At 37.4% G+C, this 71,688-nt stretch overlaps 6 protein-coding genes, 1 non-coding gene and 2 pseudogenes across 7 annotated transcripts; 4 read left to right on the forward strand and 5 right to left on the reverse strand.

The window, feature by feature from the left end:
- Positions 1 to 7,436: 7,436 nt before the first annotated feature.
- Positions 7,437 to 10,220, forward strand: LOC120296070 (rust resistance kinase Lr10-like). Its single transcript, XM_039317720.1, has 4 exons — positions 7,437 to 7,940; positions 8,155 to 8,159; positions 9,211 to 9,836; positions 10,057 to 10,220. Exons 1-4 carry the CDS (start codon positions 7,437 to 7,439, stop codon positions 10,218 to 10,220), a joined length of 1,299 nt encoding a protein of 432 aa, XP_039173654.1.
- Positions 10,221 to 19,861: 9,641 nt separating this feature from the next.
- LOC120296071 lies at positions 19,862 to 23,931 on the reverse strand (annotated as a pseudogene).
- A 609-nt stretch (positions 23,932 to 24,540) lies between these two features.
- On the reverse strand, positions 24,541 to 25,566 carry LOC120296072 (putative pentatricopeptide repeat-containing protein At3g18840). Its single transcript, XM_039317721.1, has one exon. It carries the CDS (start codon positions 25,564 to 25,566, stop codon positions 24,541 to 24,543), a length of 1,026 nt encoding a protein of 341 aa, XP_039173655.1.
- A 129-nt stretch (positions 25,567 to 25,695) lies between these two features.
- LOC120296073 (putative pentatricopeptide repeat-containing protein At3g18840) lies at positions 25,696 to 26,580 on the reverse strand. The gene has a single exon (XM_039317722.1). It carries the CDS (start codon positions 26,578 to 26,580, stop codon positions 25,696 to 25,698), a length of 885 nt encoding a protein of 294 aa, XP_039173656.1.
- Positions 26,581 to 32,142: 5,562 nt separating this feature from the next.
- Positions 32,143 to 32,248, forward strand: LOC120296528. Its single transcript, XR_005553476.1, has one exon. It is a non-coding gene; the product is annotated as a small nucleolar RNA R71 (small nucleolar RNA).
- A 6,765-nt stretch (positions 32,249 to 39,013) lies between these two features.
- LOC104455551 (rust resistance kinase Lr10) lies at positions 39,014 to 41,659 on the forward strand. Its single transcript, XM_039317723.1, has 3 exons — positions 39,014 to 39,845; positions 40,385 to 40,438; positions 40,509 to 41,659. The coding sequence occupies exons 1-3, from the start codon at positions 39,014 to 39,016 to the stop codon at positions 41,657 to 41,659; spliced, it is 2,037 nt and encodes a 678-aa protein (XP_039173657.1).
- A 1,128-nt stretch (positions 41,660 to 42,787) lies between these two features.
- Positions 42,788 to 50,491, reverse strand: LOC104452647 (ribokinase). The gene is made up of 9 exons (XM_039318388.1): positions 50,346 to 50,491; positions 50,080 to 50,208; positions 46,657 to 46,759; positions 45,743 to 45,790; positions 45,386 to 45,483; positions 45,180 to 45,294; positions 44,975 to 45,057; positions 43,488 to 44,052; positions 42,788 to 43,092 (listed from the first exon to the last, which is right to left on the reverse strand). The coding sequence occupies exons 1-9, from the start codon at positions 50,436 to 50,438 to the stop codon at positions 43,037 to 43,039; spliced, it is 1,290 nt and encodes a 429-aa protein (XP_039174322.1). The 5' UTR covers positions 50,439 to 50,491; the 3' UTR covers positions 42,788 to 43,036.
- Positions 50,492 to 59,915: 9,424 nt separating this feature from the next.
- LOC104453507 (UPF0496 protein At4g34320-like) lies at positions 59,916 to 61,527 on the forward strand. The gene is made up of 3 exons (XM_039317724.1): positions 59,916 to 60,328; positions 60,601 to 60,979; positions 61,234 to 61,527. The coding sequence occupies exons 1-3, from the start codon at positions 59,916 to 59,918 to the stop codon at positions 61,525 to 61,527; spliced, it is 1,086 nt and encodes a 361-aa protein (XP_039173658.1).
- A 958-nt stretch (positions 61,528 to 62,485) lies between these two features.
- LOC120296074 lies at positions 62,486 to 65,565 on the reverse strand (annotated as a pseudogene).
- Positions 65,566 to 71,688: the final 6,123 nt, after the last annotated feature.

A 71,688-nucleotide genomic window follows, 5' to 3' on the forward strand; every position in this document is an offset into this window, starting at 1 on the left:
ACTTAATTGCACTTTTGTAATAAGTTTTAGGACTTAATTGCATTTTTTGAAAGTTTTAGAATTCAATTGCACTTTCATAATAATTTTTATGATTTTCAGTATATTTATCCCTTTAAAGTATTAGATGCTACTACCTTTCTTTTCTATAATTCACATGGAAGTATCTTAAATTTCCTTGATGGAATTTTGTTATGAATGTTACGCACAGTAAGAAGTGCTTCTCCCCACAAATTTATTGGCAATTTCTCTTGTAAGATCATGGCATTAACCATATTTACCAAAATTTGGTTCTTTCTTTCTACCAATCTATTTCGTTGTGGTGTATAATGTGCACTTGCTTGATGCACAATGCCAATTTTCTTCACAAAATGCAAAAAAAAAAAAAAAAAAAAAAAAACTAATGAGAAGTATTCTTCTCCTAGATCATTTTTCAAAACTTTGATTTTTAACTGTAGTCTCATGTATCTTGAACACATAAAAAAAAAATTGATTTCATACAATAAACAAGAGTATATCTAGAGTAACAAAAAATAATATAATAACATAACAATTTCATCTTTAGATCTTTCTACCTTTGAGAATAATTTCTTAGTCATCTTTGCTTGTGAACATATTTCACATTCCTTTTTATCTAGATTATGACATAATATCATACTACTTTTTTTTTAACAAATTTCAAAGTAGTTAAGCAACATGAGATAATCTATAATGCCACAAGGAAGATGACTCAACCATATAAATAGAAACAAAAGTCTCAATAATACTTGTCTATCAAGATTCCCAGCGCTCGATGCAACCACTATATCCATCTTCATGAAAACAATAATACCTTAAGACTGTTGAGAAAAATTGATTACTGATGGAGACGGAGCAATAATTGATATTGCTTTGATGGGTGATGATGATCACTGTTGATAAGGTATTATTTGCCTTCAGTATTGTTTTCGTGGAGCTTAGAACAAATAGACCTTTAGGATACAAATAAAATCTACAGAGAAACGAGTTGAACACTTAATTTCTCCCTTGGAATTTCACCATGAATGTATTATCAAAGTTGTGTGTGAAAAGAGAAGAAGAGAGAGTTACAAAGAAATTGTTGTTTGAATAGTTGTGATGAACAATATATGATTTAGTGCTATGAACAATTTTAAGATTTCGTTTGTTTTTCGAAAAATGAATAATTTGGAAGACATTTTCTTAAAAATGATCCCTTATATTTCTTACAAAAATAAATAAGAGAAAAATATTTTAATCGTCAATGAGATTATTTCGATATAAATTATTATCGATAATAAAAATATTTTTCATTAGCTAATTATTTCAAGCTACATAAATTATTATTTTTAAGAAAATATTTTTTTCAAAATATTATTTTTAGTGAAACAAATGTTTCTTAAGATGAATGATTGTGCATAAAAAGGAAGTGACTAATTATGAGAGAGAAGGATTTGTATGTGGACGGGGTCGGGGGTCGACCCAAAAACTACGTCGAGAGAGTTGACGGAAAGTCAAATTCGACCAAAAAATACGGCATGAGAGTTGACGAAAAGTCAGAGTTGACCAAAAGTCAAATTCGACCCAAAACCTACGTCGAGAGAGTTGACGAAAAGTCAAATTCGACCCAAAACCTACGTCGAGAGAGTTGACGAAAAGTCAAATGGGAAAAATCATCTCTAATTTTTTTTTTTTTTTTATGGGTGTAAATGATCAGGATACACTGCATCTTTGCGTTGGCCGGCTGTGGACACGGCCCCCTATGAAAGCGCAAGTGATAGAGAAAAATCATCTCTTGTTTTCTATGGGTGTAATTTCCCAGATGCACTGCATATTTGCGTTGGCCAGCTGGGTACTCGCCCCCTTGGAGGGCGCTGGACTTCTTTAATTTGTTGAATTGCGTGCATTTGTTAGGTTGACTGACTTGTGCTTTTTGTCCGGGGCAAGGCGACTCCAAAGTGGAGGATCATCCCAACTACTTCCGATCTTTTTGAATTGTCTCCTCCGCACACAAAAAGCAATTCTTCACCGATTTCTCTTCGCCCAGAGACAAACAGAGACATGATTGATGCTCCTAGCTCCATGGACACCCATCAAGCGTTGCTACTCATTCTTGTTCTATTGCAACTGCTGACTAGCATTGCAAAGCCAAGTAATTAGTCGTGTGTCGCTTCATCCTGTGGTGATATTTATAATATAAGCTACCCATTTCAACTGAAAAGTGATCTAAAAGAATGTGATTTATCAAAATATGAGCTGATTTGTGAAGGTAATCGTGCTGTTGCATAATTTGGTGTTGGTAGATACTATGCGCAGTCTATCGATAATTCCATTGGCTGAATCATATTGGTAGACGGCGGGATTCTTAAGGGCAATTGCTCGTCTCTCCCCCGTCACTTTCTGACACATCGTGATTCATTCTTCAACGGACTATACTTCGACATATTTAGTGTGTGATCATTATGAACTGCTCAAAGCCGGTTAGTTCTTCATTCTACGTCGCTATTAATCAATCATGCACTGTGGGGTCTTATTCTTCCAACACATCATCGAGTGGGAAGTTGTATGCTTTGGCCAATCCAAAAGCATAAGATGTTAGGGATTCTTGCACCATTCACAGTGGGACTTGGGTATCAAATTATTTTCGATATAATGAGCAGATAGATAATAGCCTCCACAAAATCCATAGCATCATGGCCAATGAATTTTTTCTCGACATTCCTGCCGTGTCCTTCGCCCTGATTTCTGCTTGCGCACTTGATTTCCGTAGAATCCTTATGGGTCAGGGTTGTAGAGTAGAAGCACCACCAACGGAACTTTCTTTTGCCTCTTTAATTTCAGTAGCATCTTCAGGGGTCAGGTTTGCGGATTCAAGTACTATGATGGCGGTAAGCATCAATTGACAATGAAACTTTACCGCAATTTTGCATGATTGTGCACACTCTTTCACTTGCTACTTTCTCCTCAAAATTCAAATATGTAAAAAGTATTTCAAATCCAAGAAAATTACGACGAAGTCTACATGTTAGTATGGGTCAATATCTGTGTATTTGAAAGAATTTAGCAGCTTCGTGTTACACATTGGAATCAAATTGTAGCAGTTGCAAAATTGGCCAAAAAGAAGAAGTGTTATTGGAAGTCACCACAAACAGGTACATCATCAGCTGCACACATAAATAAGTCAAGTTTATACTTCCTTTCCACAAGACGATAGTATTCCCGTTGTAAAAAAAAATTGTTCGAGCGGCCACATGACTAGTTTTTTTGTCGGCATAGAGTTCAGATTTCATTGTTTTCGTAATTAGTCAATTAACTAATATTCTAAGAAACACTAGTACTAGCAAATTCCTTAAAAAATTGTATCCACCTATTCATGGAGAAACAGAATTATCAATTAAAAATGAAAATAGCCTTTTCTCTGTATCTTTTGTCTGCTAAGAAAGCAGAAGGAATTTCTTGCATCATCAATCATTTATGTGAAACAAAGCTTATTATTTCTTGTGTGTGCACACATCCCACTTCTCATATTCTTTCAGACAAAACTCAACTTGCGCAAAGTAGTTAGCCGCTTCTCTGTTTCCTTGTGAGTTTTGTCTTCTAGACTTCTTTTCCTTCAATTTCTTTTCAAATCATTCATTTCTTCCGCAGGTTTCCTAGATGATATGACTCTTTGGATAACTGTAGATTTTATATCTCCATTGGGTAAGCCGCAATGATTTGTTCTTAAAATAATCTAAAATACTGATTCTAACCTATCGGAAATTTTCTTTTAGTGTATTTTTGTGTAGCAAAGTTCGTAATTGGCATGCCATTTGTCGGGATATTTCTAATTTGCATCTATAGAAGAAGGCACGTAGCAATGTACAAGAACATCGAAGAATTTTTGCAGTCTCACAACAACTTTTTGCCCATAAGGTACTCTTATTCGAATATTAAGAAGATCACTGCAAATTTTAAGCACAAACTAGGAGAAGGGGGATATGGTTCTGTGTACAAAGGAATACTCCGAAGCGGTAAGGAAGTGGCCATCAAGATTTTGAAGCAGTCCAAGGCCCAGGGCCAAGATTTTATCAATGAAGTGGCTACTCATTGGTTTTTGCTTTGAAGGCTCGAAACAAGCTCTCGTGTATGATCTTATGTCGAATAGATCTTTGGATAAGCAAATTTTCACCGAGGAAGGTAATAAGTTTCTCGATTACAAGAAAATATATGAGATTGCTCCTGGGGTAGCGAGAGGGATTAAATACTTACATTGGGGTTGTAACATGTATCAAGCCTCACAAAATTCTTTTAGACAAGAATTTCACACCGAAAGTTTTTGACTTTGGACTTGCGAAACTTTATTTTGCTAATCATAGCATAGTCTCATTGACTGCTACAAGAGGAACCTTAGGATATATGGCACCCAAGTAGTTTTATAGAAACATTGGTGGTGTATCTTATAAAACAAACGTCTATAGTTTCGGGATGTTGCTCATGGAAATGGCAGGCATAAGGAAGAATATAAATGCAAATGCAGAACACTCAAGCCAAATTTATTTTCAATTGTGGGTGTACGACCAAGTCAATGAAGAAAAAAGTGTTGAAATAGAAATTGCAGCAGAGGAAAGGAAGATGATAAAGAAGATGATAATATTTGCACTTTGGTGTATACAATTGAACCCTGACCATTGACCTTCAATGAGCAAAGTTCTAGAAATGCTTGAAGGAGATATTGATGAACTCCAAATGCCTCCGAAACCGCTGATTTATCTGCTTGATGTGCCAGTTAACAATGATGAAGCTTGATGAAGCTGATACCAATGATGTTTTCCTTTGGGAGATACCAATGATGTTTAGAGTTCCATGCATAGTTGGATTGGAAATGTTTTGTGTGTATTCCTTGTAAGTCCCACAGTCTAGGATCATGTTAGGAGGGACTTGAGATAGTTTAACTCGATAGAGGTTACTTTTGAGATTGTCTTCTTCTACCTCTTAGGTTTTGTGTTATTGCAGTTCATATAGTTTTATTCTCTTGCATCCTCCTTCGAAAAGATAAACGCATTGGTAAGAGGGCAAGAATAAAAATGATGGGTGAAGGTGACGGACATTGCGAATTTTTCTCATTTGTTTGTGTTTTGGATAGGAGTGCCGTGGAGTTCATGAACTCTACGGAGAATGATCTGGTCTTGATTCCTTCCGAGACATCTCTGTGGATTTGCTCTTTTTGGATGGTTCGATTGAACTTTCAATTCTCAAGAAAAGGTGCAGAATCAGTGGCTTATTATTTTTGTGGCTTTCTTTGCTTCAGTAGAAGCTGCTACGTCTGCATTTTGGGTCGTTTCCTCATTTTCCACAGCTGCCACAGACCAATGAGAGTCTTCAAATTGGCCAAGGTTACCGTTCTGCGAACCGAAATTATTTTTTCCCCTTTTTCCTGTACTTAGTTTTGTTGTCCTTAGATTTTGCTCCTTGACGATATGATACATGACGAATGTATACTAAATAAAAAAATCATTAAAATAATTTTTTACTTGATAAATAAAATGTCGCCTTTTAAGTGCATTGCCATGCTTTTTTTTTTTTTTTAAATGTAGTTACCGATCAAATGTGAGAATCTAAACGACTGAGCATGATCTGTTCGCTTGCACAATTGATGTATATTGAGACAAAGTACCTAAATCGAGATCAGTTTGGTCGTTCTATCGGAACATTAGATGGTTAGCCACAGCATTTGGAAGCATATAAAAACGTAAGGAGATCTTTGCAGGCATTTGAATCCGCAGGCCGGGGAAGTGTGCCATAGCAACCAAAACATCACGCTGGATGAGACAGACGGATACCTCTCCAAGACCCCAATTCTCGAATAAATGGTACTGAATCAAGGAATTTGTTCTACTCGAAGAAGAAATTGAAATGAGTAGAGAAATGACTAAGGATATTTAATAAAACCATAAAATGTTTCACACAGAGTCTTGGATTGGCAGGATAGATATATATATTGATAAATAAGTGGGATATTATTATTTATTATTATTAATTTTTTTTTTGTGACCCAGGAACCCCATACAGTCGGTAGCCGGTGAGTAAACCTGGGAGGACACGTAAGCGGGATGACTCACTACCCCCGGCGTCCCACTTAAGATCCCAACCGACCGTGAGGGGATTTGAACTCCCCCTTCGTGAGGGGGAGAAAGTCCAAACCATCGCTGCCACTAAGGCGGTGGTTATAAGCGGGATATTATTACTGTCTGAGGGTTTGAGCAAATACAACATGTGCATCAGTACATAGTAAATCCAAAAGAGCAGAGGGTTGGGGGGGGGGGGGATGGGGAGAGGATAATAACCCAGTTTCTAGGAAAACAACCCATACGTTGGGCTTTAGCTAACCAATCGGCCACTCTATTGGAAGGATTCATGATGCAGTACTAGAAACTGAATCTTGTACTTTTGTCAGTATCTCTACTCTACTTTTGGAGGAAATATTTTACACCACCAATGTACCAAATGGAATCCCAAAAACAAAACAAGTTGACCAACAATGAGCAGTCTTGAGTCCAATTCTGCACCGGTCCATCGACGATGTTCGCATGTTTGAGGTTTGGAGTGTGACAAAATGTGATATAAAGTCGCATGCAAAAAGAGAATAAGAGAGAGTTACAAAGAAGTTGTTTGAATAGTTGTGATGAACAATATATGATTTAGTGCTATGAACAATTTTAAGGCTTCGTTTATTTCCCGAAAAATGAATTATTTAGAAAATATTTTTCTAAAAACGATCTATCATATTGCTTATAAATATGAATAAAAGAAAAATATTTTCATCACAATGAAATTATTTAGATAAAAATTATTATTGATAATAAAAATTATTTGTATTAATTAATTATTTTAAGTGATATAAGTTCTTATTTTTAAAAAAATTTTTTTAAAATATTAATTTTCTGTAAAATAAATGCATCTTAGGATAGATGATTGTGCATCAATAAGGAAGTGGTTGATGGGGAGAGAGAGAGACGGGCCTGTTTGTGGATGGGGTCGAAATCGACCCAAAAATTACGTCGAGAGACTTGACGAAAAGTCAAATGGGAAAAATCATCCCTAACGGACGGCTGTGCGCAGGTCATAGGGAAAAATCATCTCTAATTTTTTATGGGTGCAATTTCCTAGATGCACTGCATTTTTGCTCGCTCCCTTCGAGGGCGTTGGACTTCTTTAATTTGTTTAATTGCGTGCATTTGTTAGGTTGACTGACTTGGGATTTTTGTACGGGGCAAGGTGATTCCAAAGTCAAGGATCATCCCAACCACTCCCGATCTTCTTAAATTTTGCTTCCTCCGCACACAAAAAGCAATTCCTCACCGATTTCCCTTTGCCCAAAGACAAACAGAGACATGATTGATGCTCTTAGCCCTATGAGTACCTATCAAGTTTTGCTACTCATTCTTGTTCTAGTGCAAGCGATGACTAGCACTACAAAGCTGAGTAATCCATTATATGTTGCTTCATCTTGTGGTGATATTCATAATATAAGCAATCCATTCCGACTGAAGAGTGATCCGGAAGGATGTGATTTATCAAAATACGAGTTGGCTTGTGAAGATAATCGCATTGTTCTATACTCGAATGGTGGTAGATACTATGTGTTGTCTATCAATTATTACAGTAGTGAAATCAGATTGGTAGACGATGGGATTCAAAAGGGCAATTGCTCGTCTCTCCCCCATCTTCATATATCACGTGACAATCGGATCTCCGGCCCAGAGTTGTACATCGCATCCAATAGGGTGATGGTCATTATGAACTGCTCAAAGCCGGTTAGTTCTTCATTCTACATTGCTATTAATCCATCATGCATTGTGGGGTCGTATTCTTCCAACACATCATCAAGTTGGAAGTTGTATGCTTTGGCCAATCCAAAAGCATCAGATGTTAGGGACTTTTGCACCATTCGCAGCTGGACCCGGGTAAATAATGAGCAGATAAATAGTAGCCTCCACAACTACGAGCTAATCCATGACGCCATAGCCGATGGATTTATTTACTACTTTTCGGCCTACCGTCCCTACCGTCCCCCCTCTTGCGCATCCGACTTCCGTAAAATCCTCATGGGTCGGCGTTGCCGATTCACCACCAATAAATATTTCTTTTGCCTCTTTGATTTCCAAAGCATCTTCACAGGTCAGGTTTGTGGATTCAAATACTATGATGGCGGTAAGCATAGATTGACAATGAAACTTTACTGCAATTTTACACTCTTTCACTTGCTACTTTCTCCTCAAAATTCATTATGTAAAAATTATTTCAAATCCAAGAAAATCATGACGAAGTATACATGTTAGTATGGGTCAACATCTATGTATTTGAAAGATTTCAGGAGCTTTGTGTTACATATTGAAATCAAATTGTCGGAGTTGCAAAATTGGCCAACAAAAAAACAAGTGATAGTAGAAGTCACCACAAACAAACCCGTCATCAGCTGCACACATAAATGAGTCTAGATTATACTTCCATTCCACTAAACGATAGATTTCCCGTTGTAAAAGAAAAAAAAAAAGTTCATTGTTCGAGCAGCCACATGACTAGTTTTTTGTCGGCATAGAGTTTAGATTTTCTTGTTTTCTTGATTAGTCACTTAACTAATATTCTAAGAAACACTTGTACTAGCAAATTCCTCAAAAAATTGTATCCACCTATTCATGGAGAAACAAAATCATCAATTAAAAATGAAAATCGCCCTTTTCTTTTTATCTTTTGATTGCTAAGAAAGCAAAAGGAATTTCTTGCATCCTTGATCATTTATGTGAAACAAAGCTTATTATTTCTGGCGAATACACTCATCCCACTTCTCATATTCTTTTAGACAAAACTCAACTTGCACAAAGTAGTTAGCTAATACTCTGTTTCCTCGTGAGTTTCGTTTTTCATACTTCTTTTCCTTCAATTCCTTATCAAATCATTTCTTCCACAGGTCTCCTAGCTGCTATGACGTTTTGGATAATTGTGGATTTTATATCTCCACTAGGTAGGCCATAATGATTTGTTCTTAAAATAATTAAAAGAACTTATTCTAACGTATCAGAATCTTTTTTCAGTGTATTTTTGGGTAACAAAGTTCGTAATTGGGATGCCATTTGTTGGGATATTTCTAATCTACATCTACAGAAGAAGGCACTTAGCAATGGACAAGAACATTGAAGAATTTTTATAGGCTCACAACAACTTTTTGCCCATAAGGTATTCTTACTCGAATATTAAGAAGATCACTGCAAATTTTAAGCACAAACTGGGAGAAGGGGGATATGGTTCCGTGTACAAAGGAACACTCCGAAGTGGCAATGATGTGGCCATCAAGATTTTGAAGCAATCCAAGGCCCATGGTCAAGATTTTATCAATGAGGTGGCTACTATTGGAAGAATTTACCATGTTAATGTAGTTCAACTCATTGGTTTTTGCTTTGAAGGCTCGAAACAAGCTCTCGTGTATGATCTCATGTCAAATGGATCTTTGGATAAGCAAATTTTCAACGAGGAAGGTGATAAATTTCTTGATTACAAGAAAATTTATGAGATTGCCCTTGGGGTGGCGGGAGGGATTGAATACTTACATCGGGGGTGTGACATGCAAATACTACACTTTGATATCAAGCCTCACAATATTCTTTTAGACAAGAATTTTATTCCGAAAGTTTCTAACTTTGGACTTGCAAAACTTAATCCTGCTAATCATAGCATGGTCTCATTGACAAATGCAAGAGGAACCTTAGGATATATGGCACCTGAGTTGTTCTATAGAAACATTGGTGGTGTATCTTATAAAGCAGACGTCTATAGCTTCGGGATGTTGCTCATGGAAGTGGCAGGTAGAAGGAAGAATATAAGTGCAAATGTGGAACACTCAAGCCAAATTTATTTTCCATTGTGGGCGTATGACCAAGTTAGCGAAGAAAAAAGTGTTGAAATAGAAATTGTAGCAGAGAAAAAGGAAGGTGATAAAGAAGATGATAATAGTTGCACTTTGGTGTATACAATTAAACCCCGACCATCGGCCTTCAATGAGCAATGTCCTAGAAATGCTTGAAGGAGATATTGATGAACTCCAAATGCCTCCAAAACCACTTATTTATCCACCTGATGTGCCAATTAACAATGATGAAGCTGAGATGGAGCTGGAAACATTCTCAACTTCATCAAGTACTCCAATAATTTATACTAGTTTTCCTTTGGGATATACCAATGATGTTTAGAGTTCCCTGCATAGTTGGATTGGAAATGTTTTGTGTGTATTTATATGTCCCACAATCTAGTATCATGTTAGGAGGGACTTGAGCTAGTTTAGCTCGACAGACATTACTTTTGAGATTGTCTTCTTCTAGCTCTTAGGTTGATGTGTTATTGTATTTCATATAGTTTATTCTCTTGCATCCTCCTTCGAAAAGATAAACGCATTGGTAAGAGGGCAAGGACAAAAATGATGGTGAAGGTAATGGACATTGAGAATTTTTCTCCTTTGGTTCTGTTTCGGATAGGAGCGCCTGGGAGTTCACGAACTCTTTGGAGAATGATCTGGTCTTGATTCCTTCCGAGACTTCTCCGTGAATTTGCTCTTTTTGGATGGTTCGATATGAACTCTCAATCCTTAAGGAAAGGTGCAGAATCAGGGGCTTGTTAGGGTGTGCATGCAAACGTTTCTGTTTCTCTTGGTTTCTGTTCTTTTGTTCCCCGGAACAAAAAAGAACAGAAACCTGTTCTAACGCCACATTGTTTTTTTTGTTCCCGGAATAAAAACTTAGCCCGGAATGGTTTGGGAACAGAAACAAGAAGCAAAAAAAAGTTGCTTCTTGTTCCCGGGAACAATTGCTAGAAATAAGCTGATTTTCTTTTTTAATTTTCTTTTATTTTCTTTTCTTGCCGCGACCACCATGAACCGCCCGGAGCCACCGCCCGCCGCCGCCGCCGCCGCCCGCCGCCGCGCCGTCGCCGCCCGGTTGCCGGACGCCTCTTCGCCGCCGCCCGCTGCCGGTCGCCGGGCGCCGCCGCCGCCGGTCGCCGCCGGATGCCGCCGCCGCGCCGCTTCGCCCGGCCAGCCGTCTCGCCTCCGCCTCGCCGCCCGCCGCCGCCGCGCCGCCGCCTCCGTCCGCCGGTCGCCGTCGCCGGCCGCGCCCGCCCACCGCGCCGCACGACCGCCGCCGCCGACCGTCACCGCCGGGCGCCGCCGGAAGCCCATCGCCAGCGGGCCGGCGACGGCGACCGGCGGCGGGAGGCGGCGGCAATCCGTCGGCAAGATTAAAAATGAATAAATACAAAAAGAAATTGTTGCGTTATCAAACGCATTTCTATTCTTTTTCTATTTCCAGAGTAGAAATTTTGTGTCGTTATCAAACGGGTTCTTTTACTCAGAAATTGTTCCCCGGAGCAGAAATAGAAAAGAACCATTTCTGAAAAAAAACTCTTCCCCGGAACAGAAACGTTTGCATGCGCTACCTTATTCTTTTGGCTTTCTTTGCTTCAGTAAAAGCTGCTACGTTTGCATTTTGGGTTGTTTCCTCATTTTCCTCAGCTTCTACGAACCAATGAGAATCTTCAAATTGGCCATGATTACCGTTCTGCCAAATGCCAACCGAATTTTTTTTTCCCTTTTTCCTGTACTTAGTTTTGTTGTCCTTAGATTATGCTCCTTGACGATATGATACATGACAACTGCATACTAAATAAATAAAAAATCATTAAAATAATTTTTTATTTGGTAAATAAAAAGTCGCCTTTTAAGTGCATTGTCAAGCTTTTTTTTTTTTTTTTTTTTTTTTTCAATGAAGCTACTGATCAAATGTAAGAATCTAACCGACTGAGCATGATCTGTTCACGGGCACAATTGATGTATATTGTGACAAAGTACCTAACTCGAGATTAGTAAGAGATTGAGAGCCTCGTCACTTCAAATGTCATTTCATCGTTCTAGTTAGAACACAGAATTCAGAAGCAGATAAAGACGTAAGGAGATCTTTGCAGGCATCTGAATCCGCAGGCTGGGGGTAAGTGTGCCGTAGCAACCAAAAACATCACACTGCATGAAACATACAGATTCCTCCAAGGCCCCAATTCTTGAATAAATGGTAAGGAATTTGTTTCTGCCGTAAGAAGAAATTGAAATGAGTAGAGAAATGACTGAGGATATTTATTAAAACCATAAAATGTTTCACACACAATCTTGGATTGGAAGGATTCATCTACTAATGAAACTGATGCAGTGCCAGAAACTGAAAACTTCTGTCAGTATGTCAACTCTACTTGTGGAGTAAATATTTTACACCTCCAATGTATCAAATGGAAGCCTAAAAACAAAACAAGTTGACCAACGATGAGCGGTCTTGAGTCCAATTCTGCACCGGTCCATTGATGATCATCATTATCTTGAAGATAGCAGCAGCTTACACTGGTCCATTATAAACAACCTTTGCAGCTGAGTACGGACCTAGCATCATCTGCCAAGGAAGTTTAGGCACAATCATTTATGGCCTCATTACATATTAGTTCACATCCATTTCCTAAAGATAATAGGAATCCAGCATCATGCTTAAACTAATGAAAGTTTTTCCAATTTATTCTGTTTGTGTCTTGGTAGCAAAATATAGCGCAAAATGCAGCTCTACAATATTCTCAGCACATTCATTAGCTTGTACCGATTGAGAGAAGGTATCATGTTCAGAAACAGCCTCTACAAGTTGCACGATCGCTTTCCTTGATGAGTTGCACAGGTTTCCATTACACCAATTTGTTGCTTATCTACTCTACTGAAATTATTGAAATTAACAGAACAGAAGAAGTAGAATCAAACCAAATTGATAGAATATCCAAGAATGCATAAATTTCCTGCCGTCTTTATTGAAAGAATATTTCATACCCGCAACTCCAATTAAATCAAACGTCAAAGGTACGTTCAAATCTGCCTCAACAGTGGCTTTTGCAGCTGCGATACTGACTGAGATGGCTTGTATAATGTTCAAACCTTCACATATCGATGCGAGTGTAGCACCCACCAAGCAATCGCCAGCTCCACTAAGCTACTTAACAGATGCAGGAAGGCCAGGAAGATGCAAAGCAAAGAGATGAGAGGTTCCCTCGATATGTTTGGCATCATGAAACTTTTGTGAAGGGCAATAAGATGAGATCAATTTGTGGAGTTCTGAACTTATGCCAAGGCATTGGGGTTTCTCCACAACAGCTCTTGTCAATATAGACCCCTCTTTAGAGCATAGAAATACTCCACGAGCGCCTATGGTTACGACTACAATTTTTATGCCCCTCTCAAGCAAAAGAATTATTGTGGGTTTTAGCATATTGATGTGAGATTCTGCAGGACAATTCTTTTCGCTCTTATACCTTTCACTCAAACCATGTAACTTCCCAGGAGATAGAGCATCTGCCATTGCAAAGAGCTCATCTTCATTGGGAGATACGTAAGTTACCTGCGAAGAGCCTACTCTGTGTCAGTAGCAGATCTTCAAGATGAAACTTTCAGAATCTAGGAACCGCTTAATGCCACTCTCAAACTATGCCCATGTGAGCTGAATTTCGTTTCTCCTAACGCCATATTGTTTTCATAGCTGAAAGGGATGCCAAGAAGTCAACTATGTAAACCAGTAACATTTTATTTCATGCCTGATTGATATGAACTTGACGAGGTCAATTTTTTCTAAAAGTGAGATCTTGTCAAAGTTTAACAATATCACAAACATGAATCAATTGCATATGATGTACGGTTTATAATTTCCTAGTTGATTTAACAAAAGATTATGTGGGTATCACTCTTAAATGTATTCACTATGGAAAAGTTTCCTTCAACTCATCTAGACTGCAAATTAATATGCTAGTGGAAGCATCACATCACCAGCCATCCTGACTCCTGGAAATGTAATCAGCAGGCTATGAATTGGACATGCATTATTAATGAATGTCTATGCAAAGCCACTAAATTTTGTTTCGATATGCTACATGCAGAATTCTCCAACCTAAACCACAACTCTCACCAATTTTCTCCATATCCATCCAGATGGTAAGCAATTCTATGAAATATGTTGAAAACGACTGCTATCATTTTCCAGCATTCATAACTAATGGTCAGCGTTAATCAATTTGAAGCACTAAACTTTTCTCATCATAGCAATTCCCATTTTGCTCTCTTTCGGTATGGTGCTAAGGATGATGGTAATCAACTACTCCATTGGCAATCAAGTCAGAAATTTGAGATTGAGATCTCATGAATCCCATAAAATGTATTATTGAACTTATCCAATTGTTTATCAACTTCAGACTTAAATAAGTTTACTCAGCACGTAGAAAACAGCACAAAAGAAAGTAAATGCACATCACAAGGAGAAGCACTCACACACTTCACAATAGAAGCAATTTTTTTGGATTTGGCAACCGATACCAGTTCAAACCACAGAGGAATGTTATCTCCTGCAGCCACTGCAAACAAAATTCAAATAAAAACCAAGTAAGTGAATTCTGAAGAGCTTTCTATTGACTCAGAGTAGATCATATAAGCAAGTCAGATGAAAAATCAAAGCAGGTTGAATCTTTAGAATTACATCAACAAGAAAATTCAAGAGCACGATCGTTGAGGTTAGCATCAACCATCACTACTGGAGCAGAAGAGATCTCATATCTAAATTGTTGAATCCACTCAGCAGTGAGAAATTTCTCCTAAAGGTCAACCACGAGTGCCTTTATTGATCTTAGAAAGAACACAAGTATGCCTGCTCAACCTGATTTTTTTTAGCAAAATTAACTTACGATTGACTCAAAGCTTGCAACACCAGCAGCTACCTCACCATTTGGATCGAGTACACAGCAGACCACAGCAGTTGTAATATCTTGGGTTTGAAGGATACCTGCCTTGGAATTGCTGAGTTTAAGAACGAGAAGCACATTCATGAACAGCACATTCATCTCTATAGCTTATTTGAAGCCAAAAAAACAGGAGAGTAGCTAGTTCATTGTTATAGTGAAGTAAAAGAGAACGCTTAGAAGAATAACTTTGACTAGTGTACTTACCTGCCTGTAAAGGTAAATATAGCAAAATTTCTTCACTATTATCTATTTAGCAGATTTTACTAGGCATGTCAGACTAGCAGTTAAACTGAGCATGTTAACCTTCAATAGGATGCCCAGTAGATCTCCCATGCTCCAACAAGTGATTCCCTGATACATAGGGCACAGGATAATGTTAGCAAAATCATGGGAAGACACATAAACCTCAACAAGAAAACCAATAAATAAAGAAACGACAGAGAATTTGCCCGCCTTGGCAAGTGGCCTACAACCATATGAAGGATGAACAGACATTCACTAGATGAAGGTGGAGCAAATAAAAAGAAAAACATTCTCAAATGTTAGTACCTTTAATATATACAGTTTACTCGCAAATTCTCAATCTGAAAAGTGAAGACAACATTTGGCAAAATCCTAATGGCCAATTCTAATTACTCGCAGACCTCCAGAAAGATCTCAACTTGGGATGTCCTCAAAATTTATTGATCAGGATTAGAATCAGGCTGGCATACCCAAGAATTCCAGTTACAATAAACAGATGAGTGTTTAAAAAAAAAAACTATTTTTCTCATAAATATTATTAGGCTTGACCATATATACGTTGTGAATCTAAAGGAAACTCTCTCAAATTACAACAGAAGCAGATAGGATGGACATAGACATAGTCAAGGCTCAAAACAAAATTACGCACTTTTACTGAGAAAAGATGGTAGGTTCTTTACTTTTATCATGTTTCTTAATAAAGATGGACCTAAAGGATTTATCTAGTATTTTTCTCCATGTCCCATGGCTTAAGACAAGAAGGAAATTGAACAAGACCAATATTAGATAACCTTTATGCTGAAACTTTACAAAACATTATGTCCTAGGTCGCCATGCATCGAGTTCGTATGCCAAAATAATTACTTGAGCCAAAATGGTACCTCAGAAAGTCTTGCTGAAACAGAAAGTTCGTAGGCTAATTCAGGTGTGCTATACTATTTTATTTATTTATTTTTTTTTTGGGTCAAAAGATGTGCTATACTTACCAATATCTTCACCATGGGGTCAATGGTTGGATCTCCATCTTTCCATCTATGAAAAATTTCATGCTCAGATGAGCTGCACTTCCTCATTCTCCTTGAAGGCTGCCTGTCATCCTCATCTTGTGGAGGGGTATGGCACTTTTTGCACTGGCAATCTAGATCCCAGCAGCAATGAGCTGTATGAGGATCCTTGAAGTACAGGGTTGTCCTTTAGAGTCGAAAGACTCTATTCCAAGTCTTTCTCCTCCACCTTCATCTTCTTGTATGTATGGCTGCATCATCAAGATTGTAGGAAAAATTGAAGAAGAGCCTTCTTTCGTTTTTTTTTTAGTGATCAAATTTGATGACCCCACTGCCATCCTTTTTCTTGATGAATTTTGACTTTGAATACTGTATACGCTGAACATTTTGACGAAGTTTTTGTAGTTAGTCAATCAGGTAGTAGGGAGGACTTTGAGCAACTCAGAACGAGGAATTTATCTTAGAATATGATGCACAAAGTCATCTACTTATTGTCCAAAGAGATTGAAAGGGCATCTTCTGGTCCCGGCAAAGTTAAGTCTATTTGTACACCATCTTTTTTTTTTTTTTTTGGGGGGGGGGTGGCGCCGAGGGCACATGTACACCATCTAGTTGCCACAGTCAAATCTGGACTCCAGGGATATCCAGTGATTTGTAATTGAACCTTCAAGACAAAAAGCAATTTAGGATCTAAAAGAGCTATATTGAAGTTTGGGAATAGTGTTACAAACACAAATCTAGCATTGAGAGTTGTCTTGACTATGCCAATGCAAGCATGTTGATAGTCGAGGAATTAGTATCAAGTAGTGGCATGCGGACCACAACTTGCAATCCTTTACAACCAAGGAAGGAAAAAGCAAGGCGTATAGCACCAAAGTGAAGGTGCTATATCCTCGTTGGAGCCACTTGCGCAGGAACTCAGGAGAGATTTAAAGGTTCACAAAGTGTCCATGACAGTAGCTAGAAATGGATGTTGATCAAAGCAGGTTGACCAAACGCATTCTCGACATCCTTTGGAGTATAGTGAATAAGCTTTCTTATAGAATTTATTGGTGAAAAAGAAGCAAGTTTAACTCAAGCGAAATATGGAATCGCAAGAGGGAAAGATATTATAGATCTTATTCTCATTGAGGTAAGATATCTCATTAAAATAGTTGTCCTTGGAGGCGTTGGATTAAAGAGGTAGGGATCACGAGTAATAAAGCATCTACACATTTAGTAGTACTGCTTTCTGAGGATCCTCAGTCATGATGGGATAATTCTTCCTCTTATTAACGACGCACTATCAGGCCTGGGGTTATAAGCTCAGTCCGATTTTTTTATGAAGATGGCTATGATATCATGAGGGGTTAATGGTATTAACAAATGACTATTTGAGATAGAAATATTATCCCACTACACAGCCCTTCCCTTGGCCTCTCAAAGGGACTGTTTCTTTTTTTGTCTCCAGATGCCATCCATCCATATTATAAGGCTCATAGAACTCAGAAACATTTGGAATTATAGGATCCATAGAGCGGCAAGTGGAGAGCAAACTCGTGAAACCATATTTCAACTTATCAGACTAATCATGCAACTCTAAACTTTTAATGACATCAGCCTTCAAGAATGAGAATAGTGTTTTAGAAATCCATAACAATGTCTATATAGGCCATAAGTTTACAAACTCCAAATCTCATTCAACTGCTTAGAAAAGCTAGCCTTATATAAGCAAGGTTGATGACAATACAAACTTTTGTTACTAAAATAATACTAATACACCACCATCGAAAAATTGCTCTTACGGGACAATAATTCACACTTTTAGGAAAGAGATGTCAGATAAAGCAAATAAAACACTTTGGCCTATACTAATGGCCGACAATACTATATTTTGGGCTAGTGGGCAAAACACTGGAGCTGCACAGTATCCATATTCAATCGTGGCAACTCTCCGCTAGCAAAATGGTGCACAGAGTTCAAAACCACGCCATAAACTTAACTTTACCAAGAGCAGAGAATGCCCTTTTGATCTCTGTACACAACAACTAGATGACTTTGTGCATCATGTTCCAAGATAGATTCCTTGTTCAAAGTTAGTCAAACTGCTTCTAGATACCTGGGTGACTAGTTACGAAAAGCTCTATAAAAAAGTTTAGCCTATAGAGTCTTTAGAGTAAGAATTCACCAAGAAAAAGCACGTTAGTGTGGTCACCAAAATTGATCACTCAAGAGAAAATGAGAAAAACTCTCATTCCATCCTTCCTACAATCTTGACAATGCAGCCTCACATACTAGAAGAAGAAGGTGAAGGAGAAAGACTTAAAATATAGCCTATCAACTATCAAGCACAACTCCTTGTATACTTCAATGATCCTCATATAGACAATTGTTTTTGGGATCTGGATTGCCAGCGTGAGAATTGCCAGCCTCTAGAAGACGAGGATGACAGGCCTTCCAAGAGAAAGAAGTGCAGCTCATCTGAGCATGGAATTTTCCATAGAGGGAAAGACAGAGATACAACCATTGGACCCCTTGGAGAATATAGTTGTAAGTACCCACATCCAGTATCTTGCTTTGCCACCTACCATTACGCATATCCAAAACCTTCTCCACCACCACCATCCAAGCAGAAACCCACTCCTCCAAAGACAAAACCACCTACTTCTAAACCATTTTCTCCCATCCACAAACGCATCCTTAAATGGGTAAAAGTTGACACAAGACTGTGCGTCCTATTATATATCTTCACAATCCTAATGTTTCTGCAATTCGAACTTTCTCATTCTATATGACTAGTCGGGTCTATCCTCCATTCCTGCATTATCTTTATATGATACTCTCCTATTATTTTTGGCTAGGTTGTCCATGTTATTGAAAGAGACGAGCGTCAACCCATATTACAGAGACTAGCACTTGTTAGATTACTCCAGCAACTTCGATATTTCCCCAAGTGGACCAAATTAGAGCACTCCCATCTCTCTTTCAACTGAACTCCAGACTAAGAGCACAAAAAATTAACGCCCGATTTGGCATTTTTTAGCAGCCAGCATCAACAAATCTCATTCTTAAACTCGTATTACAAGCAAGGTAAACATCCCACAAAAGCCTTTATTTGAAACAGAATAAGAATGACTGACCAAACAGATAAGCGAGGAAAAATAAATTTACTTTGCCAGGGTTGTGGTTCCGGGAGCAGGAGAAGAGCAAGGTAGAGCGTGAATGTCCAACACCATACCACCGATTACCACAGCTTCTCTACCATCTCGAAGGTTTAATTGCTCTGCTCTCACTACAGTCTTCATCATCAAAACCAGAAACAGAAAAAAAAAAAAAAAAAAAAAAATCACGATATCAACTGAGCGCCAACTACATCGAACATTTTCCGCAAACGAAACAAAAGCAGACGCGCGGGAAGGGAGGAAGAGAGAGAGAGAGAGAGAGAGAGAGAAAGAGCATACTGACTGTTTGAAGAAGGGAGCTCGCATCAGAAGCTTGTGGTGAAAGATGACAATACAGAGACTGAATCCTCCTCTGAGATCTGCTCTCCACAGCCATCTCTCCGTCGCTCTGTTGCTTAGCACCCGGTACTCACTGTCCCTGGCTTGTTTTGTGGGAAGAGAGACGGACACGGAGACAGAGACGGAGAGTGTGGGTGACGTTTGACTTTAAAAATGAGGCAGTTTTTATTATTAATAACTAAAAATTGTGATAGAAATCATATACATTCAAATTTATATAGAATAGTAAAATTTAACTTATTTTCTCGAATACAACATAAGATCAGTGTAAGGTAAATAAAAGACAGAACAAAGTTAAAATAGAACTATACAAGTGGTCATAATCCATAATAGCTTCCACGCAGATAGTGTGATTCAACTTATGAACTCCAATTTCTAAATTGAAATTACTTCGATGCCCCAACTAAAGTGGTCATCCTCTTTTAGGATGCTAATTGCTTGAACATGAGAGTCAAGGGGGAATGAATTTCTTTTTGCCTCCATTTAAAAAGAAATAAATGATGCATACCTTTTGTAATACTTGTCTAGGTAAATTTGTGTGTTGAAAATGGTGGAGGTTATGTCCTTTTTACTTAAACATAAAGCGGAAAAAAGAATATCTGTATATTTTTGTGTGATAATACTGATGATACAAGAGCTTATTCATAGTCGAGTACACCAACCTAGCATCATCTGCCAAGGAAGTGTAGGCACAATCATTCCTCGCCTCGTTACATATTAGTTCAAATCCATTTCCTCAAGATAATAGGAATCCAGCATCATGTTTAAACTAATGAAAGTTTTTTCAATTTATTTTGACGTGTCTCGGATAGCAAACTATATTGCAAAATGCACCTCTACAGTATTCTGAGCAAATTCATTAGCTTGTTCCTATTGAGAGAAAATATCATGTTCAGAAACAACCTCTACAACTTGCACGGTCACATTCCTTGATGAGTTGCACCCGTTTCCATTACACCAATTTGCTTATTGCCCACTCTACTGAAATTATTGAAATTGACACAACAAAAGAAGTAGAATCAAACCAAATTGTTATAATATCCAAGAATGCATAAATTCCTGCCATCTTTATTGAAAGAATAGTCACACCTGCAACTCCAATTAAATCAAACATCAAAGGTACATTCGAATCTGCCTCAACAGTGGCTTTCGCTGCTGCAATACTGACTGAGATGGCTTGTATAATGTTCAAACCTTCACATATTGATGCAAGTGTAGCACCCACCAAGCAATCACCAGCACCGGTAAGCTTCTTAACAGATGAAGGAAGGCCAGGAAGATGCAAAGCAAAGAGATGAGAGGTTCCCTCAATATGTCTGGCATCATGAAACTTATGTGAATGGCAATCAGATGAGATCAGTTTGTGGAGTTCTGAATTTATGCCAAGCCATTGGGTTTTCTACACAAAAGCTCTTGTCAATTTAGATCCCTCTTTAGAGCATAGAAATACTCCTTGTGCACCTATGGTTACGACTACAATTTTTATGCCCTTCTCAAGCAAAAGAACTATTGCGGGTTTTAGAATTTTGATGAGAGATTCTGGAGGACAACTCTTTTCGCTCTTATACCTTTCACTCAAACCATATAACTTCCCAGGAGATAGAGCATCTGCCATTGCAAAGAGCTCATCTTCATTTGGAGATACGTAAGTTACCTGTGAAGAGCCCACTATGTGTCAGTAGCAGATCTTCAAGATGAAGCTTTCAGAATCTAGGAACTGCTTAATGCCACTCTTAAACTATGCCCATGTGAGCTGAATTTCGTTTATTCTAATGTCATATTGTTTTTATAGCTGAAAGGGATGCCAAAACCAAGAAGTCAACTATGTAAACCAGTAACTTTTTATTTCATGCCTGAATGATATGAACTTGACACAGTCAATCTTTTCTAATAGTAAGATCTTATCAACGTTTAACAATATTGCAAACATGAATAATTGTATATGATGTATGGTTTACAATTTCCCAATTGATTTAAGTAAAGATTATGTGTGTATCACACTTAAGTGTATTCACTATGGAAAAGTTTCCTTCAACTCATCTAGACTGCAAATTAATATCCTAGTGGAAGCATTACATCACAAGCCATCCAGACTCTTGAAAATGTAATCACCAGGCTACGAATTGGACATACATTTTTAGCAAATGTCTATGCAAAGCCACTAAATTTTGTTTTGATATGCTACATGCAGAATTCTCCAACCTGAACCACAACTTTCACCATTTTTCTCCATAGCCATGCAGATGGTAAGCGATTCTATGAAATATGTTGAAAATGACAGCTCTCAAACAATGGTCTGAGTTAATCAATTTGAAGCACTAAACTTTTCTCATCATAGTATTTCCCATTTTGCTCCCTGTCAGTCTAGTGCTAAGGATGATGGTAATCAACTACTCCAATAGCAATCGAGTCAGAAATTTGAGATTGAAAGACATGATCTCATGAATTCCATAAAATGCATTATTGAACTTATCTGATTGTTTATCGACTTCAGACTTAAATTAGTTTACTCAGCACATTGAAAACAGCACAAAAGAAAGCAAATGCACATCACAAGGTGAAGAACTCACATACTTCACAGTAGGAGCAATTTTTTTGGATTTGGCAACTGACACCTGTTCAACACCACAAAGGAATGTTATCTCCTGCAGCCACTGTGAACAAAATTCAAAGAAAAACCAAGTAAGGGAATTCTGAAGAGCTTTCTATTGACTCAGAGTAGATCATTTAATCAAGCCAGATGGAAAAATCAAACCAGGTCGAATCTTTAGAGTTACATTGACAAAAGCTTCAAGAACACGATCGTTGAGGTTAGCATCAACCATCACTACTGAAGCAGAAGAGATCTCACATCTAAATTGTTGAATCCACTCAGCAGTGAGAAATTTCTCCTAAAGGTCATCGGTGAGTGCCTTTACGGATGTTAGAGAGAACACAAGTATGTCTGCTCAACCTGATATGTTTTTAATAAAATTTACTTATAATTGACTCAAAGCTTGCAACTCAAGCTGCCACCTCACCATTTGGATCAGGTACACAGCAGACCACAGCAGTTATAATATCTTGGGTTTGAAGGATAACTGCCTTGGAATTGCTGAGTTGAAGAACAAGAAGCGCATTCATGAACAGCACATGCATCTCTATAACTTATCTGAAGCCAAAAAAAAAAGGAGAGAAGCTAAATCATTATTATGACAAAGTAAAAGAGAACACCAAGAAGGATAAATTTGAGCAGTTTATTTAGCTGTCCGTAAAGCTAAATATAGCAAAGTTCCATCACTACAATCTTTTTAACAGATTTTACTAGGCATGTCACACAAGCTGTTAAACTGAGCATGTTAACCTTCAATAGGATGCCCAGTAGATCTCCAATGCTCAAACAAGTGATTCCCCGACACATAGTGCAAAGGATAATGTTAGCAAAATCATGGGAAGGCACAGAAACCTCAACAAGAAAACCAGTTAATATAGAAACGACAGAGAATTTGCTTGCCTTGGCAAGTTGCCTACAACCATGCATGAAGAACGAACAGACATTTGCTACATCAAGGCGGAGCAAATAAGAAGAAAAACATTCTCAAATCTTAGTACCTCAAATATATACAGTTTACTCACAAATTTTCAATCCCAAAAGTGAAGACAACATTTTTTACCCAAAAAAAAAAAAAAAAAAATGTGAAGACAACATTTGGCAAAATCCTAATGACCAATTCTTATCCCTTGCAGACCTCCAAAAAGATCTCATCTTGGGATGCCCTCAAAAGTTATTGATTCTGATTAGAATCAGGCTGGCATACCCAAGAATTCAAGTTACAATAAACAGATGATTGTATTAAGAAAAACTATTTTTTCCCCTAAGAACAATTAGGCTTGATCATGTACCTTGTGAATCTAAATGAAATCTCTCAAATTACAGCAGAAGCAGATAGGATGGACATAGACATAGTCAAGACCCAAAACAATATCACGCACTTTTACTGAGAAAAGATGGTAGGTTCTTTACTTTTATCAGGTTTTTTAATACAGACGGAGCTAAAGGATTTATCTAGTATTTTTCTCCATGTCCCATGGCTTAAGACAAGAAGGAAATTGAACAAGACTAATACTAAATAACGTTTATGCTGAAACTCTACAAAACATTATGTCCTAGGTTGCCATGCATCAAGTTCGTATGCCAAAATAATTAATTGAGCCAATATGGTGCCTTGAAAAGTCTTGCTGAAACAGAAAGTGCATAGGCTTACTCGCGTGTGCTAAACTTTTTTATTTTTTTTTACGTCAAAAGGTGTGCTATACTGACCTGCCATGTCAAGGCCCACAGCACTGATAAAGAAGGGCTTCCGTCCCAGCTTCGACATGCAGTCGGCAATATTCCTTTGCTACACCTCCTAAAACATAGTGAACCTAAAAGACCAATGTCATACGTAGATGTGCACAGAAAGGACTGAACAGTGTAGTGTGTTGTCTCAAAGGTTCTCAACTGATGCCGTCAGTGAAGAAGGTTTTGGAGATGTGTAATATTTGTTTTGCTTTCTTATAACATACAAGGATTACAAAGTTAATGTCCATTTGCTCATCTCTTCTTCAGAAATAATCTGATGAATGTATATATGCCACTTTCTTATGACATGCTCATCCTAATGAAATTAAATGCATAGCAGAGCCACAGAAACCCGTACAATGTGTGGGCTACCAGCTAGTTTTAATAGTATTTAGATGAGGGCAACGGCCCCCACCATTCTACAGTTGAATTCGTTGCTGTGTATTAATCAGAATAATGAACACCTATTATCTAGTAAAGAGAAATATCAATCGCGTCATGACACAGAGAGGGCCAAAGTCTAATTCAAATTGAATCTAGTCCGAGTTTCCGTACCTTATCCTCTTTTAAATATATATGCTCTTGAAAGCAGCCACAGACCTTCCTGTACCAAGCATTTGAATTCATCTGTCCCCTTATGTCAATGTTAAAGTTGTAATCTTTCCAACACTTGAATTGGGTAGCACACGTAGATCTGCAGATAGGAACTCCAAGATCGAATAGATAGCCTCTGCTTTTGAATGCGATGTGTCGCCAGAGGCAAATGCATGAATTCCATTTTCGAGATACACCCAACTGCAGCCACCAGTTTTTTGGTTTCCTTCCCTCTCTTTTTCTTTCTTATCTTGCGCATCTCTGCCCAATTTTCCTCAGCTGCAAATACATTTGCCAGCTGCACATACCGAGATCCATTATCTTCCTCAATAACCAATAGCTGCTCTGCCGCTTCTCTTGTGAGACTGAGGTTCCTATTTATCTTGCAGGCATTCAAAAAAGCCCCCAAAATCACAGGATCCGAATTCCTGGGAATTTTCTTCATGAGATCCATTGCCTTTTCTAGTAGATTTGCCTTTCCATACAGATCAATCACACAGGCATAGTGATCCGTTTTAGGCACTCTTTTGTAATCTTCTACCATGGACTTGAAATACTTTTCCCCCATTTCCACTAACCCACTATGACGGCAAGCAGATAGAAGCGCAATAAAGGTGACCTCATCAGGTTTCAATCCTCTCTCCAACATTTCTTTATACAGCTCCATAGCTTGATCTTCGTGCCCATGATTTGCATAACTGGAAATTATGATATTGTAGAGAATCAAGTCTCTTTCCGTGAGTTTTTGAAATATCTTTCCTGCATATTCAGTACTGCCAGACTTAAAATACATGTCGATTGTGGCACTAATCAGCTTCTCCTCCATTTCCATCCCTTTTCTTAGTGAGTAAGCATGAATTTGTTTTCCAGGATCCAGGGCCACCTGCAATGCACAGGCACCTAGCAAGCAGATGATTATGGGTACATCAAAAGAAATGTTTGCATTCCCTCTATATTCATTCACCAGTTCAAATACAGCTTTACAGTGCTGTGCTTTGACATAACCAGTAAACAAAGCTGTCCACACGATAGAATTCTTTTCATTCAGAGAATCAAAAAGCCTCCGTGCTTCAGACATGTTACCTTGAGATGAATGACCCACGATCATAGAAGTTGTCGAAAAGGAGTTCTCGCACTCAATTGTCGCATAAACTAAGTCCGCATATTTAATATTTCCACACTTGCAGTAAACATCCACCAAGGCACTCTAAACAAAGAGATTTGATATCACTCCTTCTCTCAAAACCCAAGCATGTATCTCCTTTCCAAGCTTTGAATTCCGCATGCTGGAGCAACCATTCAGAACACTAGCGAGCGGGTGCTCATTCCACCCAAATCCACTGTCCCTCATTTTCATAAAGAAATTCAAGGACTCCTCCTCAAAACCGTTTTGTGCATAGCCAGAAATCAAAGTATTCCAAGACACTGTATCATTTAACTCGGGCAATCTTTGGAACAGATCTAAAGCCACTTCCATCTTACCTTCCCTACAACAAGCTGCCATCATCGTATTCTTGGAAACCAAATCGACCTCCGCTTTTGATTCACAGAACACTCTGTATGCTTCTCCGAAACTCCCACATTTAGAGTACATGTCAATTAAGGAGCTCATGACATACTTATCCGTATCATTCCCCGTCCTCACCATATAAGCATGCAACTGTGTCCCATAACACTGCACACGTAACTTTGCCACCAAGTTTAACATCGTCGTCAAAGTAAACTCGTCGAACTTAAGACAATCACGCATCAACTGCATCTCGTCAAACCATTTGAGCGCATCGCTTTCACGTCCGTCGATGGTCACGTGACCGGTCAGCATCGAATTATAAGTTACCAAGTCCCTGTCAGTGGCGGAGTCGAACAACGCCCTGGCTCGGGTCAAGTCCCGAGCTTTTACGTAAGCCGAAATCAGGGCGTTCGAGGAGTACACGTTCCGGTGGGGCATTTCGTCGAACAGCTTGTGGGCTTCTCGCAAGAGGCCATTCTGGGAGTAGAGGCGGATGAGCTGGTTGAAGAGGAAAGTGCTGGGGACGAAGCCGGACTTAACTGCTCTAGCCTGGTAGGCTAGACCATCTTTTAAGGACCTCATTTACATGTTTGTGTCAGGTGTTACATGGGAAAGGACGAGAAGAAGGAACCCATCTCTGCTCAAACGACCCTCGATACTTCCAGCTTCTAAGACAATAACAAAAGACTCAGGTTCGTGACGGAGAACAGATTTCGGTGACGAGAGAGAGAGAGAGAGAGGAATCAGTGTCAGTGTTAGCAGCCAAATCCTGGGCCGGCAGAAGTTGGTTATAAAACAATAGATGTTGAATCTTGCCGTTGCCGGTTTATCATGTCCTTAAAAGACTGTCGATCTCTCCTTCTATTCTCGATTTTGCAATCTTTTAAAATTCTCATTATTTTTCCTCTTAATTTTCACTTCAAAATGATTCTTTTCGAAGCTCTCACATTAATCTTCGACCTAGAAAAAAAAAGTTCTCATTTTAATGCAGTATTCTTTATTCGTCTCTTTTTTGAATCTTGATGATAATTTCTAATTAAACGTTGGAAACTAGTACAATTAAGATTAACTCACACATCAATTGTAAGTTTAAATAAAATTTAAATTTTCCTAAGAATCGTAAAAATTCACAACTAGGAAAGCAATCATTATAAAAATTATCCAAAAAATAAATTTGCCTCCCTCCTAAACTTGAATGAAGTAGTGTCCTCAATGCGAAAAATAGAAATAGGAAGAAAAAAACTCCCCTGGTTGTAGGATAAGTCTATAAATGACATTGATGATTAAACTCTTGAAAGATGATTCCTAAAAAATTATCCTGGATAAAATAGAAAAAAAGTTAATCTTTTTTTTTTTTTTTTTTGCAAAACATAAACTTAACAATAAATAAATAAAAACAACAAAATTAAAATGCTTGGGTTGCCTCCCAAAAAGTGCTTGATTTATAATTTTCAGCCAAACTATCTCAGATGTCGCTATTCTAGAGGATGAAATTCAATAGTGGTCTTCTGCTTGTTGTAACTACCTTCAAAGTAGGGTTTAAACGTTGACCGTTCACTTTGAATGTGCCATCAGTGTCATGCGCAACTTCAATTGTTCCATATGGAAATAACTATATAACTATGAAAGGACCAGACCATCTAGACCGCAATTTTCTTGGAAAAAGTTTAAGACGAGAGTTATAAAGTAAGACTTTTTGACCAATTTTAAACTCTCTTCTAAATATGTGCTTGTCGTGCCATCTTTTTGTACGCTCCTTATACAACTTAGAATTTTCATAGGTCTCATTGCAAAATTCCTCAAATTCATTTAGTTGCAATAATCTTTCTTCACCTGCAGACTGCATGTCAAAATTTAGAAATTTCAATGCCCAATATGATTTATGCTCTAATTCCACTGGTAAGTGACAAGCCTTCCCAAACACTAACCTAAAAGGAGACATCCCAATTGGAGTTTTGAACGCTGTCCTATAAGCCCAAAATGCATCATCAAGTTTTATTAACCAATCTTTCCTAGAGGCATTCACTGTTTTTTCTAAAATTCTCTTGATTTCCCTATTTGAAACCTCTACTTGACCATTAGTCTAAGGATGATAAGGGGTTGCAACCTTATGTGTGATTCCGTACTTACTCAAAAGTGCTTCAAATTGTTTATTGTAAAAATATGTCTCCCTATCACATATGATTGCCTTAGAAATGCCAAATTGGGTAAAAGTATTTTTCTTCAAGATTTGACCACAACCTTAGCATTATTAGTTGGCAATGCTACAGCTTCTACCCACTTAAACACATACTCCACAGCTACTAAAATGTATAAATTTTCATAAGAAGGTGTAAAAGGGTCCCATGAAATCAATACCCCAAATATCAAATAATTCACACACAATAATGTTGTTTAAGGCATCTCATTTTTTCTTGAAATATTTCCAGTTCTCTAACACTTATCACATGAAGCTACATAGGAGTATGCATCTTTAAAAAGTGTAGGCCAATAAAATTCAGATTGTAAAATCTTATATGCAGTTTTAGTGGCACCAAAATGGCCACCTGTCTCTCCATCATGACAATGATGTAGAATGTTTGCATTTTCTTTGTCTGGAACACATCTCCTTATGACTTGGTTTGTACATACTTTAAACAAAAAAGATTCTTCCCAAAAATAATTTTTAACATCAGAAAATAATTTTTTCTTCTGTTGATATGATAATTTAGGAGGAAGAACATTACTTACTAAATAATTTACAAAGTCGGCGTACCGAGGAACTTTTGTTGACTTGATGGAAAAAATTTTCTCATTAGGAAACTCTTCCAAAATTGGTCTTACCTCTTCCTTTGAATTTTGAATTCTTGATAAGTGGTCTGCAATTAGATTTTCAGTCTCTTTCTTATCTTTGATTTCCAAATCAAATTCTTGCAGCAATAGAATCCACCTAATCAACCTATGTTTTGATTCTTTCTTTTTAAGCAGATACTTAAGAGCAGAATGGTCAAAATAAACTATAACTTTTGAGCCAATTAAAAAAGAACGAAATTTATCAAAAGCAAAAACTATCACTAAAAGTTCATTTTCTGTTGTTGAATAATTCAATTGTGCACCCGACAAGGTTCGACTAGTATAGTATATGGTTTGAAAATTTTTATTCTTCATTTGTTCCAAAACAACTTCTACTGCAGAATCGCTAGCATCACACATTAGCTCAAAAGGTAAATCCCAATTTGGTGGCGTGATAATTGGTGCTGATATTAACTTCTCCTTTAAAGTGTTAAAAGCTTGCATGCATTCAATAGAAAAATTAAAAGGAGCATCTTTTTCCAAAAGATTAGAAAGAGGTTTAGCAATTTTTAAAAAATCTTTTATAAATCGCCTGTAAAATCCTGCATGCCCCAAAAATCCTCTGACAAGTTTCACAGATGTTGATAGAGGTAATTTTGCAATGACCTCCACTTTGGCTCGATCAACTTCTATTCCGTTTCGAGAAATTTTATGCCCAAGCACTATTCCTTCCTACACCATAAAGTGACACTTCTCCCAATTTAAAACAAGGTTAGTCTCCTCATATCTTTGTAAAACCAAAGGCAAATTATTTAAACAAGAATCAAATGATAAGCCAAAAACAGAAAAATCATCCATGAAAATCTCAATATACTTTTCAACAATATAAAAAAAAAATAGCCATCATGCATCTCTGAAAAGTAGCTGGTGTATTACAAAGACCAAAGGGCATTCCTCTAAAAGCAAAAGTACCATAGGGATAAGTGAAAGTAGTTTTCTCTTGCTCTTTTGGTGCAATAGAAATCTGATTATACCCAGAATATCCATCAAGAAAGCAATAAGACTCATGCCTTGCAAGTCTTTTCAACATTTGATCAATAAATGGTAAAGTAAAGTGATTTTTTCTAGTGGCATCATTCAATTTTCTGTAATCCATACACATGCGCTACCCAGTAACTGTTATAGTTGGAATCAATTCATTGTTGTCGTTTTTCTGAACAGTCATACCGCTTTTCTTTGGCACAACTTGTACAGGACATACCCAAGAACTATCAGAGATAGGATAGATGATATTTGCATCAAGTAGCTTAATTACCTCAGATTTCACTATTTCTTGCATCTTCGGGTTCAAACGCCTCTGAGATTGGATAGTGGGTTTATATTGTTCCTCCATCAAAATTTTGTGCATGCAAATTGAAGGACTAATTCCCTTGATATCAGCTATTTTCCATCCAATTGCACCATTATGCTCTCTTAATAATCTAAGCAATTTCTCCTCCATCAAATCTGTCAAAGAAGATGATATAATTACTAGTAAAGAAGAAACTCCATCTAAATAAACATATTTCAAATAAGAAGATAAGGGTTTGAGTTCAAGAATTGGAGGCTCTTCAATTGATAGTTTAGGCTTTGTAATGTATTGTCCCAACTCCCCAAGTTTAATTGCCTTTTGCCTTGAATATGATGGAATTGCCTCCATGAAACTTGCGTACTCCTTTATCTCCTCATTCTAAATATCTTTGTCCCTTGGTCAAGTCAGACATGCTTCAAGTGGATCTTTAAAAATATTTTCCTGAAAAATCTTATTCACCAACTTGTCAACTGTCTTAACTCTAAAACAAGAATTGTTTTAACTCTAAAATAAGAATTATCATCAGATGGATATTTCATTACTTTAAAAACATTAAATGAAACAAGATCATCTTGAACTCTAGGGATCAACTTCCCTTGTTGTACATCAATAAGAGCTCTTCCTGTTGCTAGAAAAGGTCAACCTAAGATAAGTGGTATCTCAAAATCTTCTTCCATGTCAAGAACTATGAAATCTGTAGGAAAGATAAATTTGTCAACTTTTACCAAAACATCTTCCACAATAACTCTCGGATATATAATTGATCGATCAGCCAGTTGAAGTGACACTGTGGTTGCTTTTACCTCGCCCAATCCTAATTTCTTGAAAACTGAATAAGGCATCAAATTAATACTTGCACCTAAATCACATAATGCTTTTTCAAAGTAAGAATCCCCAATAGTGCAAGGAATAATAAAACTCCTTGGATCTTTTAATTTCGGAGGTAATTTGTTTTGTAAGATGGTTGAACACTCATCGTTTAACTTCACGGTTTCATAATCCTCCAGTTTCCTTTTATTTGCCAAAATCTCCTTCAAAATTTTTGCATAACTAGGCATTTGTGCTAAAGCATTTGCAAAATGAATGTTAATGTGGAATTTTAAAATACATCAAGAAATTTAGAAAATTGCTTATCTATTTTGTGTTGCTGGAGTCGCTGAGGGAATGGAATTGGCAACACATATGGCTTGGGATTATCTGGAAAAAGTTTACTCCTGCTTGTCTCCTTTGATTGTTTATTGATCACCTTTTCCTTGTCTCTAAAAATCTCTTCTTCTCCCACTTGTTTACCACTTCTCAGGGTAATAGCCTTTATGTTTTCAATTGGATTTTTCTCTGTGTTGCTCGGCAAAGAACCTTGTTGTCTCCTTGACATCATGCTTGCTAACTGACCCACTTGCATCTCCAAATTTCTGATCAAAGTCTCTTGGTTTTGAAATCTCACATCCGTGTTTTTGATGAAGTCATGAGTCACATTAGCAAGTTTGGTGACTATATCTTCCAAATTTGACTTTGTCTCTTTTGATTGTTTGAATCTAGGTGGTCCTGTCACATTTTGATTATTCCATGAAAAATTTGGATGATTGCGTCATCCCGGATTGTATGCGTTGGAGTAGGGATTATTTTGTGACCTGTTAAAATTCCCAACAAAGTTATAATTTTCATTAGATTGTTTAAAAGTATTACCTACCTAACATTTTGTGCTAACATGTCCTCCGCCATAAAAATCACATGTCAAATTCTGAATTTTCATGGCTGAAACACTTATATTATCAAGCTTTTTGTTGAGTGCTTCAAATTGTGCAGCAATTGGAGCAAAATCATCCACTTCATGAACTCCGCTAACTTTTCGCATCGGTAGTTTCTCAGTAGGCCACTGATAACTATTGGATGCCATCTCCTCTAATAGATTGTAGTCTTCTTCTGGTGTTTTATTATTTAGAGTTCCTCCTGTATCAATCATAGAATGGAGATTTGTACTAGAGCCATTATAAAAAGTTTGTACCTGCATCCATACGAGTAGTCCGTGATGTGGGCATCTCCTAAGAAATTCTTTAAATATTTCCCATGCTTCATGTAATGATTCATTATCTATCGGCATAAAATTAGTAATACCATAACGCATCTTCACAGACTTTGCAGGTGAAAAGAACTCACCAAGAAATTTTTGAATCATATCATTCCATGTAGTGATTGATCCTGTAGGAAGAGAAGAAAGCGAACTCTTAGCTTTGTCTCTAAGGGAGAATTGAAATAATCTCAATCTAATAACATCATCTGTAACTCCATTATATTTAATTGTGTCACAGATTTCAAGAAAAGTATCGATGTGAACGTTTGGATCATCGCTTGGTAGTCCACTGAATTGCATTGATTGTTGAAGCATCTGAATAAGTGACGGCTTGATCTCAAAGTTGTTTGCTTAAATTGCAGGTCTTTTGATACTTGATGTGGTGCCTTAAACTGTTGGCACAACATAATCTCTTAAAAGTCTCCGTGGATTTTCATTCTCACCGTCTGCCATCTTCTTGGCGCAATTTCTCTGTTCTCTTAGTTGCCTTTTGAATGTACTCTCGATTTATGGATTAAGCTCAACAAGTTTCCCTTGTTGGCTACGTGTCATAAACCGATGTGCACCCTGAAAAATAAAACAAAACAAAAGCTAGATTAAACTTAGAATTATTTGGTATCAATATTAATTAGTATTAAACAAACGATCCTCGGCAATGGCGCCAAAAACTTGTTCGTACAATTCTAAATGCAAGTGCACGTGTCAAACAAGTAATATAATGATGAGAAAAAGTATCGTCCCATAGAGATTGATGATTAATAAACCAATTAAATACTAAAATAGACTAATTCTAAAATTTATCTAACAGATCAAAATATAATTAAGAATAAATTAAAAACGAAATTTGTAGACTAAATGCAGTAAATCGATTAGATAAATATGTTAGAGCATCCGATTTCACCATAACCACTAGATATGAATTTTAGATTATTGTGGGTACAAGAACGATATCAAACATGTGATGGTGGAATTTCCTAATCTAGGTATAGCAAACCTACTCAGCTTATTAATCCACTATATCTCTATGTGAATTAAAATAAATATGAGTACGTTAAAAACTATGAATATTCCTAACTTATAATGAGTCTTTTGGATCACTTTATCACCGAAAGCTACACAAATACCGGAGTATATCTTTATCCACGTTTAATTCATGGTTATATATTATAATGAGCAATTGCATATTATCACTTTTCAGTCTCAAACATACACATTAGATTATTCAAGTGGTGGCCAGTCACTCAAAAGCATTAAACACAATAATATATAACGCACATGAATGAAATCAATTGTAAACCATAAAAATCATGAAATTCACATTATCATGGTTAGGCTACATCGTAGCCTTAACAAAAGAAAATTAGAACATAGTAGAAGAATAAATAAATATAAATCAAACCTAGTATCTTGAATCAAAGAACAATAATTTTGTCACCACTTTGGTCTTCTCTTCAAAATACTTGAAAAACTCTCATAACAATGAAAAATGATCTAACAAAAACCTAGCTGCTCTCTCTGGCTCTTCATGTTCTCCTCTTCAAAAGATATATCACAGATATCTATCTCCCAACGCTTGCAAATAATATTAGGGAACAAAATCAAGAATTTCTTGATTTGATATCCATCTTCCACTACTTTATTTTATTTTATTTGAATTCCTGATATTTGCCATTCTTTTCCTTATCTTCTCCATATCTCATTGTTCTGCATAAATAAGGAAAATTCAAATAATCAGAAGGAAATCTAAATATTTTCTCATAGATTTTGCATTAATTGTTGCCTAAAATAGGTAAAATAACTATATTTTTATAGAGTTATCACTAGTACATTTTAGGGTTAATAGAGGTAATCTTTCCTATATGATATCTTTTTATAACTTATTCAATTTGAGGGCAATCGGGTATTTAACACAAATCTGAAGGGAAAATTGCGTTTTACACCTGTTTTACAGCCTTGAATCTCATGTGCATGACATGTATAGCTAGAAACTTAATGGAAGTTGATGACGAGAAAATAATAAATTTTTGATGCGGTAAAATACAATCCTCACAATTTCAGGTTTAATATGTATCATTCCATGGTTCAGAAAATAAAAAGGAAATTTCAAAAAATAAATCTTGCAAGTAGGTATAGTATGTTGGGTCTTATCAACGAGAGCTCCCATGTGTCACGGACACAACACTCATTTCACGCGTTAATGTGATATTTTATGCGATTAGGCTTTTAGCCATGTCACTCATGCTCTCGCCCATATCTTCTGCCCCTTTTCTCGTGTTTCACTCTTTCACCAGACCTCCAAGTCCACACAAACTTTGCGTGGCTAATGACTCGAGTACCTCACACGCTTACACAAGAGAAAGATGCTTCCCTTGTCAAGGGATTCGAGGATTTGAAGGATAATTACAAATGTCTAGTAATCATTCAACTATGCCCCAAACTAATCCAGAAGTTAGTCAAAATGGTTGTTCACTAATAAATATTGACTCTGCAAGCAAATGTGTAAATCTCTTTGCTAAGATAGAATGAGATTCATCTTCTACTCTCTCTAATCATGTGCCACAACCAGCCAAGAGTGGCTCTTTAGTTCAATCTTAATCTGAAGTTTCCACATCCCATTGTTACATGTTCAAAGGTTGGGATCTTGAAGCCAAACCCTATATATGGTCATATCACAATTTCATCTATCTCTACCGAGCCACGTGCCATCCAATTAGCCTTAAAACACATTGATTGGACAGCCACCATGCTTGAGGAACTCCACAAAACATGGGAATTTGTTCCTCGTCAATCCTTGATGAATGTTGTAAGATGTAATTGGGTTTACAAAGAAAAGTTACATGGAGATGAATCACTTGACCTATTGAAAGCCTAACTTGTTGCAAAAGGCTGTCATCAAGAGGAGGCCTTGACTTCCTAGAAACTTCAAGTCCGGTAATCAAACAAGCCACAATTAGCATTATCCTATTCGTTTCTACTATTCAGAATTGGGAAATTTGCCAAGTAGATGTCAAGAATGCCTTACTTACATGGCAATCTCGATGTTCTCATCTATATGGAACAATTACCAGGTTTTCGTGATTCATCTTGTCATGACCATGTTTCCTTAATAAGTCCAACTTTTCGTTCGACTTATCATAAATCATTTTATACAAAACGTATAGTTGCTTATTTCAGCATTCTTAGTGTCATAGATTTGACCCCCCCACCCCCAAAAGTGTCACTAAGGACCCACTAACTTTGTTTGACCATTTTTACCTGATACTAGGATTACAAGTAAATCTAGACAATTTACATATAATAAAGGCTATATTTGGTCTATTGCAATGCATAGTGTACATCAAACTTCCAATTGCACTACTATAATCTAATTGTACTAAAGGTTGCCAATATTTTTCATCAATTGAATTGATACATCATATGATACAGTTGACTCTTTAATTTCCAAATGTTCATATTTTTGAATATTTTTCTTCACATAATGGCCTTGACTTAAAGTATAACCCCCACTATGTTTGATCACCTTGATACCTAAAATTGTATCCATATATATAGTTTTTAACCTTAGTACCAACAATCAACATATCATCTATATATAAGCAAATTATAAATTCATACTCTTAGGTACGCCTTGAATAAATGCACTTATTAGCATTGTTATGCTTAAATCCATATGATATACCATTGAATCTATTTTCTCATGCCATTGTTTCAATGTTTGTTTTTGTCTATGCTCATGTTGCCATTCTCAACCAATTGCACCTTATTTGTAACTTCTTTTACATAATTAACGGCATGATCCTAAGAAACTTCCTCAATTCGAATGAGTTTTTATCAAAATATCAACAATTAGGTTCTCAATCGTGTGGGAAAGTTTCTTTCAATAATCATTTTAAGTTGAAGGCAATTTTGAAATAATTGCAGTAAATTGAATACGTTTAGCAACTTCAAACATAAGGACTTTGAGTTTGGCAACATATATATGAAGTTCCTCCATTTGCTTAAAGACGGATTTTCTATTAATTATGATAAATTCAAAATATTTAATAATTCTATCTGTACTTTATTTGTCAGTATTGTATTTAGCCTCCAAGGCAAGCAAATGCTACTGGGATTTGTGTAAGATCAAAAATTTCATTTAGACAATCTTATAAAGTATTAAAAATTCTTCTTTGACACCTCCTTTCATCATTGATTCTTTCAAAGTGGTGCATCTCTGAAATCCATTGCCTCGCCGAACGTTCTTGGATCTCTATCCAAATGAATTACCATGGATAGTTTATTCACAAAATTTTCATTATCCCCTTATACTAGGAGAGTTACAAAGTTAGAATCGAAATCTATTAGTTTCTTCACTCTTTAACTTCTTTGTGGCTCACTTGGAAAATTAAACAATTTTCTTTTTCTTGATGAAGAATTATGTGCGTCAATTGTTGTTTTTGAATATGCTAAGGTATCGTTTGAATGTTGAAGAAATTTGTGTCCAAGAAATTCAACATCTCTTGATTTCACAATAATATTAGATTCAACATCCAATACGATAAACTTTAGAATTTTAGTACATCCAATAAACACACTTCTTAATGTCCTTGGTCATTATTTGATTTACTTAGAATATACAAAGCATCTCCATACTTTAAAGTAAGGATAAGTGCATTTAAAGCTGTAAAATTTGTCATGAAAGTATAATTTGGTCCTACAATTTTCAAAAAACACAATCAAGTCCTAAAATTTGTCACAAAAGTGGAGTTGGGTCCTAAAACTCTTTAAAAGTGCAATCAAGTTTAAAATTTGTCAAGTTCGTGTAATCAAGTTCTAAAACTTGTTAATATTTTTCATTTGTCAAGTTGAATGGAGTTAATGGAAAGACTTGATTGCACAAACTTCATAAGTTTTAGGACTTGATTGCACTTTTTAAAAGTTTTAGGACTCAATTGCACTTTTGTAATAAGTTTTAGGACTTAATTGCATTTTTTGAAAGTTTTGGGATTCAATTGCACTTTCAAGATAATTTTTAGGATTTTTAGTATATTTATCCATTTAAAGTATTAGATGCTACTACCTTTCTTTTCTATAATTCACATGGAAGTATCTTAAATTTCCTTGATGGAATTTTGTTATGAATGTTACATGCAGTACGAAGTGCTTCTCCCCGCAAATTTATTGGCAATTTCGCTTGTAAGATCATGGCATTAACCATATTTACCAAAATTTGATTCTTTCTTTCTACCAATCTATTTCATTGTGGTGTATAATGTGCACTTGCTTGATGCACAATGCCAATTTTCTTCACAAAATGCCAAAAAAAAAATAAAACTAATGAGAAGTATTCTTCTCCTAGATCATTTTTCAAAACTTTGATTTTTAACTGCAGTCTCATGTATCTTGAACACATAAAAAACTTTTGATTTCATACGATAAACAAGAGTATATCTAGAGTAACAAAAAATAATATAATAACATAACAATTTCATCTTTAGATCTTTCTACTTTTGAGAATAATTTCTTAGTCATCTTTGCTTGTGAACATATTTCTCATTCCTTTTTATCTAGATTATGACATAATATCATACTACTTCTTTTCACAAATTTCAAAGTAGTTAAGCAACATGAGATAATCTATTTTGCCACAAGGAAGATGACTCAACCATATAAATAGAAACAAAAGTCTCAATAATACTTGTCTATGAAGATTCCGAGCGGTCGATGCAACCACTATCTCCATCTTCATGAAAACAATAATACCTTAAGATTATTGAGAAAATTGATTATTGATGCAGACGGAGCAATAATTGATAATGCTTTGATGGGTTAAGATGATCACTGTTCATAAGGTATTATTTGCCTTCAATATTGTTGCCGTGGGGCTTAGAACAAATAGACCTTTAGGATATAAATAAAATCTATAGAGAAACGAGTTGAACACTTACTTAATTTCTCCCTTGGAATTTTACCTTGAATGTATTATCAAAGTTGTGTGTGAAAAGAGAAGAAGAGAGAGTTACAAAGAAATTGTTGTTTGAATAGTTGTGATGAACAATAGATGGTTTAGTGCTATGAACAATTTTAAGCCTTTGTTTGTTTTTTGAAAAATGAATGATTTGAAAAATATTTTCTTAAAAACGATCCCTTATATTTCTTATAAATATGAATAAGAGAAAAATATTTTAATTGTCAATGAAATTATTTAGATATAAATTATTATCGATAATAAAAATATTTTTCATTAGCTGATTATTTCAAACTACATAAGTTATTATTTTTAAGAAAATATTTTTAAAAATATTATTTTTAGTGAAACAAATGTTTCTTAAAACGAATGGTTGTGCATAAAAAGGAAGTGACTAACTATGAAAGAGAGAGAGAGAGAGATGGACTTGTTTGTGGACGGGGTCGGGGTCGACCCAAAAACTACGTCGAGAGAGTTGACGAAAAAAATGAGAAAAATCATCTCTATTTTTTTTATGGGTGTAAATGATCCGGATACACTGCATCTTTGCGTTGGCCGGCTGTGGACACGCCCACCTTTGAAAGCGCAAGTAATAGAGAAAAGTCATCTAGCTCTATGGGTGTAATTTCCCAGATGCACTGCATTTTTGCGTTGGCCAGCTGGGTACTCGCCCCCTTGGAGGGCGCTGTACTTCTTTGATTTGTTGAATTGCGTGCATTTGTTGGGTTGACTGACTTGGGCCTTTTGCACGGGTCAAGGCGACTCCAAAGTCAAGGATCATCCCACATACTCCCAATCTTTTTAAGTAGCGCCTCCTCCGCACACAAAAAGCAATTCCTTACCAATTTCTCTTTGCCCAAAGAAAAACAGAGGCATGATTGATGCTCTTAGCTTCATGGATTCCTATCAAGCGTTGTTACTCATTCTCGTTCTGTTGCAACTGCTGACTAGCACTGCAAAGCCGAGTAATTATTTGTGCACTTCATCCTGTGGTGACATTCACAACATAAGCTACCCATTTCGACTGAAGAGTGATCCAAAGGGATGTGGTTTATCAAAATACGAGCTGGCTTGTGAAGGTAATCGCACTGTTGCATACTTTGGTGTTGGTAGATACTATGTGCTATTTATCGATTATTCCATTGGCCAAATTAGATTGGTAGACGATGGGATCTATAAGGACAATTGCTCGTCTCTTCCCCATCACTTGTTGACAAGGGGTGATACGCTCTTCGGCGAACAGTACTTCGACGCATTTGACAGACAGTACTCCAACGCATTCGGTAGTGTGGTCATTGTGAATTGCTCAAAGACAGTTAATTCTTCATTCTACATCGCTATTAATCCATCATGCATTGTGGGGTTGTATTCTTCCAACACATCATCGAGTTGGAAGTTGTATGCTTTGACCAATTCAAAAGCATCAGATGTTAGGGACTTTTGCACCATTCACAGTGGGACCTGGGTATCAAATTATTCGGCTAATTACAAGCAGATAAACAGTAGCCTCTACAATTATGAGCTAATCCATAACATCATGGCCAATGGATTTGTTTTCGACTTGCCTTACTGCTTTGTTGAATTCAAATACCGTTACATCCTCACGGTTCAGAGTTGCGGCTTCACCACCAACGGAGTCTTTGGCCTCTTTGATTTCGGTGTCTACTTTAGGTTTCAGGATTGCGAATGGAGGTTGCCTGATGGCGGTAAGCATCGATTGACACAGAAACTTTACCGCAATTTTGCATGATTGTGCACACTCTTTCACTTGCTACTTTCTCCTCAAAATTCAAATATGTAAAAATTATTTCCCGTTGTAAAAAAGGGGGGTCATTGTTCGAGCAGCCACATGACTATTTTTTTTGTCGGCATAGGGTTCAGATTTTCTTGTTTTCTTAATTAGTCACTTAACTAATATTCTAAGAAACAATTGTACTAGCAAATTCCTTAAAAAATTACATTTACCTATTCATGGAGAAACAAAGTTATCAATTAAAAATGAAAATCACATTTTCTTTGTATTTGTTGACTGCTAAAAGAGCAAAAGAAATTTCTTGTATCTTGATCATTTATGTGAAACAAAGCTTATTATTTCTTGCGAATGCACACATCCCACTTCTCATATTCTTTTAGACAAAACCCAATTTGCACAAAGTAGTTAGCCACTACTCTGTTTGCTCGTGAGTTTTGTTTTCCAGTCTTCTTTTCCTTCCATTTCTTTTCAAATCATTCATTCCTTTCACAGGTGTCCCAGGTTCTATAACCATTCGGATGACTGTGGCTTTTATATGTCTACTGGGTAAGCCACAATGATTTGTTCTTAAAATAATTAAGAAAACCTTATACTAACCTATTAGAATTATTTTCAGCGTATTTTTGTGGAACAAAGTTTGCAATTGGGATGCCATTTTTCGGGATATTTCTAATCTCCATCTACAGAAGAAGGCACTTAGCAATGGACAAGAACATTGAAGAATTTTTGCAGGCTCACAACAACTTTTTACCCATAAGGTACTCCTATTCCAATATTAAGAAGATCACTGCAAGTTTTAAGCACAAACTGGGAGAAGGGGGATATGGTTCTGTGTACAAAGGAACGCTCCGAAGCGGCGATGAAGTGGCTATCAAGATTTTGAAGCAGTCCAAGGCCCAAGGCCAAGATTTTATCAATGAAATAGCTACTATTGGAAGAATTTACCATGTTAATGTAGTGCAACTCATTGGTTTTTGCTTTGAAGGCTCGAAACAAGCTCTCGTGTATGATCTCATGTCAAATGGATCCTTGGATAAGCAAATTTTCACCGAGGAAGGTGATAAATTTCTCAATTACAAGAAAATATATGAAATTTCTCTTGGGGTGGCGAGAGGGATTGAATACTTACATCGGGGGTGTGACATGCAAATACTACACTTTGATATCAAGCCTCACAATATTCTTTTAGACAAGAATTTCACTCCGAAAGTTTCTGACTTTGGACTCGCAAAACTTTGTCCCGCTAATCATAGCATAGTCTCATTGACTGCTGCAAGAGGGACCTTAGGATATATGGCACCAGAGTTGTTCTATAGAAACATTGGTGATGTATCTTTTAAAGCGGATGTCTATAGCTTTGGGATGTTGCTCATGGAAATGGCAGGTAGAAGGAAGAATATAAGTGCAAATGTGGAACACTCAAGCCAAATTTATTTTCCATTGTGGGCGTATGACCAAGTTAGCGAAGAAAAAAGTGTTGAAATAGAAATTGTAGCAGAGGAAAGGAAGGTGATAAAGAAGATGATAATAGTTGCACTTTGGTGTATACAATTAAACCCTGACCATCGGCCTTCAATGAGCAATGTCCTAGAAATGCTTGAAGGAGATATTGATGAACTCCAAATGCCTCCAAAACCACTTATTTATCCACCTGATGTGCCAGTTAACAGTGATGAAGCTGAGATGGAGCTGGAAACATTCTCAACTTCATCAAGTACTCCAATAATCTATACTAGTTTTCTTTTGGGATATACCAATGATGTTTAGAGTTCCCTGCATAGTTGGATTGGAAATGTTTTGTGTGTATTTATATGTCCCACAATCTAGTATCATGTTAGGAGGGACTTGAGCTAGTTTAGCTCGACAGACATTACTTTTGAGATTGTCTTCTTCTAGCTCTTAGGTTGATGTGTTATTGTATTTCATATAGTTTATTCTCTTGCATCCTCCTTCGAAAAGATAAACGCATTGGTAAGAGGGCAAGGACAAAAATGATGGTGAAGGTAATGGACATTGAGAATTTTTCTCCTTTGGTTCTGTTTCGGATAGGAGCTCCTTGGAGGTCACGAACTCTCTGGCGAATGATCTGGTCTTGATTCCTTCCGAGAGACATCTCCGTAGATTTGCTCTTTTTGGATGGTTCGATTTGAACTTTCAATCCTTAAGGAAAGGTGCAGAATCAGTGGCTTGTTATTCTTTTGGCTTTCTTTGCTACAGTAGAAGCTGCTACCTCTGCATTTTGGGTTGTTTCCTCATTTTCCTTAGCTTCTACAAACCAATGAGAATCTTCAAATCGGCCATGGTTACCGTTCTGCCAACCCAAAATTTCCCCTTTTTTTCCTGTACTTAGTTTTGTTGTCCTTAGATTATGCTCCTTGACGTTATGTGATACATAACAAATGTCTAATAAATAAATAAATAAATAAATCATTAAAATAATTTTTTACTTGATAAATAAAAAGTCGCCTTTTAAGTGCATTGCCATGCTTTCTATTTTTCAATGAAGCTTATGATCAAATGTAAGAATCTAAATGACTGAGCATGATCTGTTCACTTGCACAATCAATGTATATTGCGACAACGTAACTAACTTGAGATTAGTTTGGTCTACTCTATGTAAGAGATTGAGAGCCTCGTCACTTCAAATGTCATTTCATCGTTCTAGTCGGATTATTAGATTAGCCACAGAATTCAGAAGCAGATAAAGACGTGAGGAGATCTTTGCAGGCATCTGAATCCGCAGGTTGGGGGTAAGTGTGCCGTAGCAACCAAAACATCACACTGCATGAAACATACAGATTCCTCTGAGGCCCCAATTCTTGAATAAATGGTAAGGAATTTGTTCTGCTGGAAGAAGAAATTGAAATAAGTAGAGAAATGTCAGAGGATTTTTATTAAAACCATAAAATTATTCACTCGCAATCTTGGATTGAAAGGATTCATCTACTAATGAAACTGATGCAGTACCAGAAACTGAATACTCCTGTCAGTATCTCAACTCTACTTGTGGAGTAAATATTTTACACCTCCATTGTACCAAATGGAAGCCCAAAAACAAAGCAAGTTGACCAACAATGAGCGGTCTTGAGTCCAATTCTGCACCAGTCCATTCACGATCATCATTATCTTGAAGATAGCAGCAGCTTACACTGGTCCATTATGAACAACCTTTGCAGCTGAGTACACCGACCTAGCATCATCTGCCAAGGAAGTTTAGGCACGATCATTCCTGGCCTCATTACATATTAGTTCACATCCATTTCCTAAAGATAATAGGAATCCAGCATCGTGCTTAAACTAATGAAAGTTTTTCCAATTTATTCTGTTCATGTCATGCGGCTCTACAGTATTCTCAGCACACTCATTAGCTTGTACCTATTGAGAGAAGATATCTTGCTCAGAAACAGCCTCTACAAGTTGCACGATAGCTTTCCTTGATGAGTCACACCGGTTTCCATTACACCAATTTGTTTCTTACCTACTCTACTGAAATTATTGAAATTAACACAACAAAAGAAGTAGAATAGAACCAAATTGATAGAATATCCAAGAATGCATAAATTTCCTGCTGTCTTTATTAAAAGAATATTCATACCTGCAACTCCAACTAAATCAAACATCAAAGGTACGTTTGAATCTGCCTCAACAGTGGCTTTTGCTGCTGCAATACCAACTGAGATGGCTTGTATAACGTTCAAACCTTCACATACCGATGCAAGTGTAGCACCCACCAAGCAATCGCCAGCCCCAGTAAGCTTCTTAACAGATGCAGGAAGGCCAGGAAGATGCAAAGCAAAGAGACGAGAGGTTCCCTCAATATGTTTGGCATCATGAAATTTTTGTGAAGGGCAATCAGATGAGATCAATTTGTGGAGTTCCGAACTTATGCCAAGGCGTTGGGGTTTCTCCACAACAGCTCTTGTCAATATAGACCCCTCTTTAGAGCATAGAAATACTCCACGAGCGCCTATGGTTACGACTACAATTTTTATGCCCTTCTCAAGCAAAAGAACTATTGCGGGTTTTAGCATATTGATGTGAGATTCTGCAGGACAATTCTTTTCACTCCTATACCTTTCACTCAAACCATATAACTTCCCAGGAGATAGAGCATCTGCCATTGCAAAGAGCTCATCTTCACTGGGAGATACATAAGTTACCTGCAAAGAGCCCACTCTGTGTCAGTAGCAGATCTCCAAGATGAAGCTTTCAGAATCTAGGAACCGCTTAATGCCACTCTTAAACTATGCCCATGTGAGCTGAATTTCGTTTCTCCTAATGTCATATTGTTTTCATAGCTGAAAGGGATGCCAAAACCAAGAAGTCAACTATGTAAACCAGTAACATTTTATTTCATGCCTGATTGATATGAACTTGACGCCAGTTTTTTCTAAAAGTGAGATCTTGTTAAAGTTCAACAATATCACTAACATAAATCAATTGCTATGATGTATGGTTTATAATTTCCTAGTTGATTTAAGAAAAGATTATGTGTGTATCACACTTAAGTGTATTCACTATGGAAGAGTTTCCTTCAACTCATCTAGACTGCAAATTAATATCCTAGTGGAAGCATAACATCGCCAGCCATCCTGACTTCTGGAAATGTAATCAGCAGATTATGAATTGGACATGCATTATTAACGAATGTCTATGCAAAGCCACTAAATTTTGTTTTGATATGCTACATTCAGAATTCTCCAACCCAAACCACAACTTTCACCATTTTTCTCCATATCCATGCAGATGGTAGGCAATTCTATGAAATATATTGACAACAACTGCTATCATTTTCCAGCATACACAACTAATGGTCTGCGTTAATCAATTTGAAGCACTAAACTTTTCTCATCATAGTATTTCCTGTTTTGCTCTCTGTCAGTATGGTGCTAAGGATGATGGTAATCAACTACTCCATTAGCAATCGAGTCAGAAATCTGAGATTGACATCTCGTGAACTCCATAAAATGTATTATTGAACTTATCCGATTGTTTATCAACTCCAGACTTAAATATGCTTACACAGCACATAGAAAACAGCACAAAAGAAAGTAAATGCACACCACAAGGCGAAGCACTCACATACTTCACAATAGAAGCAATTTTTTTGGATTTGGAAACCGATACCGGTTCAAACCACAGAGGAATGTTATCTCCTGCAGCCACTGTGAACAAAATTCAAAGAAAAACCAAGTAAGTGAATTCTGAAGAGCTTTCTACTGACTCAGAGTAGATCATATAATCAAGCCAGATGAAAAATCAAAGTACAGTGAATCTTTAGAATTACATCGACACAAAGCTTCGAGAGCACGATCGTTGAGGTTAGCATCAACCATCACTACTGGAGCAGAAGAGATCTCGTATCTAAATTGTTGAATCCACTCAGCAGTGAGAAATCTCTCCTAAAGGTCAACCATGAGTGCCTTTATAGATCTTAGAGAGAACACAAGTATGTCTGCTCTACCTGATATGTTTTCAGCAAAATTAACTTACAATTGACTCAAAGCTTGCAACACCAGCAGCTACCTCACCATTTGGATCAAGTACACAGCAGACCACAGCAGTTGTAATATCTTGGGTTTGAAGGATACCTGCCTTGGAATTGCTGAGTTTAAGAACGAGAAGCACATTCATGAACAGCACGTGCATCTCTATAACTTATTTGAAGCCAAAGAAAAAGGAGAGTAGCTAGTTCATTGTTATAGCGAAGTAAAAGAGAACAATTAGAAGAATAAATTTTAGTGTACTTACCTTTCTATAAAGGTAAATATAGCAAAATTTCATCACTATTATCAATTTAGAAGATTTTACTAGGCATGTCAGACAAGCAGTTAAACTGAGCACGTTAACCTTCAATAGGACGCCCAGTAGATCTCCAATGCTCCAACAAGTGATTCCCTGATACATAGGGCACAGGATAATGTTAGCAAAATTGTGGGAAGACACAGAAACCTCAACAAGAAAACTGATAAATAAAGAAACGACAGAGAATTTGCCCACCTTGGCAAGTGGCCTACGACCATGCATGAAGGATGACCGGACATTCACTCCATCAAGGTGAAGCAAATAAAAAGAAAAACATTCTCGAATCTTAGTACCTTTAAAATATACAGTTTACTCGCAAATTCTCAATCTGGAAAGTGAAGACGATATTTGGCAAAATCCTAATGGCCAATTCTAATCCCTCACAGACCTCCACAAAGATCTCAATTTGGTATGTCTTCAAAATTTATTGATCCTGATTAGAATCAGGCTGGCATACCCAAGAATTCCAGTTACAATTAACAGATGATTGTTTAAAAAAACTATTTTTTATCCTAAAAATTATTAGGCTTGACCATATATACCTTGTGAATCTAAAGGAAACTCTCAAATTACAACAGAAGCAGATAGGATGGACATAGACATAGTCAAGGCCCAAAACAAAATTACGCACTTTTATTGAAAAAAGATAGTAGGTTCTTTACTTTTATCACGTCTTTTAATAAAGATGGAGCTAAAGGATTTGTCTGGTATTTTTCTCCATGTCCCATGGCTTAAGACAAGAAGGAAATTGAACAAGAGCAATACTAAACAACCTTTATGCTGAAACTCTACAAAACATTATGTCCTAGGTGGCCATGCATTGAGTTCGTATGCCAAAATAATTAATTGACAGTGCCTCAGAAAGTCTTGCCGAAACAGAAAGTACGTAAGCTAATTCAGATGTGCTGTACTTTTTCTTTTTCTTTTTTTTTTTGGGTCAAAAGATGTGCTACACTAACCTGCCATGTCAAGGCCCATAGCACTGATGAAGAAGGGCTTTCCTCCCAGCTTCGACATGCAATCAGCAATACTCCTTGCTACACCTCCTAAAACATAGTGAACCTAAAAGACCACTGTCAGATATAGACTCACACAGAAAGTACTGAACAGTGTATTGTGTTCTCACATAGGTTCTTAACTGATGCTGTCGGCATAGAAGGTTTTGGAGATGTGTAATATTTAGGGGCAGAGTAAGAAACCTGTTACCGGTACCTACCAATATCTTCAACACTGGGTCAATGGTTGGATCTCCATCTTTCCATCTATGAAAAAATTCATGCCCAGATGAGCTACACTTCTTCTTTCTCCTTGAAGGCTGCCTGTCATCCTCATCTTGTGGAGGGGTATGGCACTTCCTGCACTGGGAATCTAGATCCCAGTAGCAATGAGCCTTGAAGTACAGAGTTGTCCTTTAGAGTCGAAAGACTCTATTCCAAGTCTCTCCTTCACCTTCATCTTCTTGTATGTATGGCTGCATCATCAAGATTGTAGGAAAAATTGAAGAAGAGCCTTCTTCATTTTCTCTTGAGTGATCAAATTTGATGACCTACTGCTGTCCTTTATCTTGATGAATTTTGACTTTGAAGACTGTATAGGCTGAACATTTTGATGAAGTTTTTGTAGTTAGTTACCCAGGTATTAGGGAGGAGTTTGAGTAACTCAGAACAAGGAATCTGTCTTGAAATACGATGCACAAAGTCATCTACTTATTGTCCACAGATATGGAAAGGGCATCTTCTGCTCCTGGCAAAGTTAAGTCTATTGTGTGATTTGTACACCATCTAGCTTTTTTGTTTTTCTTTTTTGGGGGGTCATATGTACACCATCTAGTTGCCACAGTCAAATCTGGACTCGGGGGACATCGAGTGATTTGTAATTGAACCTTCAAGACAAAAAGCAATTTAGGATCTGAAAGAGCTATATTGAAGTTTGGGAATAGTGTTACAAACACAAATCTAGCATTGAGAGTTGTTTCAACTACGCCAATGCAAGCGTGTTGATAGTCGAGGAACTAAAATCAAGTAGTGCCATGCAGGCCACTACTTGCCATCCTTTATGACCATGGAAGGAAAGAGCAAGCAATATAGCACCAAAGCAAAACTGCTAAAGCCTCGTTAGAGCCACTTGCGCAGAAACTCAGAAGAGATTTAAAAGTTCACAAAGTGTTCATGTTGAGTAGCTGGAAAGGGATGTTGATCAAAGCAGGTTGACTAAACGTATTCTCTTGACATCCTTTGGAGTATAGTGAATAAGCTTTCTTATAGACTTTATTGGTGAAAAAGAAGCTAGTTTAACTAAAGCAAAAATGGATTTATAAGAGGGATAGGTATTATAGATCTTATTCTCATTGAGGTAAGATATCTCACTAAAATAGTTGATCTTGGAGGCATTGGATTAAAGAGGTAGGGATCAAGAGTAATAGAGCATCTACACATTTAGTAGTACTACTTTCTGAGGATCCTCAGTCATGATGGGATATTTCTTCCTCTTAGTAACGATGCATTATCAGGCCTAGGGTTATAATCTCAGTCCGATTTTTTTATGAAGATGGCTATGATATCATGAGGGGTTAATGGTATCAACAAATGACTATTTGAGACAGAAATATTATCCCACTACACGGCCCTTCCCTTGGCCTCTCAAAGGGACTTTTTTGTTTTTTTTTGGTATCCAGACGCCATTCATCTATATCATAACGCTCTTAGAACTTAGAAACATTTGGAACCATAGGATCCATAGAGTGGCAAGTGAAGAGCAAACTCATGAAACCATGTTTCAACTTATCGGACTAATTGTGCAACTCTAAACTTTTAATGAAATCAGCCTTCAAGAATGAGAAAAGTGTTTTAGAATTCCATAAAAAAGTGTATATAGGCCATAAGTTTACAACCTCCAAATCTCATTCAACTTCTTAGAGAAGTTAGCCTTATATAAGCAAGGTTGAGGACAATACAAACTTTTGTTACTACAATAATACTAATACACCGCCATCAAAAAATTGCTCTTACAGGACAGTAATTCACACTCTTAGGAAAGAGATGTCAGATAAAGCAAACAAAACACTTTGCCCTATACTAATGGTTGACAATAGTATATTTTTGGGCTAGAGGGCAAAACATTGGAGCTCCAAAGAATCCATATTCAATCGTGGCAACTCTCCGCTAGCAAAATGGTGCACAGAGTTCAAAACACACCACAAACTTAACCTTACCAAGAGCAAAGAATACCTTTTTGATCTCTGTACACAACATAGATGACTTTGTGCATCATGTTGCAAGATAGATTCCTTGTTCAAAATTAGTCAAACTCCTTCCAAATACCTGGGTGACTAGCTACGAAATGCTCTATAAAAAGTTCAGCCTATACAGTTTCTAGAGTAATATTTATAGAGCCTTTAGAGTGAAAATTCACCAAGAAAAAGCACGGCAGTGTGGTCACCAAAATTGATCACTCAAAAGAAAATGAAAAAGACTCTTATTCCATCTTTCCTACAATCTTGATGATGCAGCCTTAAATACTAGAAGAAGATGGTGAAGGAGAAAGACTTAAAATAGAGCCCATCAACTATCAAGTACAACTCCGTGTATACTTCAAGGATCCTCGTACAGGCCATTGTTTTTGGGATCTAGATTGCCACAGTGAGAACTGCCAACCCTTCGAAGATGAGGACGACAAGCCTTCCAAGAGAAAGAAGTGCAATTCATCTGAGCATGAAATTTTTAATAGAGGGAAAGACAGATACAACCATTGGACCCATTGGAGAATATAGTGGCAAGTACTCACATCCGGTATCTTGCTCTACCACTTACTATGACACATCTCCAAAACCTTCTCCGCCACCATCATCCAAGCAGAAACCCACTCCTCCAAAGACAAAACCACCTACTACTAAACCAGTTTCTCCCTTCTACAAACGTATCCTTAAATGGGCAAAAGTTCACACAAGACTGTGTGTCCTATTATATATCTTCACAATCCTGATGTTTTCCGCAATTCAACCTTTCTCATTCTATATGACTAGTTGGGTCTATCCTCCATTCCTGTGTTATCTTTATATGATGCTATCCTATTATTCTCCATGTTATTGACAGAGACCAGCGTCAACCCATATTACAGAGAATAGCACTTGTTAGATTACTCCAGCAACTTCGAAATTTCCCCAAATGGACCAAATTAGAGTACTCCCACCTCTCTTTCAACTGAAATCCAGACTAAGAGCACAAAAAATCGATGCCCAATTTGGCATTTTTTAAGCAGCCAGCATCGACAAATTTCATTCTTAAACTCGCATTACAAGCAAGGTAAACATCCCACAAAAGACTTCACCAAAAACAGAATAAGGATGACTGAACAAACAGATAAGCGAAGGAAAATAAACTTACTTTGCCAGGGGTTGTGGTTCCGGGAGCAGGAGGAGAAAAAGGAAGGGCATGAATGTCCAACACCATACCACCGATTACCACGGCTTGTCTACCGTCTCGAAGGCTTAGCCGCTCTGCTCTCAGTACAGTCTTCATCATCAAAACCAGAAACCCAAAAAAAAATTAAAAAAATCACGACATCAACTAAGTACCAACTACATCTAACATTTTCCGCAAACGAAACAAAAGCAGACACCCGTGGAGAGAGAGAGAGAGAGCATACTGACCGGTTGAAGAAGGGAGCTCGCATCAGAAGCTTGTGGTGAAAGATGACGATACAGAGATTGAATCCTCCTCTGAGCTCTCCTCTCCGCAGCCATCTCTCCCCCGCTCTGTTGCTTAGCACGCTGTTCCTGGCTTGTTCTATGGGAAGAAAGGCAGGCACAGAGACAGGCGAAGGGTGTGGGTGACCTTTGACTTAAAAAATGGGGAAGTTTTTATTAGGAAAAAATCATAGAAAATCCTTAACTTTACCCTATAATAAATTTATCTCAAAAAAAAATTTGACATAAAAAATTTCAAATTTTACCATCTGTGACATATTTATCTCAATTTCTTTTTCGTGATATAAAAACCTCAAACTTCTAGTCATGTAATACATTTATCTCAAATTATAGAGGATTTTCGTCTTTCATTTTTAAAATTTTTTTGTTATTATTTTCTTTTTCTTTTTCTATTTTTTCTTCTTCCTTTTTCGCTTTGCCATGACCGGTGAAGGGAAGCGAGACTCAAGCGAGGACCACCCTCATTGGCATCTAGTGAGGGTCACCCTCGCTAAATCCAGAGAGGGCAACCCTCACCCAAAAAGGAAAAATGGATAAAGGAAAGAAAAAAGGAAAAAAAATTAAAATTAAAAGATGAAAATGCCTTTCAACCGTAGAGTTAGAGATAAATGTGTCATGGTTGGCAAAATTTGAGATTTTTTGTATCATTAAAAAATAAAAAAAAAGCTTGACGTAAAATTGTCACACTGAGTAAAGCTTGAGATTTTTGATAGTTTTTTTTTTCCTTTTTATTATTATTAACTAATTGTAATAGAAATCATATATTCCTCTTCTTCTCCAGCCTGGTAGGATCCTCCAAGAAATGCAGCTTGGGTAGGTTAGAAAGTTTCCATCCTGGCATCTCTGAGTGTCTCTAGGCTCTGAACTAAAGGGCGAGTGGTTTCCTGCTAAAAGGCTGTCATTCTGGATTTGCTGAATAATCTCCTGGGGATATTTCCAGCTTTGCAAATCTTTGATCTTCTCAATCTTGTATTTCACTCCATGATTGAGCATATAGAAAGCAGGCCTCTTGATGTACATGTTGATTTCGGCTGGTGCTTTTGGCCTTGATAAGAAGTCAGCAAGTACATTCTTCTTTCCAGGAATATGTTTGGTTTCAAATGAGTATTTTGAGAACCATTCAGCCCATCGAAGCAATTGAGAATTTGGAATCTATTTCTGTTTAAACTTGGTCATCTAAGGGAAAGATGCCATGTCTAATTCTACCAGGAAGTGATAGCCGATGAGATAAAACTCAAACTTTTTTATTCCATTTTTTATTGCTAAAATTTCTTTGAAAGTGGAATGGTAATGCATTTTAGCAAGAGAAAACTTTCCACTTTTATGAGCACAAAGGTGTCTCTTACCATCAATTTCTTCTAATAGGATGGCTACCTAGTATTCATCATTGGCGTCAATTTGAAGAATTCTTTTTCCTGTTGATGGTATTTGCAATGGTGGGAGATTCTGCATAGTCTCCTTAAGCTCAGCGACTGCTTTAGTCTGGGGTTTTTCCCAAGGTGGGGAATTCTTCTTTAACATGGATTGCAAAGGAATCAAGAGCTTCGCGATGTTTGGGACAAAATCCCTGAGATAATTGATTATCCCAAGAAATTGCTGAACTTGTTTTGTTGTGAAGTTATCTTCAGGAAACTTCAATAACTCTTGAGCGATATGTGGCCCTGGATAATATGTACCTTTGTTAAGGTGCATACCAAGAAATTCAATTTCTGTTTGGGCAATATTTATCTTTCTTTGAGAAAGCATGATACCATGCTTCTTCACGATTTCTACAAATTGCTCAAGGAGTTGACAGTGTGACTGCTCATCAGGACTGTAGAGCAAAATGTCGTCAATGTATACGGCTACACTTGACAAGATTGGTTGGAAAATGCGACGCATGGCTTTTTGGAAAAGGGATGGTGCTACCTTTAATCCAAAAGGAAGAACTTTCCACTGGAAGTGCTGGTTAAGGGATACAGAATCCTGTCTTGGATCTGTCTTCCGGATGGATGCCCAATTGCTAAAATCCAGCTTTGAGGTCAAATTTGGAATAGATATGGGCTTTGATTAGGCTAGTAAAGAGAATCTCTGGATGGTAGAGGGAATTTATCATCTTGGAGAAAAAAGGTTGAGAGGTTGATAGTTGATTACCAATCTCATTTTTCCCCTGTTTTGCTCAGCACACTTATTGACATAAAAAGCTTCACAAGCCCATTGAGAATTGGAGATTTCAATAAGGCCTTGCTATAATAGTTCTGAGCATTCCCTTTGAGCTAAAGCCAGATGTTCTGGCTTTATTCCCATGTGACTCGCCTTAGTTGGATTTATATCCTCATTCTTCTTAAAAGGAAGGTGAACAAAAAACTTTGGATTTTCCCATAAAGGATAGGAACATTTCTGAGTGAATTTTGAATGGAATTTCGAACAAGATTCTAACAACTTTTGTATGATTGGATCTAATAGACTCATTTGAATGGAAAAGAGTCTCTGAATATTGACAAACTCAGAGAATTGGTCTTTGTACCTAAGACATTTTCCAGGAATGATACGAAGCTGAGAGATTTGAGTCATGATATCCCACCCAATTATCAGATCTTTATTGAGGAGGTTTGATCCAAAGATTTTTACTGTTATGGAACACTGAGGGAAGAACTGAACAGTTACGGGAGTGGTTCTGACATTTGTGGAGAAAGTATCTCCAGAGGCGGAATTGAAATATCGGACATAGGGAGTCCAGTATTCTTCAGGTAGTACTTTAGTATCTAAAATGGAGCAACTTGCTCCAGTGTCAATGAGAGCAATAACAGCGATTGGCTTGGCAAACTTTGAGGTGAGAATTTTCACTGGGAAATGGGGGTAGTGAGTTTGACTTGAGAAGATGTCAAGGTTTGGTTCCGAAGATGTGGGGGATATGTGAAAAATGTCTTCAGACTCTAAGTCTGACTCAGTTTCACTGGAAGTTTGGTAAGAGGGAATTGCACAAAGAGTTTGTTCAGATGGTTCTTCATCAGCAGAGAATATGGATTCAATATCATCATTTTCAAGAGAAACACCTGTTTCTTTCTCAATGTGATGAATTAGATGATTTTGACCTCTTCTCACTTGAGGACAATTTTTGGCAAAATGTCATTTCTGGTTGCAGATGTAGCAACGGTTTGATTTCTTGTGGCTTGTGCGATCCTTTCTTTTGCGTAGGTATCGCCATTTCTTCTTTTTCCGGAAATGCTTGGAACCATGTTTGGATTTGTTTATCCAAAACTTCTTGTAATGTTTCTTTTTCCGAGAGTACTTACCACAAGTACCATCACAGTCCTGCTTGGAGCATTTGATTTTTAACTTCTGATGAGAGCAAGCCGATTCAAGGCGTTTGTCATCTGTGATGTATGTACGGACCATCTGGCGCTTTAAGCATAATTCTTCTAGGCATAGATGGACTTCTTGCTGTATTTCTCCCAAGGGAATATCCTGTATTCTCCTTTGTTTTCCAAAAAAGGATCTTTCAACCATCTGGGATAGTTCCTTAGGGATGGAAGTAAGGAGAACATGCTTTAAATTTGGATCTGCGCCAATTTGGTAAAAAAGTTGAAGCATTACTTGATAATGCTTATCAAGATGCTTCTTCTAGAGGGAGCAGCATTTTCTTTCGAAAAATTCTCTTCTTTTCATCTCTATGAGATCATTGGGTTTTCCCACAAAGACATGATATAAGAGAGTGATGGCATGGCTGAAATTTGGTGACATCAGGAAATGAATCTGGTCCTGTTCAGAAATTGATTGCCACCAAAGCTTGAGGCTGCCTGTGAATCTCGTGACAAAGTTGTAAAGGACATCATCCATATCATGGTTGATGATGGACTGAGTATTCAACCAAGTATGAAAGTCTTCAAGTCTTTGTGGCCATTTATGATAAGGAATATCATCGATGGTGAAGAACTGTTTTGATGCTATGGACACATGTTGAGCAAAATTGTTTGTCTGAACATTTTCTGGCTCAGAATAGTTTGATTTCATTTCATCATCAGGGGGATCAGCCATGAATATTGATGAAGTTACTGGGGGCAATAGGGAGAGAATCAATTGTAGGAATGGAGAAAGATGAAGAAGAGGAAAGAGATACTGAATCTAATTCAGTCTTAGGAGTAATGTGCTCAATTGGGAACATGATCTGCTTTTCTAGAATGACAGGATTAGGTTGTTAAGTAGCAAGTTCAGGTTCCTAAGTACCCAAATCCTTTATAAAGGATTCTAATGGGTTAGATAACATCATCTGTTCTAATCGTTCTCTTATAACAATCGAACTTGATTCTGCAGGCGGCATTTTTTCTTTTCCTTTGTCCTTCTGCAGGGCCTTGAGGCGATTTCGTATTTCTGCCATGTCTGGTTCTCTTTTGTAGGGATCTTCTGGAATAGTGGCAAAAATAGACGGCTGAGGTGATGGGGGTAAATACCCAGTCCTGACAGGAGATGCCAGTGGATCGAAAGGTCTAAACCTTCCTTCTTCAAGGAGTTGGATTTGCCTCTTGAGTTTTTCTATTTCTGGCTTTGGACTTTCAAGATAATGATACCCAAGATGCTATCCTGATTCCAAGGCATGAAGCCTTTTTTGGAACTCAGAAAGTATCTTTTTGGTGCTTTCATCATACCTTCGGAGATCTTGTTGCACATTTCCAATTTTGGAATCAATTGTCTTGAAGGCATTGTTTTGTGCTAACAGAGTCTCTGATTGCCAATTTAGAACAACTTCAGCAGCATGAGTCTTTCTCTGTCTTCCATGTTCATCCACATCAGTGGGGGTTGGAATCTTAGGAACATGGCAGTATCTGCCCTGTGGATCAATAAATTCTTCTGAAGCTGGAAACAAGAGTTTAGAACTTTCTTTGGCAAGAGGGGGAAAGTCAGTTTCTTGGAACATGGCGATGGAAGAAGTGGGTGGTGCTTCTACTGGAGTTTCGAGTGGGTAAGAATGCTTCTTAGCCTATTTGAGGATTGGCTTATAAAACGGAGAGAGAGCTTGCTTTTTCTGAGGAGGAGATGGTGGGGGTGATTTTGGTGGATCTGGTAAGGCTTGGGATGTAGTACTGTACTCTGGTGGAGGTGGTGCATAGGAAACCATGAACTGATATTTATCACACTCACCAAGAGTATCAACGGATGGATCTCCGTTTAAGTACCTTTGGTATACCTTATCCTTTGGCCTTTTCCTTCGAGGTGGAGATTTTGCAAAAGGATCTATCTCGTCAGGGGATTTTGTGCAATAGGAACATTGACAAAAATGATCCCAAAAACAATGACCATAGTTGTCTTTGTAGTAATGGACATGATGTCCATCACCGTTAAAGTGTCGAACAAGCTTTTTTGGATCTAGCTCGGAAATTGATTGAGGAACACATGGTTCAATCATGAAGAGGGTCTGGAAGATAGAAAGACTTTCTTCCTTTTCCTTGCCAAATTTGATGGAAACAGTTCCATCTTTTTTCGGGATGAACTCAGAGTCTGTGGACTGGAAAGGCTTGTTGTGCTGATGTAGCTTTTCGTAGTTGGTAATCCAAGTCTCTAGAAGGAGCTTGGCCAATGTATCCTTCGGGATCTGTCTAGGAATATGGATATAGGATGCTTGGTCATTCTGCATGGAGATAAACAAAGCATCTTCATTACCATTATTGAAGTTAAGATCAAGGGCATGGTTCTGCACTCGATAAACCATCTGGTGATGTAGGGTGACAGCTACAGAGTCAGCAGTTTGAGGAGCTCTAGTGAGCTGTACTTGGACTTTTAGAAAAGAGAGTAGCTGAGGGTCTGAAAGAGCAATGTTGAAGTTTGGATACAGAGTTACAAAGACTGTTCTAGCGTTCAGAGTAGTTTGAACAGTACCAATGCAAGCATGCTGGTATTGTAAAAACCTGGTATCCAATAAAGCAATTCTTGCTACAACTGGCAAACCTTTACGTCCATGAAAGGTAAGAGCAAGACGAATAGCTCCATAATGAACATGAGTGTATCCCTGTTGAGCCCATTGTCTGGGAAATTCAGGAGGGATCTGGAGAGTAACAAAGTACTCTTTTTCAGTAGCAAGAATAGGATGCTGGTCAAATTTGGAGGACTGGATGTACTCCTTTACTTGCTTTGGGGTTTGGTGAATAAGCTGGCGGATGGAGCGGATAGGTGAAAATGATGAGTTGGGCTTGGCAAAAGCAGAATAAGGGTTCATGAGGGGAAGTTGGGTTTCATAAATCTTGGTTTCATCGCTAAGAGAGACTTCATAAAGATAATCTATCTTAGAGGCATTGGAAACACGAAACTCTGGGGGAGTTGAGGATGAAGGAGAGGGAGAAAGAGAAACGGGTGTTTCAAGGATTTCTGGTTCTATAGACATGATGTGAAGAGATCTTCTCAGCATTGGGTTCACCTACCAAGCGCATGGAATGGATAATATTACAAACGAAACCATGGCTCTGATACCATGAATGGACCTAGACTTAGAACCAGGGAAGGAGAGTAAATTTTCTGCAGGTATGCATCCCACAATGGGCGAACAACCCGTTCAAGCCTCAAGGACAGCCTTTTAGTAGGAAACCACTCGCCCTTTAGTTCAGAGCCTAGAGACACTCAGAGATGCTAGGATGGAAACGTTTCTAACCTACCCAAGCTGCAAATGGCCATGACCCAAAATAGCTTACATGCAAGTAATGAGATTGAATTAGTGAACTCCAGTTCATAAATTGAAAATTCTCTGACTTCCCAACCAACAATAGTTATCCTATGTTAGGGTGCTAACTGCTCTGACACGAGAGTCAAGAGAGAATGAATTTCCTTTTGCCTCCATGTTCTCTAATCACATAAGTGATGTATCACTTTTTTGTGATACTTGTTTAGGTAAATTCGTCGGTTGAAAATGGTGAATGTAATGTTCTTTTTACTTAAAAATAAAGCGGGAAAGAGAATTTCGGTATATTTCTATATGAATAATATTGATGATACAAGAGTCTATTTATAAACTGTTTAGACAAATATCTAAAGTAATGAAATGTTACAATACCAAATAAAATCAATTACAATCAATCAAAGAAGATGAATATCTCCAACATCTCTCTCAAACTCAAGGTGACGTAGAAGAGGTCAATTGAAATTTCAATAATAAAATTTTCAAAAGCTCCGATGGATGTGTCTTAGTGAAAACATCAACCATCTGATCATTTAATACGATTTATGAGCCAAACTATTATTTGATATGGGCACCCAAGTGAAGCTCCAAGTAGGATTTTTTTTTGGCTTCATAGGTTAAGGGCACATTGAGGCACTTAGAAGATTGAGAGCCACCTGACGTGCACCAACATAACCTTTCCTTTTGATAAAATATAACATGCTAAATTCTAATTTCGGAATATGAAAGATGCAAAGCATATTTTCCTAGAAGATGTAAGAGGTAATCTCTCTGGGAAAAATAAAAAGAGGTATGACACAACAACATTTTCTATCTCTAACACAATTTAGTTAACACAAAAGGAAAATCAGCTGTCAAGATTTTATGATGTCAAGTATCCGATAGCTAAAGGGGTAATCCGCATGATATCTAGGTTATTGTCATATAATAAATATGGAAGTATCATAATGTCTGTCTCACCAAATAATCTGCATTGCAAATCTCTATACAAATATGGCACCAAATAGATTGGGTGTTAATGGATCAGCTCTAAATCTACCTTCTTGGTATTTTCTCAAGAATAGGAAATATTGACGTGGCATGAGCATTCTAGGTAACATTGCCTAACATTTAGCTTCTTCCACACACAATCTATGTGGTCGCAATCAAATTTATCATTGAATATGAAGATCTATAAAAATCATACGAGAGGCTGCTTCATCTTCATAACATTCAACAAGCTCTCTCTCTCTCTCAAGTTCTCTCCCCCGTAGCAGTCAATTGCAAGAAGCAGATCATTTAGGTAAGGAAAAATTCAATTTATATTCAATGGTGCTAAAAGAGTTAGCTATGTTGCTTGTTGGATTGTATTCCTGTTTTGATTTTAGATCTTATACAGATTGTGGTATCTTAACTTTCTGTTGATTACCATGCAGGCTACGAATAAGACAAGGCGCTCATAATTTAAAAAAAAAAATCATGACCACGCTTGATTATCACATAAAGCCTAACTCAAGAACTCCTTTGTTGTGGTTGAAAATGTATGTATTAGCCCACTTCGATGGGATGACTCTCGGACAAACCCTAGAAATGATTTCTTTCGGGGCGTCTTGATGATCTAAGCACTTAAAAATCACCTCATACATAGGCAAGAGGTGGACACTTATGCTCGCCCGCCTTTTGTTATGTGAACCCAACGATAATGAATATTTAGATCAAACATCGTTTAGATTTCATTCCTTTCGTTTTACCATCTGAGTTTATGTTTAGCCGGCTTGGTCACTAGCACATCGTGGTCGGTGGATGCGCAAGTCAGTTTGTGAAGTGAGAATTGAATTTTTCTTGGGGTGGGACAAACATTCCAAATGGTAATTTTGTGAGAAATTGCATATTTTCTTTTCTTACTTACCTGATGATAATATCTTGTGTGAAAGTTCCAACCTTTTTTTTAAGTGGTATCCAATCCAAATAATTGGATTATATTCATAAAAGGTGATGATTGTTAAGTTGTCTTTTGTTTTTAATTCTCTAGTTTTCTCAATCGGTAAACTCTTTTGTTCATTGAACTTCAAAAAATTCAGTTATGATATAACTCTTTTTGTCAAGATGATAACGACAAAACCTTTAAAAATTTTAATTTTTTTGTGGACCCTTTATTTATAACTATTAAGTGATTGCCCCTAAAAAAAAATTGTGAATTCCAAGTCTTTTTAACTGCTCAAATATAGCATAAGAAACCACTGGGGTTTGCCCCGGTGGCCACATGAGAAGAGAAAGTTGGGAGATTCAAATCCCCATCTTCTCAAGAGAGTTTGGTTAGGAACAATTGAGTTTTAAATATAGGTTTCGACTCCTACACTCTGTAAGAAGATATGACAAAAATCTAAGAGTAAGAATTAGAGTAGGAATATAGTAGAACCGATTAAAAAAAAGAAAAAAAACTCAAGTCATTTAGTGAATATATGTGCTTTTTGCTTATTAAACCAATAGTGACCCCAGTATCAAATTGTATACTATGTTTTCTTGCATAAAATGTCACTCATCCATGTGAGAGTGGAGTGAATCTCATCAAATCCATGCATTGTAATTGGCTATATTCATCATCCTAGATAGACTCGGTTCTCGAAGTAGAGCATCGTTTTCTGGCTTTGAGTTTTGATATAATTGCTTGTATTGGGCCAGCACTGGTTATTTCCTTTCCTATCCTATTTAACATTGGTCTCGTATCATTGCTTTTCTATCTTGACATAATTCGGAATTCCTTCCCATTCTCTTCCTTTCACTTTCCTTTTTGCACGCTCTGAAATTCTATGAGGGAGATAAACTTCTGCAACAGCTTCATTTCTTTTCCTTTTCACCCTCTCTTTTTGCATGATCTCTCCTTAAGGTCAATGGCAAACTACAACACCAGAAGAAACCCTCCTATGGATGGAGCAGCGTGTGAGTCCGATCCTGATCTGCAAAGCTTCAACGCAAACCTCCAAGCGAGGACAAACCAAGTCCTCAGCACTCTTGCTTCTGGGGTTGATGTCCAAACTCTCTCGCTGGATTCTCTGAAAGAGATAACCGAGTGCCTATTGGAGATGAACCAGGAAGTGGTCAAAGTCATCTTGGATAGCAAGAAAGATATCTGGAGAAATGAAGAGCTGTTCGAGCTTGTACAAGACTACTTCAATGACAGCTTGCCCACCCTTGATTTCTGTGCTTCCCTTGAGAATTGCTTGAAGCATGTGCGCGATGCCCATTTGCAGATTTTCACTGCCCTTCATTGCTTTGAAGAAGAAGGTGGGGAGGGCTGTTGCAGGTACATGTATCTCAGTTCTCAAGGAACTTCATTTCGAGCACATGTATCTTAGTATATTGATTCTTGCTCACTGTTTTCATTTATTGGCTAACTCGTTCAATCTCCCCTATTTTCTCCGTGCATTTGCATTCAACTTCATATCCTAACATGCCAATGAGATTGAGTTGATACCTAGAGTTTGATATCCTAACATTACAAGGTTAAGTTGGTGTGAACTATGCATGCTTTTCTGTTTCGCGAGAAACTGATGCAAAGACCTCGGATAAATTTAGTTACTCAAAAATCTTGGAGGAACTGACAAAATTCAAGGAGACCGGAGATCCTTTCACCAGGGAGTTCTTTGAGCTCTTTCAGACAATTTACAAGCTACAGAAGTTCATGCTCAAGAAGTTGTGGATCAAGAAGAAGAAGATTGAGAAGAAGCTTAAGAGCATACAGATGTGGAGGAAAATCTCAATCATGATACCGGTTGTAACTTTCGCAGCCATTCTAATCTATTCTGTCACAACTTCTACGGTGGCTTCTCCACCAGTTGTTGTTGCCCTAGCGGCTGCAACCGCCATGGATGTGATTGGCAAGTGGATTGACTCCCTTTGGAAGCATTGTGAAGAAGCACTGAAGAGATGGGAGGAGGTGATCACCTCGATGCAAGTGAGTGCTACAAAGCTTTTCCCTCCCTTTTTGTAATTACAGTGACCGTCCCCGTAATTTCGTCAAACCAAGTCAACAACCATATTTTTCCCTTGAGGTCTTCGCATCTAACATAATGAACATCGCGAGGCTGGCTTGATTTTTAAGTAGCTACAATGATGCGAAAAATGTCTAGGAGTCCAAAATGCAAGAGAGTCTGAAAGAGAAGTCACCATGATTACATGAGTAATTTCTCACAACTAAAATCTCTACAGGCCGGCATCTTTGTTGCTCTCAAGGACCTGGATAAAATGAGAATTACGATTGACCCTTTGGAGGTACAGATGAAGAGCCTCTTGCAGAAAGCTGATTTTCCAATTGAGGCGGGAGCAGAGGCAGTAAAGCTCGGAATAGCAGACATTAAGAAGCAGCTGAGAGACTTCATGAAGGACGCCAAAGGACTGGGAAAGGATGTCGATATGTGCAGCTGCAATGTCCAGAGATCAAGGCTAGTGGTGCTTCAGAGGATTATAAAGCCTCCCACCAATTGCAATGGTGCCCCAATGTAGCTATAGAGAATTGTTGCTAAGTGTTTTTCTTCCTAAGAGGGATGTGTGGTGGACCTCCAATTGCCTTGCTTTCTCTCTTCAATAAAGCAGAAGACATCAACATTTGGCATTCGATTTGTTGAATAATCATTATTAAATGCAGCTTTCAAATATAAAGGCCGTTATCAGCTTTGGACAGGAATTCTTCAATCCCTAATTGATGTTAAGGACGAAATGCTAAAAAACGATCCATCCAAGCTGGATTGGCTGACATATGATAGTCAAAGGTGGTCACTCTTACAATCATTGACGTGTCCCTTCTAATAACAACCTTCCAGGGATTATATGTTGCCAAGATACTTTCCTTGTTGATCTTAAACTCGGAGCTAAGATTATAAATCCATGAGCCTAACTAAGTCACATTAACAACTGCAACCATGTGGCACGTCAAAACCTATGATGAAACTCTCTCTTGTTGCACTGCTAAATAGATAGATCTTTGCAGGTTTGATGGACAATTGAAAGTACAGGATAAAATGGAAAGTCCTCAATATTCAAAGATTAAGTGATAATCCCTTGTTTTGGTTGCTCGTGAAACAAGTTCAGATCACTGACATAAAACTGACCTATTATATGGAAACGGTATGGTTCAGGTTCTTCCCAAAAGCAGAAGTTAGTAGCTAGGACAGAATAGTTAAATTTTCATTGAATTGTGTTTAGAGTTCATTATGTTCATGAGAAATGTCTGAGTCTGACAAAAGATGAAAGCTGCATAAGCCAAATGGAAGACCAGACAGCAGTAACTCAGAAAAACGAAATCATCTATATGAAGAAAACATATCCTGTCAATGTGCCTCATTAGTAAAAGAGTACTCCTCAATAAAACTAATGAGTAAATCCAGTCATCTAGAGACAAATTTCATGTTGACAATAATTAATGGAGGAAGAAATTGCAGATGTCGATTTTTCCTGATCAATACTTGGCAAAATTGCAAGTAATGACAGCTTTCCCAGAGCCAGCAATTGGCCGTGGTGGATATTAAAATAGGTTGCAGATGCCAGGTATCACAAATGGAAGAAACGTATGAGATATGTACATATGCCAGTCAAGAAGATAACTCCAAGAGCAAGCAAAAGGCAATTCACCATCAAGAGAGCTCCTTTTCTGCTCCTGGATTAGGAAAATGGCCCTTAGAATGGAAATCGGAGAGCAACTGATTCTTGAAGCAGAAGGTGTCCATCAGCGAAGAGGTGACTTCATTTTCTGATGTGGGGATGTCATCGAGGCAGACATGTCCCACTTGCACATGAACTTCTGCGGGGTCCACGCCAATGGTCACATTATAAACTGCAATAGAGGAAAGAAGCTCACTCAAGCTGGAAGGCACAACAGACAGGACTTCCACTGGTCATTGATATTGTAAATGCCTACTATTTTTCTCTTTCTTTCCCTGAAACGAGATTCGCCATACTGTTTTCGTTCCAATTCAGCCCAATAAATAGGGACTACAATTTATGGATTTTCTTCTCTTCAGTAATAGAAGAATTCAAGACGATTCTATCTAGGGGTGTGCAAAATACCCGGGAACCGCCCGGAGTCCCGGACCGCCCGGAACCGGACCGGAACCGCCCGGAACCGGCGGTTCTTGAGGGAACCGGTTCGGTTCCCGGTTCCAATTTTTGAGAACCAGTGGGAACTGGTCCGGTTCCCGGTTCCATGGGCGGATCCGCCCACCCGGACCGGACCGGTTCCCTTTTAATATTAAAAAAAAATACTAAAATTGAATACAAAGCAATTGTTTTGTGGCAATTGTTTTTGCTGCAGGATGAATACAAAGCTAAATATCAGGGAATTCTTATGCTTTTTCATTGTTTAGTTTATTTATTAATATAATGATGAAAGTGATGTATTTAATAAAGTCTTGTTTAGTTGCACTTCCTTTGTTTTCCTGTGTTTGGATGGTGCCTCATTTCACCTCCTTTGATTTGTTTGTGCGACTTGTGATATTTTGCCGAACCTAATGAGGGATATGTCCAGTTCATAGCTTTAAGTGAGACTCATTTTTCTTAAACACTTACTACTCTCTCTGCCTCTATATCAACTTACGTACATTCACTCCTTTAAAGTTTCAATTTAAAATTTTTGAGTTTATTTAAAAACTTTTCTTTGATTGGAAAAATATCCACTTACGAGGATTTTTCTTGGTTGCATTTATAGTTGCAACAAATGAATTTTTGTTCCACGTACTTAAATTTGATTTTTCTTTTTTTGGCTTGCTTTGATGTCACGTAGTCGTTTTATGTTGAAAATCAAAAAAATTATTTCGCGTCAAGATCGGTTCCATGGATCCACCCGGGAACCGGACCGGACCGGCGGTCCGGTTCCCGGGTGGATCCATGCAACAAACGGGTGGATCCCGGTTCCAATTTTTCGGAACCGGTCCTTAGCGGGCGGTTCCCGGTTCTAGGTCGGGAACCGCCCGCCCGGACCATGCACACCCCTAATTCTATCCCCTATATTATTCCCTAAAGGAGAAAACTGTAATTTCATTTTCCTTATATTCCATAGGACAATTCATATTTTGAGAAATAACAGGACTTACCGCCTCATTTATCATGTCAAATCTTGAACCAACTGCCTATTCAGATACAGCTTCTCAAATTCCACATGAAAAAACTGATGATTTTCTTCAGCATTAGAAAGTTTGATTCGGAGGAATCCTGGTAACAAATGATACCCACTAGAATTGCACTGTGGGATCAATTTATGTGGAACCTTCAAGGTCCATATTGTATACCTCCATTAGATTTATAAACCCCCGCTCCCTCAGTCAAAACAGATGCAAAATTAAGACAACCTGAACCCAGAGACGCCCGCAACTCCTGCAAGCATGCATAAAACCTCTGTCTTTGGAAGCAGAACATTTTTTTGGGTTGATAGGCCATTTTCAGCGGCATATTTTCACTTCAAACACACTTCTGCTCACTGCAGTTTACATTTTAAGCTCAATATACCAGGCATATAGGGATACAGAAAAAACAGAACAATGTTCATATATCAGTAGGCAGAATGTAAAGATCCATTAACCAAATGAACAACAAGGCATCTTATCAATATCGTTGTGAGATGCTCACAATGCACAGACGGTCCTAATGAGCTAAATATCATTTCATATCAGGAGTGCCTGATAACAAGTAACGTTTTTAGTAGTACTGAATTTGGAACAGAATTATTGGGATTTTTAATGTCACCACATTTTTAATCTTCTCAGATACGAGATCTTTGTCACTGGCCAAAATAAGGGAACAAATCCTTTAATTATCTCTTCAACTACAATCAAAACAATTCATGAATACATGAATATGTTGTTGACTTGACTCAACTAAAAGGTTATACTGTTAAGGGGTATATTGATTAGCTCACTTACCAGGCTCGGTGGAATGATGCAGAGGGTATTGGCCACAGAGGAAATTATGGACTGATTTGACGGCCAATCTAATTGTCTCATAGCCTATCAAGTTGTTTTGGGCAGTCATTTTGGGTAATAACATAAAAAACCAGAAGAGTTGGGCCCTCCTTCATACATGGACCAGAATTCAGAAAACATCTCGAAGTTACTCTTCTTTTGCTGGATAAAAGATAAACTAGTATAGGGGTACCAAGGGGGGTGCAAACCTATATTAAAAGTAAACTCAGATAACCAAAAAAGAGCTCGGTTACAGGATAAAGCATCAACAACGTCAATCAAAACATTTGCTTGCACAAGTTTCCACTATACCAAAAAATGGGACATCTTTCAGCAATCCTCAATAATCACCAAAACAGGCGTCTTCATTCCTTGGCTCTCTTCTTATGTTCTTTCCAAATCAACCAAGAACCAGAGTGAGGGATGGAAGAGTTCCTTCTTTCTTAATGCCCAGGCAAATGGGAGCCCTGCAATTCCATAATTCATGCTCAATGGATCCTCCGATCATGTAACCCAAGTTAGCCGGATGAAAGCATAAGAGGCCACCCAAAACAGTCAGCCCAGGAACAAGAAGGAGAATATGATTCGCCATCTCTGCCTCCGGACTCAGAAGGAAGTGCCTATCCGCCCACACTTGCCTCTAATGCAAATTTATTAAGGTGGGAATACGTTCCAAGTTGCTTTCCAAGCAACAAAAAATGAACACATCAGTAGTCGTTGTTTTCACATTCCAACTCTCCTCGGGAGCAAGTCTCTGGCTTCATGAACTCTCTATACTAACAAACTGCAATAAAATTTCACAGAAAAATTTCTATGTTTAGAACTATTCAAACACGAAGAATAAGCAGAATTGAGAGAATGCTTTTGAATTATACAGCAAATCAGAAAACACTAGCAAAAGTTTCAAGTTCCAGGTCGTTGGTTTGTCCCGAGAAATCGACTTCCCAAATGATTATCCCTCCAATGGACCCATAGCATTCCAACACAAGGGCCCCTTGTTCCTTGGAACGGTAAAAGGTCCAGGAAACGATCTCTGAGAGGCGCATACCTACAACCAAAAACGTGCCAATTTTCCCCTTCCTACTTTTGGAGATTGAAGTCACTTCACTTGTCTCTAATCCGACTGGTGACACTGATACCGTGAGTTGCTCTTCTAGAGATTCAATCAATTTCTCCGAGAGTTAATACCACGAAAAATCTTATGATATATTTATAATAAAGTTACTCAAAATTAATTTTTTTAACATCAAAAACCCCAATATGGTGTACCTATGACAAATTTACCCACCGTTAGTTTTCATTAAATTTTACTATCAAATTATTGAATTTGATGATATGTGGCAGTTGAGTATCATTTGGGGTTTTATCATTCGTTGTAATAAGTATACTAGTTTGAAATTTTTTGTGATATTAATCTAATTCAATGTAAACTAATGGATTATAATTTGTCACAAATATATTAATTTAGAGTTATTGATGATTAAAATATTAGCTTGGGTTAAATTTGTTAGAGGTATATTAGTTTGAGACTTTTCATGATTAAAAAGTTAGTTTGAAGTAAATTTTTTTAGGTTTTTTTGGTTGTATTAACCCTTTCTCCAAAGCTAACTTTTTATTTGTTGCAAATACAAATGTCTTCCTCCGTAGGAACTCTTTGAATTCTGTCCCCGACTAACAAAATTTCAGAGGATAAGTCCAATGCAGCCTTTGTTTAACTATTTACTTATTTGTTCGCACACGCCCGATTCGAGACATAGATTAGGACTATTTTTAATAGAGAATATGGATATAAATTTCAAAGACAAGAATATGTGCTTATCAAAATAGAAGATTTGTTAGGTAACGGCGTGGAATTTTTGAAATTTAGTCATTAATAATGTATAACGTTTTACGTGTCCTATGTTGAAATGAAATATTAGTCATATGAAAATCGACATCAAATTTGAAAGTTGGCTTTAACATAATTTACATATTGGCCTAATCTAAAAAGGAAAAATCAAGTAATTATACCGGTGAACAAAAATGAGCTCACTTTCAATTGTCATAAGAAAAATGTAGGTACTCTTACTCGATGGACTGAAATGGTCACCATCAATTTTTTCTTATCCTATGTGATAGCCCATGCGGCAAATGGTGCTTATGTGTGTGTTGACGTGGCACTTTTATTAATGAATTTAAAAAATTATTATTAAGAGTTCCAAATTCAAAAGAAAATATCTTGTGTTCAAGAATAAGAGGAATAAAAAGGGCATTGGAGGGGAAGGGGTATGGCCAGCACGATGCCATCATCGAGTTTGGCGATCACCATAGTAAAAGCGAGTGCACTTGGAGCCCTCGTTGACTCTCGTTGCCTCACCGTCGTTGGTAGTCTGCAGAGCCGATGGCTCAAGTCAGGAAGGGGCCTGAGGTTAGAGGAGAGACGTGGCAGTGGAGGAGGGAGATTGAGTTAGAACTCTAAGTTCAGTGAGTACGGCTCGGTGAACCGACGACAGTGGCAAAGGAGGAGGTGTACCGGGTTGGACGCAAGAGACGAATCGTGAGGAGGTAGCCTTTGACAAATGCAACTTCGATATGATTGTAGGAACCCTTTTGCAGTAGCCTTATAGAGCATATTGTAAGATAATCAACTATCTATAATTATTATATAAAATCTAGAGTTTTAAAATTTGAATCGAAATCACATATCTAGTTTAACTGATCGTAATCTTTGAACCAATCAATATAGAGGAATCCACACGAATCTAGGACTTGGTCTTCCTCTCTTTATCCTCTCTTAGAGGATCTCGACAGATAAACCTAAAAAGCTTAAGAATGTGGAAGGGAGACAAGACCAGAGCCTATTTTAGTGTGTAATCTAGTAGGTCCATTTGTCATTGGTCATTGTTTGAATACTGGCCTAACTAACCGTCCAACCACATTATTATACTTCCCGATGTGTGTTGTGCCCGATATAATGTGATCTTGCAACCGCATTATGGCTATCTAGCAATTTTATTTATTTATTTTGTTACAATACGTTTTTCACAAATAAAAGTATTATAAGATTAAATTGAGTCTATGATGTAACCTCAAATTTTGCCCAGGTTTTCTGAAATTCATTAAGTTTGACCTAAAATTGACCAACAGTGGACTAAACATTGACCGGCGAGATACAAGGCTGGAAACTTATCTTAAATTTTGAAAACGAGTTCTACCACCAAAATGAATCTTTTGAATCCATATTGCCATCCAAATTCAGCGATTAGTTTTTTACTTTTCAGGATCGGTTGCCTATTATTCAGTGTTAGAAAATTTGTGATTTTCCTAACTTTGATAGCACATTTTTTACAGTAGGGATCGCAACATCCAACACAACAAAAATCGGGTGGAACAGACATTAGATGAGGAAGTAATCGTTGGTCAGATTTTGGTCAAACTTTCATAAGGCTATGAATTTGACATACGTTATTAACGAATGTCTATGCAAAGCCAACAAATTTTGTTTTGATATGCTACATGCAGAACTCTCCAATCCAAGCCACAACTTTCACCATTTTCCTCCATACCCGTGCAGATGGTAAGTGATTCTATGAAATATGTTGAAAAGGACTGCTTTATTCATTTTCCGGCGTACTTGACCAATGGCCTGAGTTATTCACTGCTCTCTATCAGTCTGGTGCTAAGGATGATGCTTATCAACAACTCCATTAGCGATCGAGTCAGAAATTCGAGATTGAAAGACATGATCTCAGGAATTCCATAAAATGTATTATGAGCTTATCCGATTGTTTATCGACTTCAGACTTTTTAGAAAATAGCGCAAAAGCAAATAGCAAGTTTCCACAGCCGCCCGGGGAGTTGTAAGAATTATTCTCTGGAAACAAGAAATTACTTTTTTCTACTTATTGTTTCTATTTCAGAGCTATTCTCCTCTATTCTCCAGAACAAAAATATAGACTTTTTTTATTTCCGGGAACAAAAGTTTTATCAATAGATTTCTATTATTTTTTCGTTCCCCAAAACATAAGAACAGAAAATAGTTGTTCCAAGAAATAGAAATAAATTTTAACAAAAAGACTCTTAGTGTTTTCCAACCCCTAATCATGAATAGATTTTTTGTTCCTGAGAATAAAAGTTTTATCAAATAGGTTTCTATTTTTTTTTTTTTGTTCCCCGGAATATGAGAACAGAAGTAGTTGTTCCAGAAAATAGAAATAGATTTTAACAAATAGGCCCTTAGTGTTTTCCAACCCCTAATCATGTGGTGTTTAGCTCCAAAATTTCTCACAAAATAATCTCTCATTATCATGATAAATTAGACAAATCTTCTCACAAGATTTAATTGGCTTTCACCCATGTGCTAGAGATGCAATTTACAAGAAGACTATGTGGCACCCTATTAATACATAAATTTCGGCAACTCGCAAAATAATTTTCACTAAATAGCATATCACGTAGGTATTAATATTATTTGTTTTGACTAAGTTTTATATTATTTATTTATTTCATTTTCCCTTATTTTACTGCAATTCGAATAAATAGATTTTTTTTTAAAAAATTATTATTTTTTATATTTAAAAAATAAAAAGAGAAAGAAAAACGAAAAGGCCAGGGGCCTCTTTCCTCTTTCCTTCTCCGGGCCGAGGCCCATATCTCATGAGCTTCTATTCGTTCCTCCGCCGATGCACGCCGTGTGCTCGATGGAGTGCTTAAGCTAGATGCACGTTCGTGTCCTTCGTTTGCGACCGAGACTTGCTGACTGAAGTCGGGCCTCGCTCATTCATTGTATGTTGATTTCGGCAAGTGCCTGAGTCTCGGGCGGGCTTATAAGCTGGTGCTCTCCGTACGTTCAACAAAATGTCTGACTGAAATGTGTGCGCTCGTTCTTAGTCCTTCGTCCACTTTTGGTGTTCGTGGTTTGTCAAATGCGTTTTGATAGATCCCCGTTGCAGTCCTTCGCTTTCTATCTTCTAGTTTGGTCATTTTATTTTTTGTTTGCATCGTGTTTCCGCAAGTGACCGATCCTTGGCTGGCAAGGAGGAAGGGTGGTGGTGGCCGCGGCCACGCACGGTAGCCATGTGACGGCTAGACTCGGCTCGTACTGATGCTAGAGGTTTTTTTTTTTTTTTTCAAACCAAACTTGGGTTTCACGTAGGGCACGAATCAGCAAGCATTCTTGGTTTGGGCCGCTTCGTCTTTCTTTTGATTTTTTGTTGTTGTCAGGCCGGATTGGGCTCAATGTACCGAGCCCAGTCTGATTCAGGGCCCACGCATTGAGACCGGGCCGGCGGATCTGGGTTGGCTTCGGCACGGATCGGATACGGTGACCCGACTCGGATCCATTTTTAAAAATATAATAAAATATAATTATTTTAATGTTAAATTTGAAAAAACCAAAAAATCACAAAAAAATTATTTTCTCTAAAAATTAGCAAAAGCCTTTAAAATGATTTTTTTAGTATATTTCTCTTGAAAATGCATGAAAATCCTTAAAAAAGATCAAAACTCAAGGTTTAAACAAAATTAAATACTGAAATAGTATTAATTAATTAATTAATTATTGTAATCAAGTCCCGATCTTATTTTCTTTGGTTGTGTAGGAGTAAAATATTTCTTTTAATACTTTATTTGAATTTTAATCAACTCATTACGAATTAATAATAGCAACTCTTAAATGAAAATGCTTGGGGGTTAAAAGTTCGCATCATAAGTTACGAATTGGTGGGCTTGAGAGACTACTATCCTCTGTGCCGTTGGAAAAATCTCAAAGAATTCAATGTAAACTAATTGATGTGCCACCACTAATGCCTTCTGCTCCACGCTCTCATACAAGACAAAATAAATATTAATATATCTGGGCCGTGGAACTAAACGTCATGCTGACTCCTACATGAAACCGCTGAGGCCGACTCATACGTGTAGAAAAAAGACTCACGAATCTTACTTTGCTCGATATCTGAATTCCAAAATCTTTAATATAAAAATCGGCAACAGCTTTCCTATTTTGAGTCCTCTTCTCACGGTCAAAATTGCAACTCCACTTAGGACTCAAAAGTGCAAAACAAGTCAGTCTTGAAGAGGGCGGCCGCAAAACAATTTGGACTTTCTTTCTACGGTCAGATTTTCCAACACTTCGTTTTGGGTTGAGTTTCATCTATGGGCTCAAATTCCAGACATCACAATCGTGACTTGTATGACAAAAAAAAAAAAAGAAGATGGAGAAGAAAAGAAAAAAATGAAAAAAAAAAAAAAATTTAGAAAAAAAATTAATTTATTTCGCTTAAACGAAAAATATTTTTTTTATCATTCCCAAAAATATTACGACACAAATTATTGTTGACAATAAAAATATTTTTCATTGGCTACTTATTTTCAACCGATACAAGTTATTATTTTTAAGAAAATATTTTTCAAGTATTCATTTTCACGAACCAAATGCGTCTTAAGACGAGAGATTGTGTATAACAAAAGAAGTAATTTTTTCTTTCAATGGGGAGGGGGAGGGGGAGGTTGGGGTTGATGGGGTCGACCCCAAAATCACATCGAGAGAGTGGAAGAAAATTGGAGAGATAGTGGAGAAAGAATGATCAAATGTGAAAAATGATCTCGTCAATTTTTAAGAAAAGATTTTTCAAATTATTCATTTTTTGTCAAATAAACGTGTCATAAGACGAGAGATTGCATACAAAAAGGGGAGAGTTTTTTTTTTTTTTTTTTTTTTTTTGGGGGGGGGGGG

Source organism: Eucalyptus grandis, chromosome 7 (assembly GCF_016545825.1).
Source record: "Eucalyptus grandis isolate ANBG69807.140 chromosome 7, ASM1654582v1, whole genome shotgun sequence".
NCBI classification, from domain to species: domain Eukaryota; kingdom Viridiplantae; phylum Streptophyta; class Magnoliopsida; order Myrtales; family Myrtaceae; genus Eucalyptus; species Eucalyptus grandis.

Bases quoted from the DNA above. Each gene is read 5' to 3' on its own strand.
- LOC120296070 (XM_039317720.1), top strand. From the start codon at position 7,437: ATGACTAGCACTACAAAGCTGAGTAATCCATTATATGTTGCTTCATCT. The intron at 9,837-10,056 runs GTAGAAGGAAGA...AAATGCTTGAAG, and splicing joins GTTGCTCATGGAAGTGGCAG to GAGATATTGATGAACTCCAA.
- LOC120296072 (XM_039317721.1), bottom strand. From the start codon at position 25,566: ATGTCTGAAGCACGGAGGCTTTTTGATTCTCTGAATGAAAAGAATTCT.
- LOC120296073 (XM_039317722.1), bottom strand. From the start codon at position 26,580: ATGAGGTCCTTAAAAGATGGTCTAGCCTACCAGGCTAGAGCAGTTAAG.
- LOC104455551 (XM_039317723.1), top strand. From the start codon at position 39,014: ATGATTGATGCTCTTAGCTTCATGGATTCCTATCAAGCGTTGTTACTC. The intron at 39,846-40,384 runs GTAAGCATCGAT...TTCCTTTCACAG, and splicing joins ATGGAGGTTGCCTGATGGCG to GTGTCCCAGGTTCTATAACC. The intron at 40,439-40,508 runs GTAAGCCACAAT...AATTATTTTCAG, and splicing joins GGCTTTTATATGTCTACTGG to CGTATTTTTGTGGAACAAAG.
- LOC104452647 (XM_039318388.1), bottom strand. From the start codon at position 50,438: ATGGCTGCGGAGAGGAGAGCTCAGAGGAGGATTCAATCTCTGTATCGT. The intron at 46,760-50,079 runs GTAAGTTTATTT...GTGGTCTTTTAG, and splicing joins GAACCACAACCCCTGGCAAA to GTTCACTATGTTTTAGGAGG. The intron at 45,058-45,179 runs GTAATTCTAAAG...TTTTGTTCACAG, and splicing joins TCTCGAAGCTTTGTGTCGAT to TGGCTGCAGGAGATAACATT.
- LOC104453507 (XM_039317724.1), top strand. From the start codon at position 59,916: ATGGCAAACTACAACACCAGAAGAAACCCTCCTATGGATGGAGCAGCG. The intron at 60,329-60,600 runs GTACATGTATCT...GGATAAATTTAG, and splicing joins GGTGGGGAGGGCTGTTGCAG to TTACTCAAAAATCTTGGAGG. The intron at 60,980-61,233 runs GTGAGTGCTACA...AAATCTCTACAG, and splicing joins AGGTGATCACCTCGATGCAA to GCCGGCATCTTTGTTGCTCT.